The sequence below is a fragment of the Camelus ferus genome, chromosome 13 (genome assembly GCF_009834535.1).
Source record: "Camelus ferus isolate YT-003-E chromosome 13, BCGSAC_Cfer_1.0, whole genome shotgun sequence".
NCBI lineage: Eukaryota > Metazoa > Chordata > Mammalia > Artiodactyla > Camelidae > Camelus > Camelus ferus.
Genome location: NC_045708.1, coordinates 8,949,258 through 9,021,091, shown reverse-complemented (window position 1 = coordinate 9,021,091; position 71,834 = coordinate 8,949,258). Strand labels below are relative to the sequence as shown.

The 71,834-nt window shown below is 44.0% G+C and overlaps 1 protein-coding gene, 1 long non-coding RNA gene and 1 other non-coding gene across 5 annotated transcripts; 2 read left to right on the top strand and 1 right to left on the bottom strand.

Annotated features, from left to right (window-relative positions):
• Window positions 1-25,618: 25,618 nt before the first annotated feature.
• Window positions 25,619-52,931, bottom strand: PDPN (podoplanin). 2 transcript variants are annotated; one of them, XM_014566905.2, is made up of 6 exons: window positions 52,633-52,920; window positions 34,093-34,226; window positions 32,503-32,632; window positions 28,883-28,921; window positions 28,209-28,320; window positions 25,619-27,354 (listed from the first exon to the last, which is right to left on the bottom strand). In XM_014566905.2, exons 1-6 carry the CDS (start codon window positions 52,694-52,696, stop codon window positions 27,348-27,350), a joined length of 486 nt encoding a protein of 161 aa, XP_014422391.1. In that variant the 5' UTR covers window positions 52,697-52,920; the 3' UTR covers window positions 25,619-27,347. The 2 variants fall into 2 exon arrangements, with proteins under 2 accessions (XP_014422391.1, XP_032351119.1); XM_032495228.1 differs by lacking the exon at window positions 28,883-28,921 and having other exon boundaries at window positions 52,633-52,931.
• On the top strand, window positions 52,838-62,077 carry LOC116668256. Of its 2 annotated transcripts, none has more exons than XR_004325347.1 (4): window positions 52,838-52,975; window positions 53,825-55,989; window positions 58,471-60,269; window positions 60,770-62,077. It is a non-coding gene; the product is annotated as an uncharacterized LOC116668256 (long non-coding RNA). The 2 variants fall into 2 exon arrangements; XR_004325346.1 differs by having other exon boundaries at window positions 58,471-58,844; window positions 59,751-62,075.
• An 18-nt stretch (window positions 62,078-62,095) lies between these two features.
• TRNAA-CGC lies at window positions 62,096-62,167 on the top strand. The gene has a single exon. It is a non-coding gene; the product is annotated as a tRNA-Ala (tRNA).
• The last annotated feature ends 9,667 nt before the right edge of the window (window positions 62,168-71,834 follow it).

The following is a 71,834-nucleotide window of genomic DNA, read 5'->3' as shown; positions in this document are numbered from 1 at the left end:
CCTTGTTGGGGTGCACGCTGCGAAGTGACGCCCGACACCCCCATCCCTGTTCCCCGCGGTGGTTAAGGACCAAGGCTGCCTTCCGCCATCGTCCACATTTCCTTCCCTCGCCCAGCCCCTAGTCTTAAGCCAAGAGAACAGTTTCAATTCTCCCATTTCATGGCTCTTTAAAATAATGTGGTGATGTATAGCGGAAAGGCGGTCGTCTTTGAAATTTCACCCAATTTTGTGACTTAAGGCTACTTGATGGCGGTTCCCACTTCGTGAGATCTTCGTAGACAGTGTAAAGAAAGAGGCCCCCTGGGACCTGGTACCCAGAACGGAGGGACAGGTCAGCGTCAAAAGCACTGAGTTTTGTTTTTGCTTTGTTCTTTTAAGAGGCAGAAATGACACTGACTTGGCCGGTTTTTAAAATTTCTACCCCTTAGGCACTCACTGACTGCCAAGCCACTTTAAATTTGATCCCTCCTAAGCTGGAACATTTCTTCCTTTCTTTACAACACCGCCCTGTTTATGTGGGGCGACGCACCCCCTCGTGGCCAGATGAGGTGTTGCAGCTAATTTCCGTTTCTCTCATTCAGGCTCTTTTTTTTTTTTTAGATGCAAAATCACTTCCTGACCTAGATGCTAGCAGATGTGTTAGGAGAGGGTTGAGGTCACAGGAGATGGGATACGGAGGCTGACTTCGAGGAGGTAAAGTCACCAGCCGTCCTGGTTTGTCCAGGACTGAAGGATTTCTTGGGACTTAGACTTTCAGTGCTAAAAATCTGGCAAGTCCTGGACAAACCAGGACATGCTAGCCGCCCTAGGTTTACCCCATTCACGGTTGCTGCACGGAGACCAGGCCTCTGCCGGGGTTAAAATACAGGGCTGGCGGTTTCAATGGGAACAAAATTGAGAAAAGTCTGGAGAATGGTGTAATTTCCTGAAAGGGCAGGCGTAAGCAGGGCACCCAATCAGAGGCCAGTTGGGGGATGTAATTAACACAAGGACACTAGGTCCTTCAAATGTGTCTAAACAGCAAAGTGCTGGACCCTGTGATACGGCTTTTCCTCAGTTCCTCTAGGATTGGTCTTCATCCAGGGAAGCCTTGTGCAGATTTATGAACTATTGGCTAATTTTCCTCTCTTGGCAAGACTTCTTAAAGGAGATTTCTTTCTCCACCATTGCACCCCGCAGAGCCAAAATGGGAAATTCAGGTTGTCCTTTTCATCCTCCAGTGCTCTGCCAACTTAAGCATTATAAACAAATCAGAAATTAATATCCTCTAACTCATCTCTGGCAGCTAAGAGAATAATTAGGGTTTAGTCACGCAGCATAGAACAGAAATAAGGAAAGGCACCCACGCATGGCGGAAATTGGAGAGGAAACTAAGAAGATAATGTCACGTAGGCTGGAAATCGGAGTCAGCTGCCACCACCTAGGTGCAGGTTTCTTAACCAGTGAACCAGAGCGACCTTCCAACCTTTAAATCACTTTTCAGACTACCCAAACGTCACCCTTGTCAGTCTGGAGGTTGCCTTTGCCAAGACCAAGCCCAGTTCAGTCCTTCCCAGTGAATTAAAGCTGATGCTTTATTGCATGGTAAGGGGCCCGGCTGTTTACTCCAAGACGTTTGAGTCTCCTTTCTGTGGTAATGCTGCAAATAGAAACCTCTTAGGTTATTGTTATTAACAGTGGTTTTCAACTGGGTGTGATTTTGCCCTCATGGGTACATGTGACAATGTCTGGAGACACTGTGGTTTTCACAAGTGGGTGAGGGCTCCTGGCACCTAGTGTGTGGTACCAGGGATGCTGCTCAATATTCCATGGTGACAAAACAGCCCCCACAACAGGGAGGTATCCAGCCCTAAGTGTCCATGGGGCCGAAGTTGAGGAACCCTGCAAGGTGGCGTATCACTGCCACGTTCTTCTGGGCTCGTTTTTCTCCAGAGTGAAGAAGAACGGCTGATTTAAATGTTCATGTTGCTGCAATGGAACAGGCGTCCGCACCTTCCCATAAATGTTCAACAAAAGCAGAATATGAAATATAGTGAGTGTGATATGATGAAACTGGTAATTTCATCAATTTATTGGGAGCAATGGAAAGAACTGAGCTAACTCTGTTATTGTTAAATCAGTGCGTCTCTTAGGTCCAAAGTTCAAATCCAGGATCATAGGTTTGTGGTCAAATCCAGAGGACTGTCGACTCCATTTAAAAGGAAGGTGGAAATACAGGTGGAAATATGAAAACTCAACGTGTAGCCGCAACTCTGTGTTAATTTACACATGGTGGTGGCTTACAGTTCATCTGCTCAAATAGTATTAACTTAGTTTTTAAACATGGCCAACAAGGAAATATAGATGAGACTGAAGCATCTTATAATGCCAGAAAGTTAAGACAGTGCTCGAATAAATAAAAAATACAATGACAGGGATATGCCAAGGGGATATGGGAGCCAGCCTCGAGATCTCCCAATGGCCAAAGCCGGAAGGAACAATTTGAGCAACAAAATAAATAAGGAAGTACTGGATTATAAACCAAAGGATAAAATAATGATATGTGAGCCATGCAAATATAAATAAATGGGGAAGAATAAATAAATCTATTTTGGGTTAGAGGAAAAGAAGGCTTTTTAAATTTATAATTTTTTTAAGATGTCTGCTAGAGATGTGTTAACACAGACCTGAGTTGTATGATTTCCTCTTTTATCTCTTTGTCGTCCGGGGCAAATTGCTCATCTCTCTGGAGCCTCATTTTTTTTTTTTTTTTTTTGCATATGTGAAATGAAAATAGTCATGGGATCCACCTCATTGTTGTACAAGAATTAAATGGGATAAGCCCTGCAAATCTCTTAGCCTGGGCCAGCATAATTGGGGAATTAAAGAGCTTTCCTCTTCTCTCTGTATTATTTGCCGATTGATGTGTCTTTCTTACCACGAAACTGTGAAGCCAGTAAGGGCAGGGGCCACGCGTTTTATCCCTGAAACGTCAGCAGCCACCAGTAGCGGTTTTATCTATTTTTTAATTTATTTATAAACATTTGTTTATTTTGAGTATGATTATGAATTCCTGAATTTTAGCACCCACTGTAGTTGTTATTCTTTTTGGTGGGGAGGGGAGGTAATTATGTATTTATTTGTAACAGAGGTCTTGGGGATTGAACCCACAACTTCATTCATGCTGAGCACATGCTCCACTGAGCTATACCCTCTCCACTCCTGGCTATTTTAATTTTTTTACTTTTAAAATATTTGTTTGTTTGTTTATTTATTTATTTTGGCAGGGGAGGTAATTAGGTTTATTTATTTATTTATGTTTTAATGGAGGTACTGGGGATTGAACCCAGGACCCTGTGCATGCTAAGCACACGATCTACCACTGAGCCCTCCCCTCCCCTCACCATGTAGTGGTTTTAAATAAGCATGTGTTGAACAAATAAGTGAATCGATGAGTGAAGGGAGGTGGGAATGTGATCGGAATTGGGGCCCCACTGACTGCACACTCTGGGGTCAATGAGCCGGGAGTCCGGAGCACCCGGGTTGAGGTGGGTGGGGAGGCGGCGACCCGTGTAGGACTCTAATTAGATCAGGAGGACGTGCTGGGTTGGGGTGTGACGGTGTTTAGTAATTCTCCTATTTCTGTGTTGAGGGAGGCGTGCAGGGTGCCGAGACCCCACCTGCCTGACTGTTGGAGAAGCAGAGTCTGGGAGCCGCCTCCTTCCACCTGTGAGGAGCAGAGGAGCCGCGGGAGAGCTTAAGGTCACAAGGGAACTCAAAAAGAAGGGGACCCTTAACATCGGAAGGTCCTACAAGCCACAGTCATTAAAGGACATTGTTTAGAAAGTACCGCAATATACGTTAGCCAGTTACCTTTCAGAAGCCAAACGCACACCAATAGGAACTCCCTTGTGTGTTTGGATTTTATAAACATATTCATAGACACAAATACATAACTTCTCGGTACAAAAAAACTACATAGTGAGTTTCTTTATATATTTTTTTGAAATGTATATTAAATCCTGGGACCACTATAGAACAGAATGTTTTACCAATGAAGTTTTTCTCTTCAATAACAATCTTTTTTTTTTAAAAAAATTGAAATATAGTTGATTTACAATGTTGTGTTAGTCTCTGGTATACAACATAATGATTCACTTACACACGCATATATATATATATATATATTCTTTTTCATTATAGGTGACTACAAGATACTGAATACAGTTCCCTGTGCTCTACAATATTAACTTGTTGTTTCTCTATTTTATTTATGGTAGTTGGTATCTGCAAATCCCCAGCTTCCAATTTACCCCTTCCCACCCCCTTTCCCCTCTGGTGACCGTAAGTTTGTTTTCTATGTGTGTGAGTCTGTTTCTGTTTTCTAAATAAGTTCATTTGTGCCATTTTTTTTAAGAGTCCACATACAAGTGATATCATATGATAGTTGTCTTTCTCTGTCTGACTTACTTCACTTAGTATGATAATCTCTGCATCCGTCACAAATGGCATTTCTTCAACAATGATGCTTTGAGCTGTGTTTTAACTTCAGCAAGGTTAATTCTTACTCTCAGGGTTTTAGACTGAAAGGGACCTTCCTTGAATCACAAAGGTGCATTTCCCAGTTCTTTTCTTTATAGGCACAGAAGGGGGCCATCGCATCTAATTTAACCCTGCCTCACGACCATCATGAATTAAAGCTGCATGCTGTTGTGTGGATGCCGTAGATTTTCTGGGTGTGTAAACGGTCACAAACGTGGGCTTCTGGACAGTGGCAAGGCAGGCTAGCTACCAACGTCAACCTCGCTGCTCAAGTCCTTACTTCTCTGTATAGACCCAGCAAGACGGTGTCAGTGCTGGCTCAGAATGTGACTGGTGAACCTGTTTCAAATTCCAGATTTTCCATCACTGGCTACTGGAGGTGATGAATGAGCTGGGTTCTGATGGTTAATAACTGCTCTCAAGGACAGCCAGAATATCCTTCAGGCTGAATTAGGGCAAAATAATACCAAGAAACTGCTACGTACGAAAAGCTCCGTGCAGCTCTACACATTCAAGAGTAGTTTTTTCCCTCCCCTGCCAAATACAGAGATTTTTTTCATTGTCGTCCTTCTCTACCACCAACCTGGGCTTTCCTCCTGGGATTCTGACAACCGTGCCATGCAAAGTAGCTCTTTTTTTTTTTTTTTGGCTAAACAGCACCCCTCAGCATTTAAAATAAAGATGTCTGTATTATTTAGTTAAGAGGATAAAAATTACGTACTATGGAAGTCACCTAAAAAGTGGTTGAGAAATCGAGCTGGAAAATTCCCTTATGACAAATATTCTATTCATTTCCTGGCAAATAATGTCTTAATTAATTCTTGCCACTAGCTGGTGCTAGGATCCCACTTGGTAAGCAGGCAGGTACTTGCAATCAGCCGCGATCAGGCACCCTGAGTGGGTGGTTCCTCTTTGTTTGACGTCATGCCCTGTCATTTCCACTGGCTGGCGTTATCGGTGTGGCGGAATCGGGTCTTCCAAGCCTGCCGCCTCCACAGCTGCTCTTACAAATCCAAGAGAGCTCCTTTTGGATGAGACCATCTTTAAAGTCTCTTTCAACACTAGAGTTTTCTGACTTCATTATCATTTCCAAGACATAAACTGATTTTTATTATTCTTGAATCTTATAAATAGTGGGGTTTGATTTTTTTTTATTTTGGCTAGAGATTTTAAAGACAAAGGCAATTTAATAAAAGTATCAGTCCCCAAATGTGTGTAGTTAAAGTTCTCCTTGAAGAACAGAGCTAGAGCACCAGAACCCTCTTTTTATGTTACAATTTTACATGGGAACGTTTATGTATGATGCAATGAGCGTTTATATATTTTCGAATGAAGTCACCATTACACCCTCAATCCGACACCACGGGGCTCTTTTTCTCTTCCTCTGTTCCATATTTATTTTTTCCTGATTCCCTGTGTTCTTCTTGTCTTACTGTGTTTTCCTGGACTCACTTTCCATGTTGAGTAGTCGTGATGACAGCAGATACCCTTGTCTTGTCCCTGATAGCAAAGGAAGACCTTTCGCCATGTTGCTAAAAACGCAAGTTTTCAGTTTAAGTTTTATCATAACTATATGTTCAATTTTATTAAATGCTTTTTTGCATCTATTGAACCAACAATATGATGTTTTTCTTTTCCTCTTTGAATGTTGTGAATGCATTAATTAATTTCTTTAAAGGATAAACCAACCTGGAATTCCTGGTACAAACCCAACGTGGTCATCCTATTTTATCCATTTTAAACAATGCTAGAGTTCGTTGCCTAATTTTTTGAAATAGGATTTTTGCCTCCATGGTCATGAATGAGATTGACTGGCTTATTGTCTTTCTTGCTTGGCTATCTTCTCTGGGTGTAGTATTGAAGTTATGCTGGTCTCACAATATAGGGGTGGAGAATCCTCTCTTTTCTGTAAAAGAGTTTGTGTGAGATTAGAATAATGTCTTGTATGAACGTTTGGTGAAAGTTACCAGGAAAGTCACCTGACTCTGGAATTTTTAACGGAAAAAAATTTTTTTACTCCCAATTCAATTTTTCAATGGTTAGAGAAATTGTCAGGTGCTATATTTCTTCTTCTTTTAAAAAAATTATTGAACTGTAGTTGACTTACAATATTATATTAGTTTTAAGTGTGCAAGATAGTGGCTCAATATTTTCATAGATTACATACCATACAAAATCTTTTTAAAATACTGACGATATTTCCTGGGCTGTACCTTACCTCCCCATGACTCATTTTATAATTGGTAGTTTTTCATATAATTTTTTATCATATCTTATTTTCTATTTAATGCCTATGACACTGATAATTTTCCTTTTTTTAATTCCTGGTATTGGTTATTTGTGAATTCGCTGTCTATTTTTAATCACAGGGGTTTGTCAATGTTATAATTTGTTTTAAAGAAGTAACTTGTGGCTTTATTGATTCTCTCTATATACATTTGTTTGCAATGATTTCTGCTCTTTATTATTTTCCTCTTTGTGACTTTCTGTGGGGTTATCTTTCTACCCCACTGCTGATGTCTATTTATAATTGATTGCCATTTTAAAATAGCAATCAGTTTACTGGTGATAAATAACAGTTGCTTAACTTGGATTCCATAACTGATCTGGTTAAGTATATACAGTATGGCATGTATTCGGGCCAAGGTTGAAATTTTGATCATTCCTGAGCCTGATGATCTTCCTTCAAGTCCACGGCTATGGTTCAGCTGCCTTACAGAGGTCACTGAGAGCGTCTCTGAAGTTATGGGGTCTTTTACCATCACTGTAACAGCAAGACAGAAGCTCACATTCTACTACCTACTGATAACTTTCGTTATCCTCAACAGATGAAGAATAGCAGAGTTCATGAACAAAATCACAGAAGAGAAGTTTCCTCTGTTGGTAAAAGTGTGCTGACAATTCCGTTTCTGTTTGCATTTGATGTATATTTCGCCTTTCAGAATACTTGAGAAAATTCCACAGGTTGAGTTACATTTTATCATACTATCATTATAAATTCTGCTTTAAAAATCACTGAATTAAGATCAGAAACATCAGTTACTGCATAATTAATCTGGATTTAATGTAGCTAAAGTGTCAGCTCTGGATATATGCCCAGGAGTGGGATTGCTGGATCATATGGTAAGTCTATTTTTAGTTTTTTTTCCAGGAACCTCCATACAGTCCTCCATAGTGGCTGCACAAATTTACATTCCCACTAACAGTGTAGGAGAGTTCCTTTATCTCTGCACCCTCTCCAGCATTTATCGTTTGTGGTCTTTTGAATGATGGCCACTCTGACTGGTGTGAGGTGATACCTTATTGTAGTTTTGACTTGCCTTTCTCTAAGAATCAGCAATGTTGAGCATCTTTTCATGTGCCTGTTTTGGCCATTTGGATGTCTTCTTTGGAGAGATGTTTTCTTCCCATTTTTTTATTGGCTTGCTTTTTTTTTTTTTTAATATATTAAGCTGTATGAGCTGTTTGCATATTTTGAAAATAAGTCCCTTGTCAGTTGCATCATTAGCAAACATTTTCTCCCATTCTGTAGGTTGTCTTTTCATTTTGTTGGTGGTATCCTTAGCTGTGCAAAAGTTTTTAAGTTTAATTAGGTCCTATTTGTTTATTTTTGCTTTTATTTCCATTACTTCAGGAGCTGGTTCGAAAAAAAAACTGCTGTGATTTATGTCAGAGTGCCCTGCCTATGCTTTCCTCTAGGAGTTTTATAGTATCTGGTCTTACATTTAGGTCTTTAGTCCATTTTGAGCTTATTTTTGTATATGATGCTCTAATTTCAGTCTTTTACAGGTAGCTGTCCAATTTTCCCAGCACCACTTATTGAAGAGACTGTCTTTTCTCCCTTGTATATTCTTGCCTCCTTTGTCACAAATTAATATGACATAACTGCGTAGGTTTATTTCTGGGCTTTCTATATAATTTGAAAAGACACATGCATCCCAATGTTCACAGCAGCACTATTTACAATAGCCAAGACATGGAAACAACCTAAATGTCCCTTGACAGATGACTGGATAAAGAAGTTATGGTATATATTTACAATGGAATACTACTCAGCCATAAAAAAGAATAAAATAATGCCATTTTCAGCAACATGGATGGACCTGGGGATCATCATTTTAAGTGAAATAAGCCAGAAAGAAAAAGAAAAATACCATATGATATCATTTATATGTAAAATCTAAAAAAAAAAGGACATAAATGAACTTATTTACAAAACACAACACACTCACAGACATAGAGAACAAACTCATGTTTACCAGGGAGTAAAGAGGGTGGAAAGGGGTAAATTGGGAGTTCAAAATTTGCACCTCTTGGGGAGTGATGGAAATGTTAGGTATCTTGATTGTGCTGGTGGTTTCATAGGTGTCTACATCTATCAAAATCCATCAAATTGTACATCTAAATATGTGTAGTTTACTGTACAGAAATTAGACCACAATAAAGTTATTTTAAAAGATTAAAAAAATAAAGTGTCAGCTCTGGCATTTCTGAAAGATACTGAGAGCAGTTCCCACTGATGGGGATCAAGGACAAAAATTGTTCTCATGGGCAATGTTTTGTGATACAGGTGAGCCACTGTGTGTGTCAACAGCAATGCTAGATTCTCCTATCCCCCAACTGTATCTGGCATATGAAATTGCACCAGAAACTGAGGGGAAGCAAATGGTCTTCTTGCCAGCTTGGCCGACAAGAATAGTGCGCTCTTCCTGGCTTCCTGGACATTGCCGTGCATTGCCCTGGTGTTGAGGCAGGCATGTGACTGGCATGGTTAGAAAGCTCTAAAACAACAGGGCTGAAAGCAGGTAACAGCTCTTTCCCACAACGTTGACTGGTAACTTTCAGAATATTCTTGAATTTCAGCCTATCAAAGACAAGGAGCTGAAACTCTGAAAAAGATGTCTTTCTTTAACCAGGAATATCCAATGAACCAGAACATCTATCATTTGAAATGAGTCAAAAATGTAATCCATCTTAGACATTTGGAAAAAAATTCTGCTCCTCACATCGTACGTCAAGATCATTTCCAAATGGATCAAAGATCTAAATTTCATAAAAAAGTATGTAAGTGCCAGAAAAGAAGTATGTGAATTCTTTTGTGATGTAAGAGTAGAGAAAAACCTGTTAATTATGACTTGAAATCCAAAAGTGGTAGGAAAAAAAAGACTGTGAATCCAACTACCAGAAACAAAACAAAGACCTTTTAAAAGGTGAAAATACTATAAGCAAATCCAAAAGACAAAAAATAAACAGGGGAAGGTATTTGCAACTTACAGCACAGACAAAGAATTTATAGAGAGCACTTCCAAAAAAAAAGAGTGATTTTTGTTTTCATGGATGAAAGTTTACAAACAGTTCATAGAAAAGGAAAGGCAAGTGGTCTTTAAACATATGGAAAGATGCTCAACCTTACTCATAATAGGAGAAATGAGGAAACTGCACTGAGGTACTATTTCTCACCTATCGAACCAACAAAGATTACAATCTTTGACATCAAACGTCATAGGCAAGGATGTGGGGGAAAATGGAATTCCCATATATTCTTCATAGGAATACAAAATGATATAAACCCTACGGAGGGGAATTTGACAATATCTAGCGAAATTCCATATGCATTTAATCCCTTGATGCCGCAACCTTATCTCTAGGAATTTATCCCAGTGATACATTTGCAAACAAACAAACCAACAAAACGACATATTCGTAAGCTATTTACAGAAACATTATTTATGATGGAAAAGATCGAAAACAACCCAAATATCCATTGATTAGGAAATGGTTGACCTAATTATGAAAAATCCACACACTGGAGCACCATGCAGCATGAAAAGGATGAGGAAAGATCTCTACATACAAACTTATATGGAATGATATCCAGGATATACTGGGAAAAGAAGAGAAGAGACCACCAGCAAAACAGTGCACATAATGTACCACCTTTTGAGCGATGAAGCGGGAAATAGAAACACACACACACACGCACACTTTCTCATATTTTGCAAAAAGAAACCCAAGAAGAATAAGGCAGTGGGAGAAATACTGGGAAGAAGAAGAAATGAGAGGTAGAAGCAGAAATGGAAATGAGACTTCTCTGAATATATTTTGTGATAAAGCTTTGACTCTGGAATCATGAAATATTTTACAAATTCAAAAAATTTTGAAAATTACACCAAAAGGAGATGAGGTGGGGGTGGGGGGTGGGGGAAGCATTTCCTAAAAACTGAAAACAAATCAAAACTGGTACTAAACTATGTATCAACTCAACTATTTCAATTTACATTTGGATGCAGCATTTGGACTGTACATCACTAGTGGAATATATTCTAAGGTCAAAAAGAACTGCAAAGAAAATTTAAACTTCATCCAGTTGTCTGCTTGTTAGTACCAATATTGACTCTGCACATTTGAAATTATTGTATGTGTATCATGGGTTAATAAGTCATTATAGCAATAAAAATTATTCTTAGAGATCCAGATTTTTAACAGACAAGATTAAGTATAATAGATTAATTAAACAGGATTCAGCATAACAGGAAAGACACACAAATATAAAATTAAAGACGCTAAGTGAAAATGCAATGACATTGAATTTGAAGTGGAAAAATCACTATGGGTATTTGAGGATTTCTTTTTGAAAAATGTGTATTTTCTAAATGAATTAACAGAAGCAGTAACAACTCAATAGCAACGAACATGCCATTTCCTGCTGAAACAAACAGGGCTTCTTAGAGAAATGGCCAAACCCAAATCAGAGGCAGGAGATGTATGAGTTGAACCTGAGAGATTGATCCTGGGAGAAATGAGAGCTTATCATATTGAGTGAAGTAAGTCAGACAGAGAAAGACAAATATCATATGATATCACTTACATGTAGGATCTAAAAAAAAAAAAAAAAGATACAAATGAACTTATTTACAAACCAGAAATATACTTACAGATATGGAAAACAAACTTATGGTTCCCAAAGGGGAAAAGAGGGGAAGGGATAAATTAGGAGTTTGGGATTTGCAGATACAAACTACTATATACAAAATAGGTAAACAACAAGGTCCTATTGTATAGCACAAGGAACTAGCTTGTAATCATCTATGATGAAGAAAAATATAAAAAAGAATATATATGTGTATGACTGAATCACTATGCTGTACACCAGAAACTAACACAACATTGTAAATCAATTATACATAAAGAAAAAATTTTTTAATAAAAAATAAACAAAAGATAAGAATAATGACTCAGACAAATCAACACAGAACAAATATATGAGAATCAATGAATTTACAATAATAGTAATCAGAGTACGAAAGAGGAAGAGCAACAGCTCAAAAAAATTCATTGGATGCTGTTGAAGCTACTGCTGGTAGCAAGGGCATCAACTCTGTTATGGGCCAAATGCTTATATCCCCCCAAATTCATCGTGTAGAAGCCCTAACCCCTAATGGGAAGGTATCTGGAGGCGGGGCCTTTGAGAGGAACTCAGGTTTAGATGAGGTCCCGAGGGCGGAGCCCCCATGATGGGTTTAATGTCCTCATCAGAAGAGGAGGCGACATCTCTCGTGCTCCGCCTTGTGAGGACACAGCAAGGAGGTGGCCATCTAAGAGCCGGGAAGAGGGCCCTCACCAGACACTGAATCTGCTGGCAGCTTGATCTTGCACTTCTCAGTCCCCAGAACTGTGAAAAGTAAACGTTCATTATGTAAGCCACCCAGTCTGTGGTATTTTGCTGTAGCAGCCTGAACGAAGACACACGCCTCAGTCCGAGAATCAGGAATTAAAGGGACAGACGTAAGCTTGTGTTTGGCCTGTTCCACATAACCTGTACTTGCAGGTTCCTAGATAGCCCTAGTTGATAAGGAAAAGTTCTCCTTTGCAGGAGAATCCCGGCTAACACATTTAGAATCATAGATTTTAAATGGTAGAAAAATTACCACTTTCAACTCCTAATTGCATAATTGGTCCAGAGATTAAATTGATGCCAAACTTAACGGAGAATGATTGACAGGGACGTTTATACTGGCAGCATCAGACTGTCATCCCCTGAATCCACTGACCAATCTCAGCATCACTGAATGTGGGACAACCAGACTGTGTGCCTTTTGATGAGATGCCATGGAAAGCACACTTATGAATAGAACACAATAGAAAGCACCTCGGGACGTCTGCCTGCTGAAGAATCCGATGGAGACTTTAGATTTAACTCTTAGTGTACAGGAGAGACAAGGGACAAATCAACATGTTAAAGGCTTCAGAAGAAGGAGATGAAGCAAATGCAGAATGTGGGACATCCTGCAGAAAAACTGACCCAGTTTCTGAAATAAGCCCAGGGCGTGAGGAGAACAGAGGAAAGAGGTGAGGGCTGTTCCAGAAGAGACAAGGATTTAGGAGCCATAAAAATCAAAGGCCATGAGTGGAGAAATTAGAATGTAAAAGGACTAATCATCCTTGATAAGGAATTTTTAATTTAAGTTACGTGAGATGATGGTATGGTGGAAAACAGCCTTATATTTTAGAGCTAGCTCCAGAAGTCTTTCAAGATGAAATGACCTGGTGTTAAGGCTATGTTTTAAATTACTGAAGGGGGAAGAAAAGAGAGGAAGGGAGGAAGGACGGGGAGAAGAGAGGGATAAAGAACGGTTAGATAAAGCAAGTGTGATAAAATCAAAATGTTGAAATGGCTAAATCACAGGAGTGGGTCTATGGGGATTGATTATTCTATCCACCGTGCTCTTGTGATGAGAACATGTATAATAAAATGTTAAAAAAATATATAACAGCAATCATGGAGGCACTTTGCCAAAAAGATATCAGAAGATCAATATCTCATCTCTGGATGGACCGTCTGGGCAGTAAATATCCCGCCCGCTGGCGCCGACAGGGAGCTTCCCCGGGGCTAAGGGAGAGGGGTGGGCAAAGACAGAGGAGGGGGAGGCTCCAACAGGCCCTGCGAGCCGCTGCGTCTTCACCACACACTAAGGAAATGCTTTATCTGGAAACCTTCCCTGCCTTTCACCTAACAGACTGATCCAAGTGGTCCCTGTAGCAAAAGTGTCCTATAGCTCCTGGACTGGCTTTGGCCGCTTAAAATACACTGAGTAAAATCCAGCAGTTGGTTTGTTCATTCTCAGAAGGGAATATTGCATCATTGTAGGCACATAAAAGGACAAATGTTTTTATGACCCGGGCTCAAAAATAAGTTACCATCGGGGAGGGTATATTTCAAAGTGTTGGAGTGCACTGTTAGCATACAGGATGTCCTGGGTTCAATTCCCAGTACCTCCTCTAAAAATGAGTAAATAAACCTAATTACCTGCCCCTCCAAAAAAAAAAAACAACAACAACAACAAAAAAAAACTTAACAACAGGAAGTGGGGAAGCGCTGGATTGTGCCGGTAATGAACTGTGAGCTCTTTGGCAAGTTCCTTAACGGTATGTAAGACCTTGTCCAGGTGACTCCCAGTTCCTTTGCTTCCTTGAACACACCGTCTCATGAGCTGGTGAGCAACCTCTTGTGAGAGGTGCTGGAACAGAACACGGACTATAAGACAGGGCCCGGAGCTTGAAGGTAGTTCTAGAGTCCTGCTGACTCTGAGCCTGTGAGCCCCTGACTCAGTTGTCAGTTTACCACATGCGTTGCCCTTCAGAATGTCAAATCCATGTTCTAAACCGAAGGACATCATGGAAGTGTGTTCACAGATGAATAAAAAGAAGCCCTCGGCTCCTGTTCTGTAACCGGATCAGCATCTTACCTTGTTATCCAACGGGGTTCATCTGCCTGATGCATAGCAAGCCAAGTGCTGAGACACAGGTTTGCAGCAGAGAAAGGGTTTGTTCACAGGCAGCCAAGAGAGGAGACAGGAGAACAACTCTCAAATCTGCCTCCCTCAAGGCGAGGGGCTCGGCTCGGAATACTTATGGGATAAGTGAAAAGGTGAGTGGAAATAAGGGAAGGGAGAGGTAACCGTTGTTCTGCACAGGTGCAACGAAGCTACAGGCTTCTTCCTGGGATGCGTGTTCAGAAAACGGGGTAGGTTCTGAGGGTGGAGTTTTTGTTAAGCCCGGTTGGAGGGTTGGTGGTCCTAACCCGTCTTAACTGGCTGGAGCTCAAACTGCACACAGCTGACTCCAAGTTTCTGAAAACATCTTAAGCAAACATCTTGTTTAGGCTACATGATGCTCGGAGGACAGGCAAGTACTTGTTACAACAGTTAAAGTGAGCTTGCTCGGTGAGGGCAGGTTACAGTTCACTATTTATTAAGCAAGTTCTGGGTTAATAGACCTAACTGATGACGACCTTCAGTTTCAGCTTCTATTGTCCTTTCAGTCAGAGCATCCACCATGTGGTCTCCATCCACAGCAGTGACCTCCGGAGTTGGGGGCACACGGCGATCATTTGGGACACAGGAGGAAGATTTGAGAACTCTCCTTTCTATTTAGTCTATATCTTCAAAAAAGAAAGAAGTTGAGCCTTTGTGATATTCACTAGGCAAGCTGGCAGGGGTGCATATGTACAGAATGTATAAACATGTATTGGGTTGCACAATGGTATTGGACTATTTTTTTTTAATCCTACAAAAATGGCAGTTTCATCTGGTTCAACCTACTACTTCAGTGGGAGTGAGTGCTCGCAGAGTTTTTACTGCTAGGAATCAAAAGGTTTTGGTCAGTAGAATCAAATCAGCACTGCCTTCCCCTGTTACTGCTTCCCCAGATCCGATCCTAAGTCCTGGAGGTGGGGACTCAAGCCTTTAATATCTATATTCTTCTTCAAGCACCTAACTTTGACCCCACGTTTGTAGAGCCCAGGACAATGCAGAAGCTTGTCAATTTGTATTTTGATCCTGGCATGCCTTTTGGAGTCTTGCAAAGTATGAGCACTGTAATTTGGGGCACTGGGCTGCCCAGTGTGGGAAATGAGCCCAAGCCTAGGAGGGTGAGCTCTCCTCCTCCCCTGTTCCCCTCTTCCCCCTGATTCCCGCCTCCCCTCCTCCTGGAGGATGAGATCATGTCAAAGGTGCCTAAAGCTCCACCTGCCCTTACATCTGAGCTCTGGGTAGCCCTGTGGGCTGCAGTATGAGTGACGAGCAAGGCCATCGGTCTGTGTGCTCCTGCCACAGCCCCGAGGCTTTATGGCTACTGAATTCATAGTAGCAGTGACGTGACCTTCAGCGGGAGAGGCAGCCACCTGCGTTGGGCTGCAACAAAGAGTAAGACTGCGTTGTGCGCAGACTCCCAGGTCTGTGACATCGATGTGACATAGGCGTGGAGATACCTGCAGGGAGCAGGTGGCACTTCCGTGGCACAATTTCAGGCACTCCAGCAGGGTCTCCATTCAAAAGACCTCTTACCACCTGTCCCAGTGCCTGAATCCCACCGTTGGAGAGATTCCTTTAGTTCTTGGATTTTTAAAGCTATTTCTCTAGACGGGTCGTAATTCATCTGAGTGAGCGTCTGCAGATACGATACCTTATACTTGGGGCATGTAGTGAAAATAGCCATGGACTCGGGACTGCAGCTCCTCCACCCACTGTGGGTAGGCGGCTTTGGGTAATTCAACCATTCCAACCTTTGACTTCTTCACCTAAAAAAGGGCAACTGTAACACCCACATTTCAGAGTTGTTGTCAGGATTTGATGCATGCAGGTGAGGGAATCTGGCGTGTGCTTGGATGTGATGGTTGCCAGATGGACAGCAACTCCTATTACTGTTGCATGTTGCTTCATAATTTATAAAACACGTCCACCAGGTATCGTCTGCCTCCGGTGCGGTCTGATGAGCTGGGCTGAACTGGGCTGTCACTTTTAGTTTTACAGAGTAAACGGCAAGTCAGATTTTTCCACCCTTGACTTCATATTCCTTCTTCTCTGGTTTTTTTCCTTTTCAAGGGATCCAGTGGCCACCTGCTGAGGGCAGGCAACAGAGCCAAGACTAAGAGCTTAGGGGAGAGGAGTGAACAAAGGGGAGGGAAGGGGGAGGGCACTAAGGAAGTTCTTCATTTTGCCACAACCACCTCTGAAATTGCGTTGCTGTGTGTTCACTGATGGTGATCTGTGGACACCATCGCTTTTGTAAATTCATCCCATTGAAGATCTATGAATGATCTAGGGGGGGACCCCACACAAATAGTTACTCCTTTAGCCACAGACTCAAAGGACTGTTTTTATTGGCACATTTTATGGATTATTAGAATAATTTCATCTCACTGTTTTAAATTTTTTTATTTTTATTTTTTGAGGTTTTTTTTCCTTTGTTTTTTGGAGAGAGAAGTAATTAGGTTGATTTATCTATCTGTCTATTTATTTATTTTTAACAATGGCAGTAGTGGGGATGGAACCCAGGACCTCGTGCCTGCTAAGCACGTGCTGTACCACTGAGCTGTACCCTCCCACCGCCCGCCCCGCCCCTCCTCACTGCTAACATCTAGGGCGGTGTCTGACTCACAGGAGGTGCTGAATGAGTATTTGTTGAATGCTCACTCAAGAGACATCAGGATTTTATTTTCCCTGAAGGGCTTTGGACCACTCAAGGAGAGTGTTGAGTGAGAAGGCATGTCGGCTGTTAGTCACCGCGAAGGGTGGAGCGGCTGGCGCAGTGGGGTCCGCCTCTGTCTTCCACCCGTCACGCAAGGGTTGGCTTGGCCTTTTGTTCTGGGTCACATGTCTTTCACCATGGATGCCTCCAACATGAGTGAAAAATTGGAATGACAGGATGGGAAGGTCTAGTAACATCTGTCTGTCCCAAGAGGAAGCACAGTAGTTGCCAAACCATTGTTTGGAAGGATCAGGGGAATGGCTCAAGGTCAGAGTTGAAGAGATGAGTGTGTTGCTTTCCGTCTGGGCTGGGCTGGGTGGGCTGTGAGGAGCTGCCCTCACAGATGGGTTGCTCAGGGGATGTGTTTGTTTCCTAGGATGGCTCTCACAAATTCCCACAAACCAGGTGGCTTCAAACAATAGTTTCTTTTCTCAACCATTCTGGAGGCCACGAGTCTGAAATCAAGGCATATGCAGGTGAATCTCCCTCTGTAGGCTCTGGGGGAGCCTTCCAGCCGCCTCCAGCTTCTGGTGGTCCCAGGTGGCCCTTGGATTGTGGCAGCGTCCCTCCCATCTCTGCCTCCGTCTTCCTGTGGCCTCTCCCCTGTGCGTCTCCTCTTCTGCCTGCGTCTCTTCTTCTAGGAACACTGCTTATTGGGTTTAGGGCCCACCTGGTGAATCCAGGATGATCATCTTGAGATCCTTAACTTCATTACATCCACAAAGACCTTTTTTCCAAATAAGTTCACCTTCATAGGGACTGGGGTCAGGACTTGGGGATAGCTGTCTGGGGGCCCACAGTTCAACCCACTGCAGGTGGGGCTGGCTCCCGCTGCTTTCTGAAAATGATACAGATAAAAATATGGAGAGATTCCCAATCAATGTCAAGAATTCCATTTTTTTTTTGTCTTTTGAAACGTACCGGAAAGCAACTTAATAGATTTGAAATACATAATGTAGTTGGTTAGACATGAGATGTTCAGCGCTATTTCATAGTCTCAGAGATGTTCTCCATAACTGAGGTGATTACCATTTCCAGGACTCCTGCTTGGCTTGCTCTCAATAAACACCATTGGTTTCAAATATTAAAAAAAATGCTAGAATTCTTAAAAATTTGCAAATTGATGTGAATGCAAAACACTACAAGCCCTTGTTACTAATTTTGCCTTTCTTCTGTCCGTTTTCTAAGTTTTGAGGTTTCAGGCCTCCTTTTATTTTCCTTAGGTGTTGAAGAGTCGAATTCCAGTAGTCTTCAAACTATTTTCTTCCAACTGCAAGTGAGGGAAACATGCTCAAGAATTCTTTATTTTTCATTCAAGAGAGGAAAATGTTGAATTTAATTGTGTGTGCCTAGCAATTCTTTTTCATTTTAGAGAAGGTGCCTTTTATGAAATCTTCCCATTTTTGACATTTTCTCCATAAATATTTTGGACTCTGGGTCACCAGAAGGATTTTTCTCAGGAGCCAATTTCAGATTTTTAAGTTCTTTTTCTTCTGCACATTGGAAAATCTCTTCCAACATCTGGTGTAACACTTCATACTTGCAAAAAATGCTGACTTTGAAATTCACTGTTGTATTTTGATTAGAAATAATTAACTAGCTCCAAAAATGTTTTCATGAAACGTAGGTGAGACATTTCTATCATTTTGAAGAGAAATTCTAAATGTATTTTCTTCCAATGTTTTCACATAGGAAAATGTCAGAAGGACATTAGAGGGGAAATAAATGGGTAGAGACAATAGATCAGTTGTGAAGCTATTGGCCATTTAAATCCAGTTAATTTATACCTTCTTTCTGTGAGTATCACATTCATAAGAAAAATGCCAAGTAATTCCTAGTCAAGTCTGAATATTTAAATATCCAAAAAGTTAACTCATTTTTACATTTATTTTTCCTAGGGGACAAAATCCTTCTCTCTAGAAAAATGGAAACTCTTACATTATGACCCCATTTGTCACAACATTGTTTGGAATTCAAAAATTTAGAAGCATCCTAAATATTCATTCACAGGAAAAGCATAAGTAAATGGTGGTGTAGTCATGATCTAATTCTCTCCACCAGCTACATAGATGCATCCATGATTCAGCGAGGATAAATCTCACAAAAATAATGTGGATGGAGACAGCAAGGCGCAGAGAATGAGTCCATGCAAATAAAAGTTGAAAACGTGTGCGACAATGCTATATCTTGATTATGGATCTATACATATAAAATAAGAATAGTAGAAAAAATATGCATCTTTCCAAATGAAATGCACCTGATTCGAGAGAATAACCCCTCTGAGAAGAGGAACAGGGAGGGAACTGATGTCAGGAGGGTACCCAAGGGATGACATGTGCAGGCTTTTATTGCTTAAAAAAAAATTATATAGTAAATGAGAAAATGTTAGGGTTTGTTGGAGCTGAGTGGTGCATATAGGGAGCTTTGTTATTACTCTCTGTATTTTTCTATATCTTTAAAATACTTTATAATGAAAAAAATAAGTTTCCTATTTTCCAGTGGCTAAAGAAACTGTGTTTTCAAAATGCACTACTGTTGAGCTGATAGGGAGACATTGATTTTAAAAGATCATACATGAACTAAACACAGGAGGGCTAAGAACGAATCAAGACACCTGAACCCTGGTTATGCTTCGGGCATGCTGGAACTCTGTAATTTCAGGCAACCGTTTGAACCTCAGTTTCTTCATCTGTAAAATAGGGATAATCTTGCCTACTTCAGAGGGATATTGTGAGAGTAAATGAAGCTATGATAATAAAAATAAGAGGTGGTCTTCGGAATAATGGCTGCTAATGACTGAGCAGTAGCCGTGTTTTCAAACAGGTCCTCAACGTTCATTATTCCTAAGGCTAATAACAACTCTATGAGGTATGTATTATTTTCTATGTAAAACAGTAATCCAAAAAAAAAAAAAAGTAAAGCTCAGAAGCGTATGGCTTTCCCATGCTCTTTCTTCCAGAACCAACCCCTGCCAACGAGGAATGGGCAATGACTCGGGAGTGGGGGTACCTACAGTGGTCGGTGACCCACGTGGCCTGGCACGGGAAGGTCTGACCAACAAAAACGGTGATGAATAGCCAAGCTAAGTAGATCCCCTTGGACACCAGAGGTCTTGGAAATACAGAATCAGTCTATTGGTGGCAGAAGCCAAAGCTGAGAGAACACACAGAGAGAGGACGCTGAATCAGGAGGTGGCTGTGTTTAGGGGGACACTGCTGGCCCATGTGTGAGTTAGTGGAAATTGTAAGTGAGCAGAAACCAGGAAGCAGAGAATAGATGCTTGGAGCAGAGAATTAGTTTGTTGGTTGGTAGTGGCAAGAACCACATAGGGAGGGGGAAAAAGGGGTTGAGTCACCCTAATATTGGACATCAACAAACGCCCCAAGTGGTTGGACCAGTCAAGGTCCCAGCAGGAAACACATGCACTCTCAAAGGAGAGATGGATGACAATTGAATAAAGGAACAATTTACCAGGGGCAACGCAGACTTAAGGAAACCAACAAGTGACAGAGCAGCACCTGGGGCTGGCAACCATGGGAGGCCCTTAACCCCCACAGTCCTAATTAGGCAAGAGGAGAAATTGGCCACTGGAACCTGGCCAGACCTGTGGCTCCATCCAACAGGAGCTGTGGCTTTTGATAGAAAAACAGCCACCAGAACATATTAGCCTGGCACGGGAGAAGCTAGAGAAATAAATACCCCAACCAGTCTCTTCTGTCCTCAAATCACCTCTCAGTGCCTCCTCTTGGCCAAGTCCAACCAGAACCCAGAGAGTAAGAGAACTGGGTCCATTCAGTTCAGCCTCCAAGGTCACAGAACCAGGTAAGGAAAAGTGGAGAAAAGGCTAAGAGGGACAAATGAAAACTGCCCAGTGCAGTGATGGAGATGGCTCATCCAGGAACCAGCACTGTTAGAAAGCTCCCATTTCCTTGTGGCTGCCCTTTTGCCATGGCTTGAGGGTTCCCATGGGATTTATCTCCCTTGTTTTCCCAGATATCCGTAGAACACATAGCACTGCCTGAGGCCACCTGGATAAGCCTCTGCTCCTTGCAATCAAAAGAGCCTAAAGACATAAAAATGTTAAGTCACTTCCTCCACAGTGGAATTGGGAGAGCTTGGAACCAAAGCCACAGCCATCTGGGTCCAGAAGCATGCGTTCTCCACTCCACTGGCTATAGAAACGTGATACAGGTCTCATGATAAAGTGTAGATGCCCTGAATATCAAGTTATTTTCCAGGAAGCCACAGGAACGTTTTTAGAATGTGATGGTACAATGTGCAAAAAGACGTCTCGGGAAGATTCCCCTCTTGGAATGCAGATCAGACTGGAGAAGGGAGACACTGAAAGTGCGTGTTTAACTTTGCAATAATGACAAGGTTTTGCTCGAGGATCTGAACCAGAAGGGTGGTGGTGTGTACGTCAAGGGTGAGAGACATGCTCACTTGCTGTTGCTAGGCACTGCTCCGGGGGACCCAACAGACTCCGGCCCTCCCGGAGCTTCTGCTGGTTGAAGCTGTGAGTGTAGATAAGGTCTCCAAGGGAGAAACAAACAGTGAGTCTTATGTAGGTCTGCAAGGAAGAGGGTGAAACACAGACAAGAAAAGCCAGCGGAGCGGCGAGCCCAGGAGGGGCAACCAAGCATGGCAGGCAAACCGAGAGAAAGAAGAGGGCAGGGCTGACTGCTGCTGCTGATTCCCGAGGGCAAGACTAAGACGAGGCCGCTGGTGTTGACAATGGGGGGGCCATTTGGAAGCTTGATCAGAGCAAGTCAATGGAGTGGGTAGACGCCAGATTGTGGGAGGTCATGTGGGCACCATTCCAGTTGGGATTTAACAGAAGTGCTGTGTAGGGAGGAGAGTTGGATGCCCAGCATGGTCATGGTCACTAGATGTGGTTATCTTTCTCTAAAGATCTGCTCCTCAGATTTATAATTCTGAAATCCTAATTGTCTAAGAATTGAGCCAGTTCTAGGGTGTAACTCATGCCTATCAAACTCATTAAAAAATTGATTTGTAACCCCACATGCCAAGTTGGTACATTTCACCAAGTGAGATTCTCTTCCAGGATTGGGAATATTTCTGTGCATTATTGAGGGCACTCCCATCCCAGCATTAAGCTACATGGAGAGCTGACCTGTTAATCAGAGGTCATTAGGTGGTGCAGAAGAGAACGAAGGGACATGGCCAATCCTGACACGTAGATCACCAAGACCATGGTGCAAGACTCCTCTGGCTGTCCCTCTACATATCCCTGACCTCTTTCTTAATCTTGGAGTCTACCAATGCTCTGATCTTGGATTTGTCTTTTTCTGTTTACACCCATGCTCTTGGTGATCTCATTAGTATCATTGTCATTAAGTACCGACAACTTTCAAATATGTCTCCAGCCAGATCTCTCGCTCAAGCTCCAGACTCACACACCCAGTTGCCTGCTTCACACCTGCTCTTCCCTCCCAAACTTTCAACATCCACACCTTTTCCTGAGGAATTGATGGTGACTCCATTTTCCAATTGCTTGGGTCAAAATCCTTGGGATCACCCTGACTTCTCTGTTATTCTTGTATCCTATGGCCAGTCCATCAAACAATTATGTTGACTTTCTTCAAAGTATGACCAGAACCAGACCACCTCAGGCCACCTCCACTGCTGTTGTCTTGGTCTGAGCCACCATCATCTCTTGCTTGGATTACCATATTGACTTTTTATCTGGCCAGTTCCCAACCAGAAGCGAGAGTGATTATTTTAAAATATCTTACGGATCGTGCCACTCCTCTGCTTGGAATCTTCCAATGGCTCCCATGTGGAAGGGCCCCCCGCCTCTCTGGCCTCGTCTCCTACCATTCTCCCCTGACTTCTCTCTGCTCCTGCCTTCTGAGCTCATACCACACGTTTCCTGCCTTGGGCCTTTGACATTCCCTTTGCCTACAATGTGCCCCCCAACCATCCCCATTTGGCTCCACCCTCTCCTCCTCAAGATCTTTGCTCAAATCTCCGTGAAGCCTTCCTTGACCACCCCCGATGCAACGCTGCAGTCCCTGCCCGTCCTCTCCCTTCCCTCAGCTATTTCTCTCCATTACCTCAGCCACCCTTTAATTTCCCACATACTCTATGCTTTACCTATCTGTTTGGGTACCGTCTGTCTCCCATGCTAGAATGAAAGCGCCACGTGGGCAGGGATTTTTGTGGATTTTGCTCACTATGTATCCCCATTACCTAAACAGGGTCTGACAATGAATGTTTGTTGAATGAATAAATGAACAAGCAGCTAAACCCTGTCCCATGAGAATCAATCTCTCCTGCATCCCCAAACACCTTGTCAATTTGTGAGTATCTTCTGTCTCTGGGCCTTGCTGGACAAACACCCACACCATACAGTCCCTTTCCAGGTGGCCCTGGGCCACCTGCAGGCCCAGCCTCATGCCCAGGCGGAAGGCGGGGATGGGCAGCCAAAGGGTCAACCCTTCCCTTCACAGGACACCCTCCACCTTCCTGAGGTTACACGGGGCACTGCAAGTGGTTTTGATTATTCCAGCACTGATTTCAGGCAACCTTTCCAGCAGCTTCCAGAGGGTAGCCAGATTTCAGAAACATCCCCCTAGGTGACTGGCACGTGATTGTTTCCTCAAAGATGTGCATTGGTGGGAAGTTAGAGGCCGTAGGAGAGAAGGGATGGGAAAGAAAAAAATGGGAGGAACAAGGTCTCAGGATCACGCACAGGACTGTCTGTGTTGTGGCCTGGAGCCCTCGGATGCAGGGAGAGAACACTGGGTGCTCGGCATCAGTGTCTGAGAAACTGACCCCCAGTGAGAGCAGAAAGTGCTGAGGAGTGATGTTCGGTGAACCCAGGCTGGCACTCTGCCTGCGTCCGGCGGATATCTGCACGCTGGGCCCCTGGGCCCGGAAACGCTCATTCTCCGTGCTTGTGAATCATCTTCATTCTCCTCCTCTAAGATTTTCAACATATTCTGCATGACTGCCCATGAACTGTGCTTCCAGACTTTATACTTACTGAATTAAACCCCCTAGGATCTACTGTACATTCTAGCCTGACTTTCGTCTTCAGGAAGAGCAAAGAGAAACGCAGTCTTTCAGGGCACGCCAAGCCCTCTCACGCTCACAGGTGGACGACTGTGTGTTCCAAGTGTAAGCGTTAGTATCCGGCTGTATTTCAGGGAAATTCCTCTCCCCTATTCCACTGGACTTGTAATTAGCAAACAAAGTTTTCATGTCAGAATAGGCATTATTCCCCATCAAAGCCCTTGTTGCGGAAAGCCCCATGCCCTGATTACTAAAACAATATGAACTAAAATAAAGATGGAGGCAGCAAACAATTAGGTTATTTGTTCTTTCCCTGTTCATTAAAGGCAGCCTATGAAGCAGAACTGAGTCCTGGTTTTTGGTTGGTTCTCCCAGGCTGAAAGAAAGAAAACTAGGGGTTAATACAAGGCTGTAATAATGGCACAAACGGTTAACTTCAAGCGTCTCTGATGGAGTTCCTCTCTTTAAACCGCCAGTGCCCTTGGCAGCCCTGTTAAGTTTCTGGTCCTCTCCCATAGGTTGCGTGTAAGGGAATGTGAATTTACACCGGACATTGCTGGGGGCCCCGTGCCCTTTCAGAGTCTGCGGGACCAGGTGGCTGTGGTTAGTTTTCTGCTGGAAACGGGAAGCTCTCGAACCATCTCATGGAAGTTTCTATGGAGAAACTGTAGCCCAAACAAGCTGACGGTCTGAGAGATCACAGCTGTAAAGCAGCTGACCAGGATGCGAATCCTAGTCTTTTCCACGACGCGTCACCACTTTTGAAACAGGCACCCAGCATTCCTGACATCTGGCAAATTCAACCACCCTGATTTAACAAAAACTGAGTATTTATTAAGAGGAAGGCAAGATTCTAATGGCTCTCTTGGTCCTAGCATCCAGACTTTTATGAGTGGAGATAAGGTTGGCAGGGAGGAGACAGGGTGTGGTGCTGGAATCCACAGGGTGTGGGTGGGGATGGGAAATAGATGGACTGACGGGAGGAACAGAGGGACAGAGGCCTGGCCACTGCAGTCCCCAGACCCTGCGGAGCATTTGCAGCTAAGGGCCAAGGAGCAGCGAGATGTCCTAGGAGGAGGAATTCCAAAGCGACATGCCTCCAGGCCGTAGGCACTGGGAACACCCTCACAGGGGTTATTAGGGCTTTTTCTTGTGTGGTCAAGCCCTACCCGCCTGAGGTCAGGTTCCCAGAGAGGGCCGGCCACCTGCTCCCTCACCTGGCTCTGGTCTCCAGAAACCAGGAGCCACGCAAAACCTTGTTAACCCTTTGTGACCAGAGACAGCAAAACTGTCCTAAGGTGCGACTTGTCCTCCCACTCCTCCACTTGACCTTAACCTCTCCACCTCGGCTAAGCCCTAGGTGAAAGGTGGAAGTTACATTTCTTTCCCCTGGGTGTACTTCCTGTTACCATTTATAATTCACTCCCAATCAAGCTAAGAGGCAGATGTTTACAGAATTTGTAATCTCTGGAGATGCTCTTAAGGGTGACCCAGACTTGCTCGAGATTCCCAATCAAAGTCTGACTCATTGTTGTACGCAATCATCTGTTTTATTTCCAAACACGTCTACACTGCATTGAGCATCAACACAGATGTGACGAGGAAACCCACAGTCCTGTCCCAGCAGGCCGTGGGTCCAGTGTATGACTTGGGGTTGACTATTCTTTTTCACAGTGAGAAAAAAGAAGAGGGGATAGGAAAGATGAAGTGAACATTATTCCCAACTCCTGTTCAGGAATCTGAGTGAGGAAATGGAAGGATATTTAAGAGATTCAGAAAGCTCTTCCAAAGACCCTTCTCTCAATCAGCTGACGTTCAAATAATGGAACCTGGGCGGGTGGACCAGCGGGATAGAGCGACCCAGGCACACACTGCTTAAAATAACAGCCACACGTTACTGCAAGAAATGGGAGGAACGGGCTGTGCTTTCCAACTGACAGTTTACTTTTTCCTGGTTTACGCACCCATACACGTTTACAGGATATCAGAACATCACAACCATGACTGTGACGCAGGATCTGGTCAGCATAAAACTTTTTGTTCAGGGGAAAGAACTCAGTTGACCTACAGGGAGAAAAGTTCCGAGTTGGATGGTGCCAATACAGAGCGGTGCCAAGACATTATTTTCAATTGTGACACCACAAAACTATGCAGTATGTCACAAAGACCAGGAATATCTTTCGTTTTCAAATCAAGTCTCTAAATCCAGCCGCTTTTTTAAAAATTAGTATTTCCATATCTGTCCTCTGAGGCAGAAAGGCAATCTTAGAAAACGGGCAGGTTCCAGCTCCCCGAAGCACACACGGAGACTCTCTCTGTTTGGGGGCCACTGTGGTTCTTGGTCTCTGGGCCACCTGAGCCTCTGAGGCACCACTGGGCCTCCAGCAGCCTCCTTGCTATCCGGGACTGAGATCTCCATATTCCAGAGCAAAGTAGCCAATCTGGAGGATTTGTGTCGTGTGGAAGACAGGTCACCCCCTTAGCGCTGGCTCCCCATCATCCAAGGGAAGTGGAAGGGACAGATAGGAGCAAACCTTTGATTCGTCAAGTCATTGCTGGAGAAGGCCGTAGAGCCCGTCTACAGCCTGCCTGGTGGCCCTGTTGTGAGACCCAAAACACCTTCCCCAAAGCACAGCCTTCCTGTTTGTGATTTAAAACTGGTGCCTCTGAAACAATTTACTTGGACCAGTGAAAGGCAGCTGCTCGTTATATATCACACAAGTTTAGATTTTCTTCTTGATGATTCAAACCAAATCAGACTTGAAAAACAGACCAAATTCAACTGGAATGTGTACATCTCAACAGACCAGACACTGCGAAACGCCTATGACACTTACTGCTATAGCGCTACCCCCAAGGACTCCACTGGTATCAATATTTCCAAAGTCCTCTGCGTGTTCACAATAACAGAGAATGGTCAGAACAAAGACATGATTACAGGTTCTAAACATCGATTGCATTACACTGTCCATCTTAGTGACCAGTCAGTTTATGCAGTTTTGCTCCCTGTTCTATGCATTTTTGTCTTTTAAGTCATCTTATACAAAATTTATATTAAAAAAACATTTCAAAAGACAAACGCTTAGAGGAGAGTAAGTCTTATGAAGACTCTTTTCTTCGGGGACTTCTGGCAAGAGGAGGGATCACCATGGATTGTGAGCATTTCCATGGGTCATCTTCTCCACGGGCTCAGGGACGGGGGAAGTTGGGAACTCTCATTTTAAAAAGCGTTGGCAGGAGGGCACAAGTCTTCAGCTCCTTTAGGGCCTGTAAAAACCAAGAGAAAGGTGACCGTCGCTTCTTTTACCGGCACTGTGACAAGTAATCCCATGAGTCATCGTTCCTGTTGCCGTCTGTCTAAATCTTCCAGTTCTAGAACCTGGTGCTCTTCCCTCCCTGCCCCTCCCCTCCTCCAGGCCCGGTCCTCACACCCAGCGTCAGATTCCCAGGCATTTCCAGACACATCTATCTGCAGCTGTATTGCTAATTGTGTCCCTCAACCTCCCCCTCAACCCCGGCTGCAGAGTATGTGTCCTTTCCCCACCCAATCATATACCATCTCCACAGTGGACATAAGAAAACATTTTCCTCTGGCTATGAATTTGAATGTTCCGAATTCTTAAGGAATTTTAGTAAAGAGAAAGAACTCTTCCCCCCTCATCAATAGTCGAGACTGGAAGGGCGCTGCGGTATATGAGTGTGTGGAGGGCAGGAGAGGAGGGAGGGACCCCATCACCAGTAGAATTCCTCGTCGGAATGGGGCCCTGGCTCTGCCACAGGTGCTCTTCTGGGAACCAGCTACCTCTGATGACTGGGAGCAGGGTGATTAGGGACCAAGTTAAAGCTTGGTTTGGGTTTTCTTTCAAGTCCACTTAGTTGGAAAATTGAGACGAGGTCAAATTTGGTCAGAGCTCAACCGAAGTCAACTAAAGTGGCATCTCTGGCTCTTTCTTGGGAATTTATAAGGCCCAAGTAGACACCTGTTCTTCTGGGGAAGCTTCAGATGTAGTGCTGATGGAGGCTGGTGGCTTCTGAACATGACCTTCATTGGAGGTTTCTAGTAGTTTAAAGGTTGGAAATGACCGCCTTCATTTACCCATCACATGTGCCTAGTTACTTACGAGTACCTCCCCGACATTTTTCGCACAGCCACAATGATGATCCCACCAATGACTCCAATGGCTAGTAAGACCCCAACTACGATGCCAACCAGGGTCACTGTCTCCAAGCCATCTGAGTGAGAGGGAGAAAAAGCATGAACCCTGGATAAACAATACACTTGTGATAAACAATGCCACTGCCCACTACAGATAGCAAATAATGTTCTATGTTGCTTCTCCTGTATCCAGTGGGAGTTGACTTAGAAGGGGAGAAATGTTGGGTTACCCTAATCCCATCTTATGAATGAAAACACTTCTGGGTCTCAGGATCTATCAAGCACACCGCTCCTACTGGGTGGCTTCACTGTTAATTACTGGGTAGCGTTTGCTACATACGGCTATTAAATTAGCCCCCATTTTCATTCTTAGGAACAATAAATTGTGAAATGACACCATTCTCCATAGCTGTCATCAAGTGACTAGCCTCATTTGCGGTTTGCTTATTTTCAAATACAGACAATTCCCTTTTCTCTCTCTTAAAAGAGGTTTGAAACCTGTTCTCAGGAGGTTTCGTATTCTACTCCTGCCGACTCCAGCCCAGGAAAGAATGAAAGTCATCAAAGATTAAGTTCAAAGGAAACTTCTTTTTTTCTAACATTTCCATAAGAATATTTTGACACCAAAATCTAACCCACCTTTCTCAACTGTTGTTTGTTCCTTTCCATCTGTTTTCTCTATAAAGAGAGAGATGTGATGATATAGAATTATTAGGATTTAATAACTGTAATTTAACAATTGGCAAAAGATGAATTCACCCTAAGTGGACGGTAGCAAAACACAAGAAATGAGGATAATTCTTAAGTAAATTGGATCAGGGGAGTTTTAAGCAAGCTCTGACATGATCTTGTCTTCAAAACTATTATTATTGAATTAATGAGTGGTTTTTCACACCCACAGTTCTTTTGTGTATATTATTTTTCTGTCACCCACTTTACAGAGCAGTGTGGAGGAAACTGACCCACAGAGATCTTAAAGAAACGGTCAAAAACTTCAGAGGTTAGAGTAACAAAAGAATCCGAAGCTGCTGATTCTTGGTCCAATGTCAAGATCATGGAAAACTCACCCACTGGGATGAAAGGAACTTCACTCTGAGAGCAATACTCTAGTTTTGGAAGATGTAGTCAAGACTATGGTTTATCTCATGGCATCGATTTCCTTTTGCTTTAGAGGCAAAATCCAGATCTTCCAGGGCACATAAGTTTTAGGAGAATACACCTTTTGTATTTGGGGCACTGCTATTGTAGGATTTCTATCTGCGGCTAAACCTAATCCAATAGTTACAATGTGAACATTCTCATTTATCTATCCTGTGACTATAAGTTATTTAACTATGAGTACTGTCCTGTAAGTAAGCAATAAAATTGTGAGTTTCCTTCAGATAATTTTACACCATTTCTATTAAAAAATAAAGGTCTTGTTTTGTTTTGTCTCTCCTATCAACTTCTTTGCATAGAGTCCTTAACTCGCCTGGGTGGTAGTTGTTTATCTAGTTTGCTGATGAAGAGAAAGTTCAGAGGCCTTGATTTAATGACACAAGGGAGAGAAATGACTCAGTCGGGCCCTTCCCTAGAAACTCAGTTCACAATCTGCAAATTTGTGCAAAAATACCACAGATAGCCAATAACTTTCCTAATCAAAGGTGACATCCATCAGCCAACCATCATCTACAAGATGCTTATTTTTTCTAATACTTTGGTTGGAAAGAAGCCACACACTTTGTGCCAAGGCCTTCTTCAAAAATGGAAGACACCATTTCAAGATGGCCCTAAATGTCACACCTGGCTGCCAACTACTGGTAGAGACAGGTCAAACATTTGTTAATCATGCCCCAACATGGTGGCTGCCCATACTGTGCTCAAAACACACCGTTAATGACACCATTTGTCAGGAAATACATTCCCAAAAATAAAGCTTGTGCAAGATTCAGTATTAAATTAAGAGTTTATTGTCTTGTACTCCCTAGCTCCCTCCCAGTTATGCTGACTGTGATCTCGCAAATGTGTCATACACGTGAGCATCATCAAACGTGGGTGTTTCATGGGAAAGACATCTGTTGCCCTAATAAAATTTCTTCTTAAAAAACCAAGTGCTTATAATTACATTTTTGACTCACATGTGAAAATTTCTTGGAACACTGACGTATGAAGTGGGAATGGGCCATAAGTCAGTTTTTGTGAAAGGGTGGAGCAGGGGACAGGCAAGGGAGTAACATGGGTATTTTCCAGGGAACTGAGAGCTTTAATTTTTAAGAAATAGGGAAAGTATCCTGGTATGATACTAAAAAGAAAAAATACTCAACTTGAAATGCTCCATTTTCTGCAGCTAATTAGCTGTCAATTCCTATTATAAATAATCAATAGTTCTCCAAAATTTTGTAGTGCTTTCCAATAACTAATTATATTGATGATTCTTTCCTCGCTTGGCCTTATCGGGTTCTCTCATATGTTTAAATTTTAACCATTTCTTTAGCATCTTGGAGTAACCCTTAGGTTTTATTTTCAAAGCACTTTATAAAACTTTTTACTATTATTATTGTGATAAAACACACATAACATAAAATGTACTGTCTTCAGATATTTGTAAGTGTGCCATTTAGTGGTGTTTAGCATTCACACCGTTGTGCAGCCATCACCACCATCCATCTCCAGAACTCTTTTTCATCTCAAAAACCTGACACTCTGTACCCGTCGAACAATGACTCCCCACTCCCTCCTCCCCTGAGCCCTGGCAACAACCATTCTACTTTCTGTCCCTACGATTTTGACTACCCTATGCACCTCATCTACGTGGAATCATACAGGATTTGTGTTTTAGTGACTGACTTAATCCATTTAGTGCTAGGTTCATCCATGTTGTAGCACATGTGAGAATCTTCTTCCTTTTTAAAGGCTGAATAATATTCCAACTGTAGGTATGTATCACATTTTGTTTATCCAGTCATCTGTCCTTGGACAGTTGGGTTGCTTCCCTGTTTTAGCTATTGTGTATAATGCTGCTCTGAACATGGGTGTACAAATACAAAGCATTTTTAAAGTCTTCAGACATGCTATAGAGTTTTCAAAACCAGACTGACAGTTGGGTCTGGAAATGTATATTAAACATAGAGTAACTGTCTAGGTGTTCAGATGAGCAAATGGTTTCAGGGACCACTGCTTTAGGGGAGGTCCTTAAGTTTACTTTCATTTAAAGATGGGAACACCTATCTGGATAAAATGATTATAGAAAATTGCTCAAGTTAGCAAGCACTCATTTCAGTTACTGGAGGAATAGTTCCTTTTGTCTCCTACCCCAATCTACTATAAAATAAGGCATAGTTTTAAAAAAATCCCTAACAACTGAATTTCTCTTAAGAAGGCTCTATAAATAGGAGGCTATCTATCTCTTTCCCTTGCTAAGATATAACAGCAATGATCTTTCTTCCTGCTCATTGGTGATGGTCTTAAACCTCATGATAATGATGTAGACTCAAAGTTGTCCTCCAAAGTTTCTCTCCAAGGTGTCCCATTCACAGTGTTGCAGGCACCAACCGTGAATCACAAGTTCAACCCCAAATGCTGGTAAGGCTGGTTTACAGTAAATTCTTACTATTTTCTTAAGTTGAAGTATAGTCAGTTTACAGTGTTGTATCAATTTCTGGTGTACAGCATAATAGTTCAGTCATACATATACACACATATATGTTTGTTTTCACATTCTTTTTCATAACAGGTTAAATATCATTCTCTGTAGAAACTTGTTGTTTATCTAGTCTATATATAATAGTTAGAGTCTGCAAATCACGACTTCCCAATTTGTCCCTTCCCACCCTCTTCCCCAACCCCGTAACAATAAGTTTGTTTTCTATACCATAGATCCTTGCTTCATGTGTACAGACATAACTCAATGTAAGATGGTAAATATTCACACAGAGTCTATTAAGATTTACATAGGTTGGCTGAGTTTTACTGTCTTGGGTGTCAACACGAAGTCCTTAGTGTAGCATCGTATCATCTTAAGATCTGCAATATGACACCAGTAGCTCCTTAACTTGCCCTTGTTGGGCATTATCACTAGCTGTCATTCAAGGTAGAAAGCTGTGTTCAGCAACCCAATAAATACAAATTCTGAGCCTACCACATAAAGCTTGGTTCAAAATTAGTGCTTGCATTCCAGTATGTGCCCTATTGATTATTACATTTGTTCATGGAGTTTTCTTGGGAATGCACTGATTATGCAAAAGAAGTTCATCCCCTACTGGGGCAACTGGCTTTCTTACCCGAGGACCGACTAGTGGCCGCATTTGAGGTTGTGGTACCCCGGCTTTCTTCTTGGACGTGGACTGTGCTTTCTGCAGTTGGCAGATCCTCTCCGGGTCTGTCTGTTACACTCTTTGCTCTTGTTGGCACCTATTGGAGATGGAAATGAGGCAAAACAGAAACAAAACCTAATGCTTTAAAAGATATATGCTGGCTTATAATAGCGAAGGATTTAAGACGGTATAAATATATAAAATATATGATGACATAAATTTAAAGTGGAAACAAGAAAACAAACAAAAAGAAACAATAAGAATAGGGGCAGGAATAAAATCATGTCTACTCCAGAAATAAATGCCAAATGTTTAGCATGCTGACTTCCTAAGGTCTTAACTCTTCAGAAAATACTGGATCCCGAGGCGTTAATTCTTCCTCTCCCTTGAACTTGAATGGCACTTTTTCCCTGAACCTGTATATGGCACTGCCCTCTCTCCCTCAATTAGAATAATAGCTAGCCTTCACTGAGGGCTTACTATACGCCAGGCCCTTTAAATACTTTCTCATTTACACCACGAAAAACCCTATGAAGTAAATTCTATTATTAGCCCCATAGGATGAACAAGGCTTAGAAGGATCAGATAATATGCCCAAACTCACACAGCCAACAAACGACAGAACAAGACTTGGAAATGGTTCCGTTGACCCCAAAGTCCATGCCAATGTATATTCAACAAATATGCACTAGTGAGCACAGGCAACCAAACCAAAAATAGATCAACAGGGCTACACCAAACTTAAAAACTTTGTGCATCAAAAGACACAATCAACAGAGTGAAAAGGCAATCTATGGAATGGGAGAAAATATTTGCAAACCATATAACTGATAAAAGTATAAAGAACTCCTACAACTCAACATTAAAAAATCAAATAACATGATTTAAAAAATGCATAAAAGGACTTGAATAGACATATCTCCAAATATGACACATAGTGGCCAACAAACACATGGAAGATGCTCAGTATCAATAATCATCAGAGAATAGCCAATCAAAACCACAACGAGATGATTGCCTCACCCCTGTTAGGATGGCTACTACCAAAAGAACAGAAAACGACATGTTGGCAAGGATGTGGAGAACTTGGAACCACTGTGCACTGTTGGTGGGATTGTGCAGTCGCTACAGAAAATAGGATGGAGGGTCCTCAGAAAAACTAAAACCAGAACTACCACATGATCCAGAAATTCCACCTCTGGATATATACCCAAAAGAGTTAAAAGCAAGGTCTGGAAGAGAAGATTGCACATCCATGTTCATAGCCAAGAGTTGGAAGCAACTGACAGATAAATGGATGAAGAAAGTGTGGTGCGTGCACACACACACATACACACCACACACAATAGAATATTATTCAATCTCAAAAGGAAAAAAATTACACATGCCACAACATGGATGACACTTGGGGACATTATTGCTAAAGTATAATGAATTAAGTGAAATAAGTCAGTCACTAAACACCCTTGCATGTGATCACAAACACATATATAACAAACACCCTCATACACAATCACATGCCTTTGGAGCAAGTTCCTCTCTTCCTGAAACACTTACCAGAGCTGTCAAGCCAGCCGACTTGTGGGGCTCTTCACTGGCACTTGGGGTCGTGGCGTAATCTTCCACACGCGGGATCACCTTGCCATCTGTCACACCTTGGGTTACATCATCTTCTGGCCGGACTGTGCTGGCTGAAAAGGAAAGACTGAGTCAGACCTTAAGGTGGAAATCATGTAAGCAGTCCTATTTGGCCAGCTACAATCAGATTTTCTTTCCCATTTCTTTTGGGTATTTTTTCCTTTTTTCTTGAGGGGTGGTCATCATTCTGGCTTCACACAAACCATACTCTTTGTCTCTATTGCAAATGAAAGGAAGACGAAATACAAAAAGGTGAAGCAGCCAGCCCCTCCCTGGTATCCCACTGAGGCGTGCTGGCCAGCGAGACCTATATCTTGCCTTTTTAATAACGAACCTGATTCTTCCCGGTGCCATTTCATACAGTGAATTAATGCATTAGGGTTAATAGGATACCATTTAGACCTAGAAAAATGCTAAATTAGAAGAATCTGGAAAGATTTCTAAAAATACTGATTTGCAGGCTCTATCCCAAACCTACAGAATCAGAATCCAAAGGCAGGGCTTCCATCTTTTTAACATCAAGCTCGCTCTCCATGTAATTTTGAGACTGCTGTCTGCTTGAATGATTGGGACCGCTGCCTCTGACCACAGACCTCATAGATTACATGGAGTTCAACGTCATCTTTTACAGTGGGGGGGGGTTGTTGCCTACAGGGGAGAGGTCAGTAATACACTTAAGGGTGCTGAGATAACCAACAGAACTCTTAGGGCACCCAGAGCCCCACAAACTCACGGCCGGCTGCTGACCCTGGCTTTTCTGCGTTAACACTGGATGAATGACCCTGTTGTGCCAATAAGAAAGGTTTCCAGAGGAGCAGGGGATGGGTGGAGTGGAATTGCAGGTTGGATTCCAGGACTAAAAGGAGAACAACAAGTGGCCTCTTCTTCACCCTCTACCGCAATGATCCGAACTAATCGCCACCGAGTAGAAGCACCATCTCAACTCAGCAAATAACCCTTTTCACAAGTTAAAAACAACAACAACAAAAAAAACCCCACTGACTCATTGGTCACGGGCTCCCTCCCCAGACTCAGAGGGGCTCTGGAAATTCCATGACTAAACACAGTTGCAAAATAAGCCGGCATACACAGCTCGAGAGCAAGAGGGAGGGGGGTGCTTGGAGACTTCTGTGCATAATTAAAGAGCAGATGTTCGGATCGAGACAGTGCAGAAGGGTGCGATCCGGTCCTTGCCTTAAGATACCTTGTTTCTCCCAATGCTCAGACAGCTCAGCCAAAGGCACAGCTAATAAATATTTGATCGCAGCTTCTCTGCTGATGCATAGAGGAAGGAAACCTCTAGAGTAAATTCACTTGTTCCATGAGCCTTCTCTGCATGGAGAGTCCTAACCCAGTGCTGTGGACGAGCATCCCAAGCGCATGCATTCATTTTTCATCTGGGGCGAGGGAGGAAGGCTCTCACTCCTTAGCAATAACTGAACACCTCAGTGCAGGCAAGCGACTTGCACCTCCCTTCCTGGCAGGTTGCTGGGATGGGGATGGGGTGGTGATCAACTTCCTCTAAGGATTTATGACTCCGTGCTGTAGGCAAATGTTGAAGGTACTTACTGAGCTCAAGGGGCATCTCCCTTTGCCAGGCAAGTAGTCTTCATTAAAAAAACAAAAAAACAGAAAAACTAAGCATCCTATTTTCTTTTCTGTCACTCCTGGTTTGAACTCAGTTTAACAAACCATCCATGGCAAGAATGTTTTCTGGAGCTGTTCAGTAAAATCACTTACTATATGGCATCCTCTGACTTTACAAAGCAAAACAAAACCACCCTGGCTTAAAAAAAAAAAAAATCAAGAACTGAATGAAGTTGATTTGAATTCTTTCATAGAAAGTTCAGTTCATTGAGAGCATAACTTGATAATCAAGTTCCCTCTTAGTCTTTCTTACTTTTGGCCCACAGAACCAAGTACTAAAATCGCTCTGAATAGACAAAGGGCATTTAATGAATGACACTCATGATTAAGATGCACGCCTTTTGTCTCACTGCCCTGGCATTCTTTATGCTCCATGGGAAAGCTGATCTTTAACAAGAGATGCTCAATTGTTTCCCTCATTATTTCGGCCGAAAGCTTTCTTGGGTGAAGAGTTCCAGCTGCTGAGTTTCCAGCCAGCATCTGACATCCTTTCTCTTGAACGGCGAAATTTAAATCATGTACTGATGCCTTCTCTCTCCAATCCTCTTTTTCTTCCTAAGACACAGTGTGTGCGCAGGAACACACACAACTGTTTATGTGCAGTGACAAATCTACCATAACAGGGTCAGTCCTGGAATCGTGAGCCCTCGTGCTCTCGTAAACACCTTTTCCTGCCACACCCAGCCTCCCCCAGCCCGTGGGTCAGAACCAATGGAAGTTTCCAAATACGGCTGCCACCCATCATCCCATTTGCTTTGAATCGGTGTGTGTGTGATATTCTTTAAAAAGTTACTACCTCTAAGAAGATGATGCGATAAATCAATTTGACCTCAAGGTTCCTACGTTTGAGAACAAATAACTAAAGAGATGCTTATTGGGATGAAAGTGCTAATTATGAATCTTTTTTTATCTTTACATTAAAGCCCAATATCTCTAAAGATGTGATTCTAGTACACGTGCACTTATGGGATGGTATTTCTTTTAAAATATTTTAGAGTTTGGAATGAACATTAAATCATGCTGTTAGTGTAACTGTATTGCAGTTGTCCCCAGTTCTTGATTAAAAGCCTTTGAGTCAGTGTTTTCAATCTTTTGGTTTCGTTTACGTTTCTCTGATTTGTGAGGCTGAGTTGTTCCATCTGTTTGCTGGCCAATAGGAGTGTCTTCTCTTGTGATCATTCTTCTCTTAGGGTGTTCATTTTTAAAGATAATTTTCAGTGTGCTGTACACCAGAAATTGACACAGCCTTGTCAACTGATTATACTTCAATAAAATAAGTGAACAAGTCCAAAACAAAAATCTCCTTAAAATTTTTTAAGGAGTCCTTTATGCTTTCAGAATACTTTCTTTGAAACAGATGCTGCAGCTTTTTTTTTAAATAATTGGCATTTGCATCTCCTTTGTAAGCGGCAAGTTCTGTCACTAATCAAACTTACTTAGCTTGTTTTGTCCCTCCGATGCCAGACTTACAAACGAACCCTTCTTAAAGATTACGTAAATATTCACTGATATTTTCCTAAAGGTTTTGTTTTTACACTTAATATTTCTATTTGTTTTTTTTTCTTAAAGTATGATGTAAAATGGGAATATGATTTGATTTTCTTCCAAAGATTAAGCTGTCATATCAATAAATCCTCTTTTCCTCACTGCTTCAAAACTAGCTTTCCTTGAGACAAATGTTTTCTTTTAAATAACTGTGTCACAGCATTGGGAGAAACCTGTAGCACAAGGACCAACCTAAATGACCTGGGCACTGCTGTCTCCCCCCCACCCCCGCACCCCCTACATACTGCCCTCTGTCTGCAGACTTTCCAGAACTGATTCCTAACTCCATACTCCCCTGGCCATCAGGTCCCTCTCCCTCCTCACATCAGCTGACCGCTGCTGAGTTAATTCTGTGCCCAGGATGCAGTTAGAAGAAAACAGAGGGTAGAGAGCAAGGAAGGAGAATGGGCCACTCAAACAGAAGTGCCCTGAGCTCTTTCCGAGTGGTCGGTCCTGCTAACGTGGGAGGAGCTGCATTAGGACGACACCCTCCCTCCCACTTGCTCAGCAATGCAAGGTTTACACGGGGCATTCAGGCTGACTTTGTGCCACCAGGTGGGCTGTGCCGGCATTTCTGTCCTCGATCATCAGATGAGGACAGAGAGGTTGACAAGACTCTCCTTGAGCAAACTTCAGCTAGGCTCCTCCGAGCCCTTCTCTCCACGAGGCCGTGGCCTTGGGCATCCTCGTCCATCGCAGCAGAGTCTGGTTTCAGCAAGAACCCTGCTAAGTCAGTTTAGAGACAGTCCCTCCACCCCTCCACACCTGATCAGGCTCCCCATCATCCACTTTTGATGCTAAGTTCCTGGTCTGCCTTTGGCAAGAACCCTCCCCACCTTCAATGTCTCCTTGTAATTTTCCATCCACAGACCCTCCCTCTGCTCCTTGGCTGTGACTCCTCTCGGAATTGAGCCCTGTCTCTCTCCCCGATGGCCACAGTCTTGAATAAAGTCTTCCAACTGTTGGAACAAGTGCCAGAATTACTTCCTTCAACAAAGTCAGAAGTTAAATGATTTGCCAAGTCGGCCTGGTCGGTGAGCGGATGCAAAGCCAAGTGTTTTGCTGGCGTGTTGGTGTTTTCACCAACAGAGGCCTGAAGGCACCTGCGTGCCTCCAGGGCAGCTGCGCTGCAGTGCCCCCCGCCCCTTACATTCTGACATCCTTCCTCTTTGCCCCCGGCCCCATCCTCCTGTAAATAAGAATCCTGGTTGTCAGAGCAGCCGCTTCCTCAGGCATCCTCTCATCTCCTCTTATGAAATCCCATCTGTTGGAAGCCCCCACTCTAATTATTTAGTGACCACAATCTTGATGTCCTCAAATGAGCCCCCTTCTAGGACTAAGCTTCCAGAAGTGGCAGGTTGGAAGGAAGGTGCGATCAGCCTTACGAAGGCTGCACCTTTCTGAGCAGAGGCCCCCGTGGCTCTACAAATTAAGGCAGCAGCAATGAAGGAGACTGGGCCTTCCCAAGGTTCACCTCTACCTCCCTGAATATTTATTGCACACCTACTATGTGCTGGGCCCTATTCTGGGCACTGGAGACAGAGGGGCAAACCAGGTGAGGTCTCCACTCTTGTGGGTTTGGATACTGTTGGGGTGAAGTGTGGGGCTTGCAACAAGCAAACAAACAAGGAAAATGTCAAGACAGTGCTTCTGCACCCGCTTCAGATAGCTGCTCAAAGGGCACTTTCTCAGGAGGCCTTCCTGACCACCCATTGAAATCCGTGCCCCCCGCCCCAACTCACAAGCTGCAGTGTATTCACTAACTGGCTGCCCACTAGAACATACGGTCAGTAAAGTTTGCTTCATCTCCATGTTCCCATGGTCTGTTATACTGGGATGGAGGAGGCACTCAGTAAGTGTTTGCTGAATGACTGAGTGAACTCCAGGTAGGTGAAGAGTTGGTCTAACTAACCCTGAAGCCCAGAATGAGCTTAGGGCACCACACACTTGAAAAACAGGGTGATCAGTGTAGCTGGATGGTGACACCTGAGACTGGGGAAGTGTGGAGGGCCAGTCTGGTGGAACTCTGTAAGGAAGGGGCTTTGATTTTAACTGGAATGTGAAGGAGGCCAGGAGCCAGTCGAGTGGGGAAGAGACATAGCCCAGGAGCCACTCTGAGTGCCGTGGAATAGGATGTGGGTATCGGGATGGTGCTGGGCTCAGACTGATCACTTGGACTGCTGTCCAGGCAGATGTGGGTGGTGCCTGCAGCAGGACAGTGCAGGAGGCAGGGAACGAACAGGACAGGTGATGGCCGGAAAGCATCCAAAGTCATTATCCCGACCGTCAGAAATAAACATGAAACCTCAGAGGTGAGACCTCTCTCACTGCCTGACACAGCTCTGTGGATAACAACATCCAGGGTAGGAATGGATGTCCTGAGTAAGGTAGGATGCTCCCATGTGGTGCTGAGTCCTTTACTGGATCTCACCTGGTTTCATCAGGACAGCCTGATGTCTCCTACATAAGTTTAGGTGAAGAGCCTCTGCCCCGTTTCCATCTCCACATGAGGGAGAAGTTCCCCGTGGTCCTCTTTCGGCTAACCTAAAGCTTCAGAATCGAACAGCTAGAGATGAAGGTGGGAAAGTTGATTTTAAAAATAAAGAAGTCCCAAGCTGAGTTACCCTCAGGCTTTCCAAGAAAACCAGTGGTGTTAGCCAACAGATTAAGGCATCTTTCATGTCGTCTGGTTTTTCTAGCATCTTGAGCTGCTCCAGCATCTGAATGTACACATAAGCCTTTGAAGATGGGTGACCAGCTGGCCTTGGAATGATTTTTGAGACCATCAAGAAGAAGAATACTCTTATTCTTTCCTTCCAACATCCTCGGAAGTTCTGGGTTTCCCCTGTAGGAGAAACTGCAGGATAACTAACAAACAAATAATCCCAATTACATCTGGGAGGAATTTTTAGAGGGAGGTCAAAACATCTATCTGGAAAACAAAAGCACCAATGCCTGCTTCTGTCCCTTTGCCCAGACACAGCCTTTTATATATTATTTTTCTATCATGTCTCAAGACTGTGCTCAGAAGCCTGAAAATAAACACACCCCGAACTGCAGAGAGGTGCCAACTTCCAACACTTTCCAGCGTTTGCAGACCACCCACTGTGATCATCGAGATACTCAGATCTTTGTACATCCTTCATCTCCATTCAAAGCATCCCAAATTCAGCTGTTTGATGTCGCTCCCTTAGTTATCAGGAAGTGGGTTTCTGCAACCGGAAGAAAGGTGTTAGGACTTTGCTTTTATTTACCACATCTTTTGTGTGGCCCCTCTCATCCCAAAGGCTGGTCCACATCCTGACCTTGTACAGAAGCTCTTCTTTGGAATATTAAAAGACGTTTGCTGACCCAGAGCTGTGTGCCTAACCCACAACTGCTGGCAGACCCTGGGTTGTGGTCAGTACAATCACTGATGTGGCCAATGGGCTTCCCACCCACCTCCATCCCTTCCATAGATCCTGGTAAATTTTTACTGGATTGAAGTTTGGCCATGGAAAAATCTAGGCAACTGCTGGAAGGCTTGGCCCTGCCACTCAGTGTCCCACAGGGACTCACACGATCCTAATTTTCCTCCAGGCAGCATAGTGCTGCCTACAGCCCACACTGTCCCATGTTTCCTGTGCAGGACACCATGGTTCAGAATTTAACAGATGTTTGTTGAGTGACTGACTGAGAGTACACTTACAGCCAAGTAGGAGATTTCCTTTGAGTTATCTTTATATTATACATATATAATATATATCTCCTTTATTGTAATATTCCTGCCACTGTCCACTGTGCTTCACCCAAGAATTGTTAAATGCCTTCCCCTGATGAAAGAAACAGCATGGCTGAGAACAGAACTCTTCATCTGTGAGGATGCCCTTGGCTGCTCTGCCCTTTATTTTTAATGAGCACCAGCCTGTCTGCTCACTGTGTCAGGTCCTGTCGGCCCCTGCCGGCCGAGGCTGAGACTTCATTGCCTGGTTTTGGCACTGGGGACGTGTGCCTCTCCCACAAAATTCAAGGGATATGTGTCAAGGCTGCAGAGAGCACACAAGTGTCACTAATTCCTCAAGAGAAATCAGAAGAGATGCTACACATTAACATTCGAAACAGCAAGCATCCCCCGACTTCAGAGAGGGGGTGGTTATGTTCAATGCCTCCAAGGATGCCTTCCAGGGGAGCAGCTTTCTTAGGGCTCTGGGTGGGGTGGCTCCTCGGGGTCACCTCCCAAAGTTGAGGGCAGTGTTGTGAAAGTCTCTGCAGCTGAACATGACAATAAAGAAAGGAGAGGGGCCAGTGACGGCTGTGGACTCCTGTTTCATTTTAGTAGCAAGGACTCATACCAAGTCACTGGCACTCACACCAAGTCCTGCACTGGAAGGTTCAGGACACGTGGTCCACAACATAACAGGGAAGAACAAATCTGACTCCATACTGGATCTGTTTCTTTTACTTAAGCTTTTGTATTCTGTTACTTTTGCTACAAGTTTATCACTAAAGGGATGTTACTTATAAGCTTGAATTATACGTAATAGCCCCTCTTTGGGAACCCTGCCTCCCATGTAATCAGCATTAAGCTAAAATATCTTTGTTTAGCTCATAGGAAACCTCCAGACCATGCCCCTTGTGAATGGCTGCAGGAAGGAAGAAATTAACACACCCCCTCTGGAGTCTGACTAGAACCAGAACTTGACCCTCTCCCCTTTTAGTATGAAAGAAGCCTGAATTCTAACTCAGAGAAGATGGTTCTTTGGGACACTAGTCCACCATCTCCTCAGTCTACTGGCTTTCTGAATAACGTTGCTGTTCCTTTCGCCAACAACTTGTCTCTCGACTTATTTGCCTGTTGTACGACAAGCAGTACAAGTTTGGACGCAGTAACAATAAGACGGGTCTCCCAACCACACCCATTCTCTCTTCTTTGTTGGGGGAAAAGGAATTGAGACCTACTGCGTACAGTTCATGAATCTTTGCAGTTAATCTCCATGACCATCCATGAGATAGGTATTTTAATAATGGTGACTATCTATTGAATTTATAGGAGAATGTGCAAAACAAGGTGCTAAGCACTGTCTTTTTTTTAATTGACGCATAGTCAGTTTACAGTGTTGTGTTAATTTCTGGTGTACAGCATAGTGATTCAGTTATACGTGTATATTCCCTTTCATATTTTTTTCATTGTAGGTTATTAAAAGATCTCAAATATAATTCCCTGTGCTATACAGTAGGACCTTGTTGTTTATCTGTTTTATATATAGTAATATCTGCAAATCCCAAACTCCCAATTTACCCCTCCATCCTCTCCTTTCCCCACTGGTAACCATAAGTTTCTTTTCTATGTCTGTGAGTCTGCTGCTGTTTTGTAAATAAGTTCATTTGTGTCTTTTTTCTTTCTTTCTTCCTTCTTCTTCTTTTTTTTTTTTTTTTAGATTCCACATATAAGTAATAGCATATGGTATTTTTCTCATTCCGGCTTACTTCACTTAGTATGACGATCTCCAGGTCCATCTATGTTGCTATAAATAGCATGATTTTATTTGTTTTTATGGCTGAGTAGTATTCCATCCACAAGTTCTTTATGCAGTCATTAGGTCGCTTCTATGTCTTGGCTATTGCAAATAGCAATATTTACAATATTCTTTTGATCTTTACAAAAACCTTGTAAACTAACATTTTCCTCCTTTCGTAAGGAGGAAACAGTCTTTCTTTTGTAAATGAGGGTGGTGGGTCTGAAAGTAATCTCTCATGTGGTCAGCAAGAGGTGATGCAGAGATTACACATCAGGATCTGTCAGACTCAAAAGACAAAAACAAAAACAAAAAAACCCCAGCTCTAACCACTGTGACACGCAGACTTCACGAGTGTTGGTCACTTTTCTGCAGCTCATTTTCCTCCCCATTCACCTCCATCACTGCCCATCCAAACCCTACCTACTTTTCATGGCCCAGGTAAACACCTCTTTCTTCAGAGCCCACAGCAAGGTGCCAGGAGAAAATTACCTCCTCTAAACTAGTGCCAATCTGGATAACTCTGCATTCACGACTTTCTCCCTGCCAGTATTTAAACACTCCATTCTGCTGGAAGCCTATGGGCCAGCCACTAGCCTAGCCTCTGATAGCTGAATGAATAAATGAATGAATAAATGAATGAATGGATGAATGGATAGATGGATGGATAGATGAACATTTCCACTTTTCAGGGCTCAGGAGAATGAATCAACTTACCCGCTCACCCCAACCACAAACAGGGCTCAGGCCCCCTCATGTGTTAAAACTAGAGGCTGCTGGTTACAGCCTCAATCAAGATTACTCAACCTGGGGGGAGGTTTTTCTCTTGACCAACAGCGGAACGCCCTCAGTGAAAGAGGAAATGAGCTCAGTTTTGTAGACTGGAATCAGTCTCTGTAATAACTTTTCTGGACCCTAGCTAGGGCCGGAGTCCTGCACGAAAGGCTGCCTCCTAGGGAGGACTGCTCCGTAAGTAAATAACCAAATGAGTAAAGCCGGCTTTAGAAGGGCTGGCCTGGAACACAGCATCTTAACGGGGTGTTGCGGTGTTCGGGAAACACTCACCATCTGCTCGGAAACGGAGCTCCTGATTCACGCAGGCCCTGATTTTGCAAGAGTGAAAAGAGAAGCCCCTTTGCTGACCTCATCATCTACCCATGCAGCTCGCAGGCAGCCCAGCTGTGAGCCCAGGAGGATGAGACCCAGCAGGAATGCCCAGAATGCGGCTGTGTTTCCACACACTGCCCTTGGCCTTGAGAGTAAGCTTGGATTAGGGGTTTGAAGTGTCCTTCAGTAAATTTTCTTTACATAATGTTCTGAGCTGAGGGATCTCCTCTGATCCTCCTTGCCATCTTTTTCCTCTTGTTCCAATGAATGGTGAAATCAGGCAGAACACTGTCTCTGGGGCTTATTTCTTTTATTTATTTATTTTTTTGGTGGGGGTTGGGGAGGCAGGTTGGTAGGTTTGTTGATTTACTTATTTTTCTTAATGGAGGTGCTGGGGATTGAACCCAGGACCTCGTGCATGCTAAGCAGGCGCTCTACCACTGAGCTAGACCTTCCTGGCTTCCAGGGCTTATTTCTGATGCCACTTTAGTTATCTCCCGAGGAACCCAACAGAGACGTCAGATTGAACGTCTTGCTGTTACCTTAAACTCACGGTGTCTGTAACAGAGTGTGTTAATTCCCACTCCTTCTCATCAAATTGGTTCCTCTTTTCTCATCCCTTCAATTTGACTTCTATCACCTGCTTTCTTGTCATTCCTGCCAAAAGGCTTGGGTCACTGAGTCTCTTCCCTCTTCCTCCTGCCAAATGTTGACTATGTACCAACTATTGTTCTTTTCAGTGCTCATTAAGACACAGTCCTAATTTCTTCTCTAAGGAGCAAAGGATACACACAAAGAATTAAAATACGGCAATAAGAATAGCCAAAGTGGAAGTGAGAGGCTATAGCTCAGTGGTAGAGCGCATGCTTAGCATGCACAAGGTCCTGGGTTCAATCCCCAGCACTGCTGTTAAAAATTGATAAATAAATAAACCTAACTACCTTCTTTCCTCCAAAAAAAAAAAAAAAAAAAAAGAATAGCCAAAGCAATCTTGAAAAAGAACACAGAGGAGGATTCACACTTCCCAATTTCAAAACTTACTACAAAGCTACAGTAATCAAGACCGTGTGGTACTGGCATAAGGACAGACGTGTAGATCAGTGGACTAGAATTGAGAGTCCAGAAAGAAGCCTACACATAATAAGCAACTGATTTTGACAAAGATGCCAAGATAATTCAGTGGGAAAAAATCATCTTTTCAACAAAATGGTGCTGAGACAACTGGATATCCGCACACAAAAGGATGGAATTACCTCTATTTCATACCATATATAAAAATTCATTTCAAATGAATCAAAGACCTAGATAGAAGAGCTAAAACCATGTAAGAGTTGGAAGAAAACATCAGAGTAAATCTTTGTGACCTTGGATTAGGCAAAGGCTTCCTAGACATGGCACCAGGGGTACAGGCAACAAAAGAAAAAATAGGAAGAAAAATAAAAAAGAAAAAAGATAAACTGGACCTCATCAAAGTTTACAAAATCTGTGCTTCAGTGGACAGGATCAAGAGATTGAGAAGTCAACCCACAGAATGGGAGGAACATCTGCAATTCATATGTCTCATAAAGGTCTCATACCCAGAATACAAAAAAGACTGCATCAAAAAAGAGACAACCCAATTAAAAAAAGAAAAGACAACCCATTTTAAAATGAGAAAAATATATGAATAGACATTTCTCCAAAGAAGATACATACATGGCCTAAAAGCACACGTAAAGATGTGCAACATCGTTAGGGGAATGCAAACCAAAACTATAATGAGATACACCACTTCGAACCCATTAGGATGATTACTATTTAAAAACAAAAAACCCAACCAAACGGAAAATAACAAGTGTTGGCAAGGACGTAGAGAAATTCTTGGAACCCTTGGTGTAGCCACTTTGGAAAACAGTTCGGTAGTTCCTCAAAAAGTTAAACATAGAGTTACCACACAACCCAACAATTCTACTCCTAGGTACATACTTGGGGGAAATGAAAGCGTATGTCCACATGAAGACTTGTACATGGATATTTATAGAACCATTACTGTAACAGCCCCAGAGCGGAAACAACTCAAATGTCCATCAACAGGTGAACGGATGAACAGAATGTGGTATAGCCTTAACATGGAATATTATTCAGCCATAAAAAGGGATGGAATTCGGACTCATGCTACAGCATGGATGAACCGAAAACATCATGCAGTGAAAGAAGCCAGACACACAAGACCACATACTGTACGATTACATTTATATGAGATACCTAAAAGGTAAACCTGTAAAGACAGAAAGCAGATTAATGGTTGCTAGGAGGGTGGGGGAGGGGGAAATGGGAGCAACTACTAGTGATTTGGGGCTTTAGAGGAGGGGATGACAAAAATGTTCTGAAATTGACAGTGTTGGGGGAGGGGATAGCTCACGTGGTAGAGCGCATGCTTAGCATGCACGAGGTCCTGGGTTCCATCCCCAGTACCTCCTCCAAACATACATACATAAATAAACAAACAAACAAACAAATAAATAAAATTGACAGTGGTGATGGTTGTACAACTCTGAATATACTAAAAACCACTGGATTGTTTTAAAGGGTTAATTTTATGATATGAGAATTACATATCAGTAAAAAATTTAATACAGTGATGAGTGTTGTAAGAGGTGAATAATAGGAAATCAGGAAGTGAGGAAAGAATAATGAGGAATCTGGAAATACTGAGCTGCAAGTCTTACTGGCTCTTCTTCCCAAAAATCTGATCTCACTCAGCCCTTTGTTGTCACCACACTTAGTCCCTTTACCTCCTGACTCTCCCTCTCCCCCGAGACTGGTCCCGTAAACTAGACTCAGTCCCATATGGTGCCCTTGTCATCAAGTTTTCTCCTGACAACCACTGTTCATCCCACCCCGCTTCCATTTGCCTACTGCCTACAGAAGAAGGTCTACCTCTCGCATGGACAAGGACTCATCCTTCCCCCAATTTCCTGCCACTTCCCAACTCAACGCCCCCGGCTCCAGCCAGCCCTCATGGCTTTTCCTAGCCCTGGGTGCCCACCCCTCTTCCCACACAAACTCCAGAGTGCTCGTGTTTCTGTGCCTTTGCTGAAGCAGTCTCTTCCACCTGTATTGCCCTTCCCTGCCACCTTGTCCAACCAACCCTGCCATTTTTCACAGCCAAGATCAAGTCCCATCTTCCCCACCAGACTTCTTCCAGCTCCCGAAGGCCACAAGAACCTCACCTCCAAACCAGCAGCAGACGATGGTGTGTGCAACCCTGATCTGCCATTTCACGCTGCCTTGTTTGTCCTTGTGTGTGTGCACCACGCACACACCTGCCTTCCCTCTGTGTGTGAGCTGCTGCGGTCCCCTGTATGATGCCTTTCTCACTCTTAAAGCTCTTAACGTGTGTGCTCTATAAACACTCAAGGGGGCAGGGATCATGTCCTTTAAGTCGATACCCCGACCCCAGTCCAGCTCTTCAATCTGAATTGTGTGTCTAACAGATAACAAGTGGTGTTGCTGCTGTAAAAGTTACTTGAAGAAGTCAACCAGCTGACTTTGCTGGGTGTCCCTTGGTGGCCTCAACCCTGAGCATAGCTGGCTGTTGTGCTGAATATTTAGGGGGCATAGGCTCTGGGGTTGGGCTGCCTGGATTGAAGTCTCACCGTTGCTATTTACTAGCTGTGTGTGTGTAAGTTACTGAACCTCTCCGAGCCTCTTTGCCCAACTATAAAAGACACATAGCTCCTACCTGTAGGTCTGTCATGTGGATGAAGTAAAACGGGGCTTGGAAAGTGCTTGACACTAGGTGCTCGGGAACGTCACCTGCTATTACATAGTTGCTGCTATTAACACCTCCCAGCCAGAATCTAGCTCCCTTCATTTTGTAGATTCAGAAATGTCACCTTATTATAGGATGACCTCAGATGAAACTTTCACACTAGCCAAACTCCCAAGAGGCCAGGAAATCAAACAGCTTATTTAGAAAGGGAAAGAGCGTTCCAATGCTTTCTACGCATATTTGCTATTCGAGGCATGCCCTTCTCAAGAGTGAAATACCTGAGAAGATGTCTGGTGGGCACAGAATCAAGGCCAGGGGCAGGGCAGTTGGGTGGAACACATTTCCCGACTGTGACAGAATAGGGATCCCTGATTCATCATAGGAACATCTTGCCTGACATCAGAAGCCCTACAGCCACCAGATAAGACATCCGGCATACTAGCCGTTAGCAAGGATAACGTTCACCTTGTCTGACTCACAAAGAAGTTACTTAGTAAATATTTGTTAGGTCAATGCATTCCTTGGGCAAGGCAGCTTCAACATCGTAATCTACTCCTTCCATCTAGATTCTAGGCAAACAGACTCCCCTCTCCTTTGGGCAGGATACCACTCACTGGATTGCAGCCTTGCTTTTTGTTGTGTTTTACCCACCCAGATGGAGACATGGTGATGAATTACCAGAAGTACTCTGCTCTCATTAGCAACATGCTTAAGCATCTTCCAGCCACCCTTCCCTGCTTCCCATCTGTATGTCTATGTAACCGCCATTCCCCTGCCTGCTACAAATGTAACAATGGCAATTTTTTTACCCCACTGTGGCTCAGTGATAATCTCTCTATTGCCTGGAGCCCTGGCAGCACTGACCCTCTGGACAGAGGTCGAGAGCACATCTTCCTCCGGAAAGGTGATTATCCTATTGGTAGGTTTGTTGTTTTTTGGTTTGTGGGTTTTTGTTTTTTTTTTTTTTTAATTCCCTTGGCATAACATTTAGCTTTGCCCTGACAATTTCAGTTTGCAGCTCCTCAGACAACTAGGTGAATGGGGTGGCTGGGTCTGCAAGTTTCCTTCCGAGCTTAGCGTGATTCCCCTCAAAGGATAAACTCATCTCCTCTGAGCAATTCCCAAGGAAAAGGCACTCGGCCAGGTGAAAAGTTGGGAGAGCCCATCCATCCCTACCTGTGGAAGCTCAAGGGGTGCTGGCCGTGGGCTGGCCGGCCGGAAGCAGGCTGCTTGGTGGGCGCTGGGGTGAGACAGGCGGGAAGGAAACAGTCCCCTTGTTTTCCTGCCTTGGATGAAGTTCGCAAAATTCCAGTTGTTCCATAACCTGCCTCTAACTCATAGCCCCCGGATAAAATGCCTCATCACTTTCCTTTCCCAAAATGTTTAAGAAATCAGTAGGGAAAGGATTCAGAACCCCAGGCAAAAGGGGCTATTAATGGTCCGCCCACCCCTGCGGGAATCCTAAGGCTTATCTCAGTAACCCACCCCCTTTGCCCCTAATCATTTGATTCCCTTCCAACAAAGCACTCTCATTGGAGATTTCCTTGGCATATGCAAAGAATGACAAGATTCCTTGGAGAGCCTTGCAGGGTCTGACGTAGCTTCTTCAAGTGAGTTTCACAAGGCACTGCCAGGTATCCGAGCCTCTGCTCTCTCTCCACCCTCCCCCGTAATATTTCTACAAGTGGTAATCTGGCATGTCTGTTCTTGGAAGCCAGAAATATGACAAATATTCAGATAAGCCACTGGAATTTAAAGCACACGTTTGTTGTTTTGCTGGTGAGGACTGCAGGGCGTGCTTTAGGTTAGGTTAGGTGTGCCTCCCTCAAAAGTGCATATAGTTCAAATCTGCATCTTGCACAGTACCCCGCACTTCAGGAAATGCTGAATTACTATCTGGGGACTGAATTAACGAATCCTATTTTAATGGACTGTGACATCTTCATTCTTGAAGGAATATTATGATATGTATTAAATGTAAAGAACTTTTGATACCTTTCAAAAAATTTGTTTTCATGTTTAAGGAGTTTAAAGTGGAGGTTAACCTTTAATTTCAAGTTCAACCTTCTTTCTTCTTTCCTGTGTAGCGCAGCAAAAAAAAAAAAAAGTTTGAGGTTTGGAGTTAGGCCCGTTTTTTGAATGCCGGTTCTAGCATATTCTGAAAATAATAATGTATAATTTAAGGAGCTGTAATGATAAAATGAGGGAACTGTGACATTCCTACCACGTGGTGGGGGATGGGAATGGAGGGAGATGGTGTCCCTTGTACTTGGCCACACCATCCACTGTCACACCAAGGTTTGGGGTCTTTGTAATTCTCAGTATAGTTACTCACCAGCCACTCATTTCAGAGGCCAGAGAAAGAGAAGGGGCCTCCTACCTCTGCTCAGCCTGATTCCTCCCTATTCATCAGGTCCCAGCTTAGCCTTCTCATGCTTGGATACTTCTTTTTAAAAATGTGCTTTTCTACAGGGAACTATATTCAATATCTTATAATAGCCTTTAATGAAAAAGAATATGAAAATGAATATACATATGTATATGCATGACTGGGACATTGTGCTGTACACCAGAAACTAACATATTGTAACTGACTGTACTTCGATAAAAATTTTTTTTAATTTGCTTTTCTATATTAAATGCTACTTTAGATCTCATACGCCAGTGTAATTGATAGCCTCCCTCACGTAGGCTCTAACAGACCTGAGATGCCTTAAAGTGCAACAAAAACTCTTAGCAACTCACAAAGATTTCAGAGCCTCTGAAACTGGCAAGCGTTTTGGGGAAATTACAGGGAAATTTGTTCCCTGTATGATTAATCCTGGGTGGATTGGTCCCGGAAAAGCTCATGTGGGCTTCTAGCACATAGCAGCCTGCAGCGTTTAGCAGAAATAAACCATCTAACGGAGAGGCCCTGAAGTCTGTGTTTTGGATGCAAGTTCAGAGTGACGGTGGGGCCTGACAATGGAGGAAAATGCCAGATGTGCGGACAACAGAGCTCCTTTGAATCCACTGACATCTCCAGAGACAACACGTGGGACCAGATTATACAACTGAACCAGATTACAGCACTAGATGAGGGAAACCCAGAGGGGAGGAGGATCCTTTGAGAAGGATAATAAAATTCATCACCATAATTACCCCCAGCCCTGCTCCCCAACCAGAGCCAACAATGGCTCAGCTCAATGAAGTTATTCATCCATATTCAAGTTGCCTCCCTCATTATCCTCAGACAAAAACCCTCCTGGGCCTCAGCTCCTTGCCAGCAGCCCAGCAACTCTGCATCCACACGCAGTCCCACAGCCCCGGGGAGGGGGTGGGGATCCTTCTGTCTTTAGTAATCTAGTTTCTATTACCAGTGGTGGCTGTTTTCTCAGACAAGGTTTACCACTACTCTTTGGGAGTACCTTTGATATTCAGGACTGGCTGAAAGATAATTACAGTTAACCTGTCCCTGGGGAGAAAACGGAGGATGCTGCCCACTGGCCCTCTTTCCTGAGCAGAGCTGGGATGCTCAGTTTGGGGGCCTCCCACACCTTGCCCTGGTGAGCACAAAATAGTGTCATTTATACACTGTCTCCCCAAAAAGGAAATGTAACTGAAACGCAGAGCCGTGTATATCTCCCTGGAAAGAGAAGTTCCAAAGATAGATCAGCCACGAATAGCCCAAGGCCCTGCAAAGAGCGCTGCTCGGTCTCTCCGAAGCAGACGGCCTGGCACAGAGTAAGACACCCTGTATCACTTCTCTACGGCTGGGTATTTTTGTCTTTGTGTAGAATTATAGACGCCTCGGTCAGGTCCACTTCTCCCTCAAACCCCTCCCTCCAAGCAGGATTCCTCTGGCACCAGGCCTACTTGGATCCTCAATTTGGAAAATGTAAGAGCTTTCCTTCCTCAACCTCCAACTCCAAAGATAACGAGTTAGCTCACAATGCCTTCAGCCAATACTTAGTGAGCAACTACTATGCACTGGATATTGTCGGGGCCCTGGGGATCAAGGCCAAGACATAGCTGTGTCCACGGGAGCTTATAGATACAAATAAAAACCCAAGAAAGATAAAGCATTGACCAGTATGCATGGATGCCACCAACACAGCACACTGGGCAGAAAGAGGCAAGGGCAGGGGGTCTAAGTAAGAAGAGGGAAGGGGAGATGGCCCCACCATCAGATGTAGTGCAGCGAAGGTCTAAGGAGTCAACTTGTTGACCTTGTTGGACACATGGCCCCAAAGGAACTTAAACTTCAAAGTTCACAACGGTCCTCCATTCCCTCATGCACTCAGGACCCTCCATTTCAGTCCCCTCCACACACACTTTACAGAGGACAACGGAGGAGTCCTCTCCCAGGGGTTTGTGCCATTGATGGGGTTCTGACTGTGTCCAGTGTTCAGGGGCACTGGGTGTAAGACCTGGCAGCCCCCAGAGGGAGACCATCGCTGCCCGGGGGGAACCTCACCCCCACCCCAGGGACCCAGAATGCCCCTCCAGATTCCATGGGTCCAGTTTCTTCTGAGGCCACGGGTGTTTCTCCGAGACACAGCCCTGCAGGAAAGCCTGGTCGGTCCCACCAGTGGCAGGCTCCTGGTGGCTATCCTTGCATTCTATCTCTTACGAGCCAGTCAGGGGTGGCAGGAGGTGGGCTGCCTCTGTGGGAGGCTCCCTCTGCTCCCCACCTGCTGCCTGTGGTTCGGGGTCTCCCCCGGCACCCCGCTCAGATCTTCCTCTGGGACCTGGCACCAGCTAAGTCCGCTGTCTCCTTCTTCTGGGTCCTCCAGGCTCCTGCGCACACACACTCCCGGCTCCCCTCTGCTCTCCTGGGCAACCTCACATACCAGGCCCAGGCATTCCCGCAAGTCCCGGCTCGCTCGTCCGCACCAGCAGCTGCAGGGAGCCCCGCCTGCTGGGTCTTACCTCCTGCCAGGACCCAGAGCGATGCGCTTCCCAAAACGCAGAACAGAAGTGGCACTTTCCACATTTTCTTAGTTGACTTGTTCTTTGGGGCCGGGGCGGCAAGCAGTTAGTTTCTGTGCTGGGGGAAAGGTTGTTTAAAATCTCCCCGCAGCCACAGGCCCTCGTCTGGAGGAGCGCGAGAGTGAGGGACTGGAAGGCGGGGAGCAGAAGCCTCAGCGCGGGAGGGGTCCCCAAGCTTCCTTCGCCCGCAGCCGCCGCCGCCGGAGGAGCAAACTTTGCAGTTGGCAACTGTCGGATCGGAGTCAGCATTTATCTCCCCCGACGAGGGCGGAGAGAGCCGACGGTAAGGTGGTCTCAGTCCCGGACTCCCTAGGACCGCCCTCTGCCTCTGTTTGGCCGGCGCCAAAACGATGACCTCAGGCCAGGTTTAAAGTTACAGGGCCGCGGCCGCGGGGGCTGCCGCGACGCGCGGGGGCGCCGAGCCCGGGCAAAGCTGGCCTTTATTCTGTTCCCCGGCCGGAGGAAAAGGGGCACAAGCGATAAGTGATTTTTTGGGGGGAGGGGGTAATTTTTAAGCTTGATTATTCCGTTTTTAAAGAGTAAGACACAAGCTTAGGTTTTTCTTCTTATGAGAAGTGAACTGTTCTTTGTGTGGCGAGTAATTTTAGAACCAAGCACGGGATTGTTCTTGTAAATATTGAATTTGATGGCCGTCCTCATCTGGGTGGGCCAGGGGCGGCTCGCGTTGGTAAATTGCGCCCTTGTCCAAAGGCCGCGAGCGGACGTCCCCCACTCCCACCCCCGGGGGGTTGCCCCCAGAGAATTGGCTAGGAGCTTGGCAGATTCAGTGGCTTCGGCAGTTTCGGGAAATAAGGGTTGAGCGCGAGATCCGCCTCTCCCTACTTTGGATACTGCGCTGTGATCCCGGGGGGCCCAGGACAGACGCGCGCAATCCGCGCGGCGCCACAGCCCGAGGACCTCAAAGGACCCAGCTGTTCACCAACCTGTGTGCACTTGCATCTAGGACTCGTCCCCTTTAATCCTGGACCTTGGCCCCCAAGTCCTCACTTCACCGGTTTAAGCAATCTCGCCCTGATCTCAGGTACAGGATGTTAACAACAGGAGGAGAGTTTATATTTTTTAAATTTTACTTCCTTTTGAACTATTAGAATTATTTTTTTTTTCTTTTAAGGGGAGGAGTTGGAGAGGTGGTCCACTCCCAGATGCCACAAATTCCACTCGTCGAAAAGAACCAGAAGACGAATGCTCCAAAGCTCCATCCTGGGGTGAAAATTGGTTGTTTTCAGATCCTTTTTCTAAACTCCCAATTCCAAATTTACTTTGTCATCAGAATCACATGGGGAGATTGTTCAAAAAGCTCAGATTCCTGAGTTCCACCTCCTGCTTCTGAATCAGAACTTTGGGAATTCATATTTTAGGCCGGTGTCCACGGGGATATTTAGTAAACCCAGCCCCCTGGCAGCCCTTCTCAAACAGCAGTGAACCTTTGAATCCCTGAGAGGGTCGTTAAAATGTAGTGAGTGCAGCTTCATAGGGAGAGTCTGCATTTCTAAAGCTCTCCCAGGTGAAGTCTTGTCCTGGGGCTAAAGGCTAGGAGCTGAGCCCTGAAATAAGAGGAGGAGCAGACCCCGGGGAGTCAAGCGTTGGAAACTTAAGAAGAAGACTCGAGATGGGATACTCTGAACCCGCTTCCCCATCCTGCAAATGCATTTTATTGGTATTACTGCATTACCGGTAATGTTCGTTGAGAGACTGAAGGGCGCATGTGTTGTCTGTCCTGCTGATGGAGAATAGATGCAAATCCACTCCAAAGTCAAAAGGAAAGAAAGAAAGAAAGAGAGAGAGAGAGAGGAAGGAAGGAAGGAAGGAAGGAAGGAAGGAAGGAAGGAAGGAAGGAAGAAAGAAAGAAAGAAAGAAAGAAAGAAAGAAAGAAAGAAAGAAAGAAAGAAAGAAAGAAAGAAAGAAAGAAAGAAAGAAAGAAAGAAAGAAAGAAAGAAAGAAAGAGAAAGAAAGAAAGAAAGAAAAAGAAAAAGCTAGACAGCCTTCACTTGGAAGTGGAGATGAAATGAAGCCTCGGTGGGAGAATGGGTTAACTGCAGCTCATTTAGAGGCTGCCTGGGGCTGCATTATGACTGAAGGGGAATCTCCCCCACCCCTAGCCCCACAGGGATGTGTTTGGAATCTACAAGGTTGGTCTTTTAGAGGATGGAGGAGGGGGAGTTCAGAGGGAGTTGGATCCTGTTGGAGGCCATCCTGGGGATGGGGAGAGGGGCTAGGGTGGGGAGTCTATAGACAGGGCCAAGTGCTGTTGGTCTGAGTAACTGGGAGTGTCTGGGCCTAGTGGGGAACTTCCCTCAACAACTCCAGCAGCAGAGAGAGAGGGGATGCTGGCCCGGGCACGGGGTTGGAGCCACGTGCACCTGGATGACTCACGGTTAGACTAAAGAAGCTGCAATGAGACAAGTCTGAGACCAGCCCAGATAAGGGAAGAAGGAAACAAGTAGTGTATGTGCCAGAAGATTCCTACATTCTTGTGAAACAGCTTGAGTGCTGAATGCAGTGACTGGTTAAGATAACAGTGACCTTTACCCAGGACCTCCAGCACTGTCTCATTTAATCCTCAAGACACCCTCTGGGTTAAGAATATTGATAATACCCATTTTACATCTAAAGAAATCGGTTTTTCGAAGCAGCGTGGTTTCCAAAGCAAGTATGCCTCAGATTCGCCCAGTTAAGATGAAGACGCTGAGAGGTGGGCCCTGCCCCAGAGTTGCTGACTCATAGTTTGGGGAGGGGGGTTGTTGAGAATTTGCATTTATAACAAATTCTCAGGTGCTGCTGCTGCTGCTGCTGGTGGTCCTGGGGCTCCACTTTGAGATCCACTGGTTTAGAGACTCCGGGTCGTCCAGAACGAGAGGTGGAGCCACCATCCCTCTGTTGCAGGATGTGAGCCTGTTGGATAGTGCTGTGTCTTGCTTAAGGATCTGGAAGGAGAGGTATGCAAGTTGCTTTTAAGGAGTAGGAGCCTCTCCCCAACCCGAGCTGGGGGAGCCGGGGAACTGAGCTACCGCAGGAGAAGGGGCAGAGCCAGAGCACTCAGCCTAGGACTCTCCACCCTGAGGGATGCTGCAGCTGGGATCCCGCATGTGCCGTGCATTCTCCGAGGCCTCTGTAGAGTCCGAGAGCGGTGGGCAGAGCTTCCCCAGCTGCCCGGGAAGACTTCTCAGCATCTTCTCTTGCTTCCAAACACACACTGCTCCGGAGCCGAGATACCACTGGATGGAATCTCCGATAGTAAAGGCATCTCGGTGACTCAGGGATAAATCCTGCAGTGAGGTGAGTGAGCTGGGCCCCAAATGTACTTAACAGAAATGGGATGAGGCTGAGGGTAGGGGTGGCAGGTGGGGAGTTGTGCTGGGACGGAAGGAACCCACATCAGCTTGCTTTGTTGGAAAGAGCCTCAGTGTTTAGGAATCACAGTTCAGCTCCATGGTGGCCTCGGCCAACATGAGCCTCAGTTTCTGCTTCTATAAAATGGGTGTGTTATTCCCACTTTGGGGGCTTCTATGCACAGCAAGGATGTGTGTGTAACTGATGTGATGGTCGTTTCTGCCAGGCCCTGCCCGGTTCTCAGCCTCTTCAGTCCTCCAGTGCCCACCTCTGCCCACCTGAACCCTCAGCCAGCCCCAGCCTCCAGGGCAGAGGTTCTTGACGTGAACCCAATAGAACTGGCTCCTTTATGCCTAAGGAAACCCAGCTGAGAAGGGACTTGGCATCAGTTCATCCCCTGCTGGTCCAACCCTCCCCTTGGGCCTGGTTCTGAGAGCCCCCTGGATCCCTGTCTGGCTGCCTGGGCCCAAGGCCCCCCTGGGAAACTGGACTATCTCCAGTTCCACCCAGGAGCTAGTGTTCTGCATCAGGACCCCAGCTGGAGGCTGGCTCCTGCCATTCCACTCATAGGAAGCTGGCTTGGATTTCTGACCCATTGGGCTGCCTCTGTTTGCCAGAGGGCCCCATCTTTCTCCAGGTGTCTCCCCAGTTGTCAGTCCCTCCTATTGTCAGAATCAAACTATCACATGCCCTATTCCAGTGGGATGCACACAGTTTTGCTTGCAGACTCCCTAAAAGAATTTCGAAAAACTGGGTGCCAATTATTTTTCATCATAGAATTAAACAAGTATATTTTTAATGGGAGGTGGAACATATTAAACACTTTGTAAAAAGAAATAAGATGAAGACTGACTGTAATTGGGAAATATTTTATGTCACAATTTGATAACACAGCGAATAAGCATGCTGATCATGAAAAAAATGATATGAACATTTTATCTATGAATTTTTAACCATACAGCTTGACATTTTTTGATAGAAGTCCTCGGAAACTTTCCAGTTACACTTCAAAGAGTCAGCATCACTCACAAATTTTTTTTTAGGTTTTGTTTATTTACTACTGTATTATTTAATTATTTTCATTTTGGCAGGTGGGGGTAATTAGGTTTGTTTATTTTTAGAGGAGGTACTGGGGGTTGAACCCAGGACCCCGTGCATGCTAAGCATGCGGTCTACCACTGAGCTATACCCTCCCCTGTCTACTGAAATAAAATCACACAACCTAAAAGTTGAGAGTTATGTTTTATTTGGTGGACATTTCTGAGGACTCAATCCCTTCGAGCCCCTCCCAGATCGCTCTGAGGGGCAGCACCGAAGAGGTAGGGGAGGAGCCAGGATATACAGGAGCTTTACAACAAAGACCAGGTAGTCGGAACATGAAAAGATTAACTGTTAACTGAAGAAAACCAGGCATCTCAAGTTAAAGAATTTAGTGCTTTTCTCTGTATGGGAGGGAGCAAACATTTGGGCTCCTTGAAATCATTCCTTTGACAAGCACCTGGCTATCTAGGGCCAGTGTCCTGTCCTTTCACATTCTGAGTCCCCTCAGGCTGCAGAGGCAGCCTTGTCTCCACTGGGGGGTGGCAGCAGTGGCTGATAACTTGGTGGCTTCAGCATTCTTTGTTTACTGATATGGTTTGCAGTATTTTTCGTTCATACCCCCATCACTTACGAATTTTTTAAATGATGTGCATTTGTTGATTTTTTTTCATGATAAAACTATGCGTTCATTAAAGAAAACAGGAAGATAGAAAAATTACCATACGCCCAGCTATCCTTGTATGTTATCCTTGTATGTTTGTTTGCAACTTTTCCTTTTGACATAATTTCAAATTTACAGAAAAGCTGGAATAGTTCAAGGACTCCCATATACCCTTTACCCAGATTAACAAATTTTGTTTATATTTTGCCCCATTTGCTTCATCGTTATCTGTACATTTATGTACATTTGCGTGTTGGTTTTGTTCTGAATTATTTGAGAGCAGTGGAGACACTGTGCTCTCTAGGCCTACGTGCTTGGAGGTAGATTTCTTTTTTTTCTTTTTTAATCTTTTATTTATTTGTATTGAAGTATAGTTCTTTTTTAAAACTTTTTTTATGGAGTTATAGTCATTTTACAATGTTGTGTCAAATTCCAGTGTAGAGCACAATCTTTCAGTTATACATGAACATACATATATTCATTGTCACTTTTTTTTTTTTTTTTTTTTTGCTGTGAGCTACCACAAGATCTTGTATATATTTCCCTGTGCTATACAGTAGAATCTTGTTTATCTAGGGGGTAGATTTCTTAAAGACAAAGACGTTCTCTTTTGTAGCCACAGTACGATTAGCAAAATCAAGACATTTAATATTAAAACAGTATTATTGTCTAATCTACAGTCCATGGTCAAATTCTGACAATTGTATCTTTAATGTCCTTTATAGATTTCTTTTCCCCCCAGGATCTAATCCAAGACCTCACGTCGCACTTGGTTGTTTGTCCCCCAAAGATCTTGGAATTCTGCTTCCCCTCCTCTTCACCCTTTTTGAGCTTGATGCCTTTTGAAGACAATAGACAAGTTACTTTGTAGAATGTACTTCAGTTGGGGTTTGTCTGCCCTTTCCTCACGATTAGATCCAGATGTGCATTTTTGGCTGGATGACCACAGAAGGACGTGTTTTCTCAGTGCGTCACCTGAGGAGGCTCCGGATGTCAGTTCCCAAGGTCAGCACGTGAGTGCTAACCGATCCCTTGGTCAAGCCCTTAGGATCCTGAATTCAGAACGTCGTTGTGGGCCAAGCCCCGCACTTAACAGCAGGTATGCAAAACAGGGAATGACTGTGTGCCACATCACAACCCTGGGGCTAAAGAGATTTTTTTCACCCCAGAAAAATACTCCATAATAAAATTCAGGATGGATGAGAAGCTGCCTTTTTTCTGTAAGTGGCAGAAGGGTTATGATGAAGAGGCATTGCATTTTCCCAGCAGTTTTATAGGAAAACTTAGAATCATAGAGGATTTGAGAAACTGATCCACTGCTGACGTGCCCTGGGGGAAATCTGTGTACATCACAGTTTGAAGACCCCCTGCCCTGTCCCCCTGCCTGGCTCGGTCTCCTGCCGGCATTAGGGCCACCTTTCGCCATCCCACTGCAGTTAAAGGGTTGAGCCAATGTCTTTTAAGCTACGGCATCTCTCTGCCCCTTTGAGGATATCGTGAGCTCCCTGCAGCTGGGAGCAGGTTGAGCACACGATATACCTTCAGCCAGCTTGACTATGCAAAGACTGAATGAATGGGGCAGCTTTTAAGATTTCTGAGATGCTGGAAAAGCCCTACAGACATATCTCCAAATCTTGATACACACCCCTGTCACCCTGCAAACTGGCTGATGGCTGAAGTTCCATAAACAAGATTCAGTCCTTAGCTTAAATCCCTTTTAGAAACTTGATCCCTTTTAGAATGCAAGCATCCGTGGGAAGGATGGCATGTAGCACCATGAGTCTGGCAGAGTTGGCTGTGAATGGCTTTCCCAAGAGCAGGTTTTGCTGCAGTGTCAAGGGGACTAGTTTCTTGGAGATCGCCAAGAAGAAGGTGCACAAAGCAGAAAGCTCTGGGATGCTAAAGACGTGTTTTAGCTGCTTCATCGTTTCGTTTGGTCGAGAAGCAGCCCAGGATTCATGCTGTTGTTCATCCACTGTCATAACTCACTGGTTCACTCATTCAGGAACTGTTTCCGGATGCTAACTGTGCGTCCAGCAAGGACGGCTGTGACGTCTCCTGGGTTTGCCTGGAGCCGGTCCTCCTCTAACAGACACACCACACCATCAACCCCCCGGTCAACGCTCCACTCTTACCCCTCATCTTGGTAGAGGAAGGCTGAATGTTTGTCACCGAGGCGGGGCCCTGTGGCTGTCTTGGGCTGTGGAACGAGGTTCGATGTTCAGTCCTTCCCTGGTCTATTAAAAGCACGGAGCATTGGCTTGAAGCAGTAAGGAAAATATTCAACTCCGTGAATCAACAGGCTTCTGTGCACTGTGTCGTCCTGGGGGAGCCTTGGGCCCCTTTGCTGGACACAGAGTGGGATCCACAGACTCCAGGAGGGTGGAGAGCTCTGACCTGGCCCAGGGTGTGAGCGTCCCCGTCTCCGGAGGAGCTGAAACGCCCCATTTTATATGCTTAGAATCTGATGTTGGCTCCACACTGCACCAAAGAAATGCAAAAAGAGAGCTCACTCAGGCCATTGGTAATTTTTTTTTTCACAACAACAAATTGCTTATTTAATATACTTCCTCCTTCTCCCTGCCCAAAAGGAAAAACTGGCTGAATCCACCAGTGGGTTTGGATTCACGTATGTTCGATGTTTGGGAGAAAAGGCTCACTGATTCCTTTAATGGGTTGGGAACATAGAGTCAGTTTTTTATTTGTTTTGTTTTTTATTTTGTTTTGTTTGTTTGGAGTTGTTGTTTTTCACTCAACACTGAGTTTTTAATGGACGGACAAGCATGGGGGAGAGATGGATTTTTTTTTTTTAACAACCCAGACGGATACACACAGAAAGCTCCTTTCATTGGCATGTTCAGGGGGCCCCTCAGAGGCTCAGCGCTGCTTGGCAAACAGTCTGAATGAATGCGTCTCAGTGTGGGAGGCTGGGAAGTCGAGTCGGGATGGGGCTGAGGCTGGTGTTTATCTTACTTGAAGGATGGTGGCCTTGAAGACATCAATCCCACTCTTTCTCTCCCTCAGTTTCCCTGGGCGGAAACTGGGCTGGTGAAAATGCTGGTGGCAAGACCTCTGTGAGCCAGTGAGAACACAGACCCCTCGGGCGTGACTGTGGGCGGAAGGCCCGAGCAACTTCATCCTTGATTCCGCCGGCTCCTGCCCACACGCCGGGTGATGCCAGTGCCCCCGCCGCAGACGCCGTGCCATCCCAGCCTGGAAGTCCCTGCCCAGAGCAGACGGAGTCCTTCCCTAGAGATGAGGCCAAGAGGCCCAGAGGACGAGACCCCACCCCGCCGCCCTCCTCTGGGCACAGGTCCCTTTGGAATAGTCTAGCTTGTGTTGATAGTTTGGGATCTCTTCTGTTGAGGTCCCAAATCTGTTTTGATCACTGTTCAGGAATCTAATTCAAAAATTCCAACTTTAGTGTCTGCCAAGAGGTGGGTTTGGCCGTGATGGGAAAACAGGAAAAGGCTTAAAAGTTAATAAAGCTGGAAGCAAACAGCTTTTATGTCAGCACTCCAGTGTCCGCTGTCCCCCCACCCCTGTCCCCAGCTGCCTTCAGGCAGGGCTAGGACTCTCCTTACACTGGAGCCGGATGTTTAAAGGGTTCTGGAGAGAAGTGAGGCACAGGGGAGTATCTGGGAGATGCTACTGGGGGCATTGAACTGGTTTCCTTGGCAAAGCCAGGGAACCCATCACCTTTTTATTACTGGCGCTACCAGCAGGGAGCTACAAAATGCGTTGTTTATTATTTCCTTCAATAACTACATGTGGACCATCCCACTGTGTGCCAGGCAGTGTCCGAAGCTCCAGGGACATGCAGGGAGCAAGGCATCCAGGTGGCTGTCTCTGAGCCTCTTATATGCCGTGGAGGAGACAGAGGACGCAGAAATAAATGAGGTATGCAGAGACTGGGATGCGGGAAAATGGGGTGCAAGAGGATGGTCGTGTCCCAGGTCCAAGGCGAGTCCCTGGGATGTGACCCACCAAGTGAGGGTCCTTGGCTTCACGCAGGAAAGAATTCAAGAGCCAGCCTTGGTAGAGTGAAAGTAGATTTGTTCAGAGCGGTGCACACTCCGTAGGCAGAGTGCAGGCTGTCTCAGGAGGCCAGAGAGGCCATGGGGCACTGGGCGGAGGGCGGTTAGGTTAAAGTAAAAGTAGATCCACAGTCCACGACCATGAGGTGGCTTGTTAGTTTTAATGGGCTCGGTAACTTCCCACACTAACAAGTGGGAGGATTATTCCAACTACTTTGGGGAAGGGGCGGGGACTCCCAGGAATTGGGCCACCGCCCACTTTTTAACCTTTTATGGTCAGCCTTGAAACTGTCATGGCACGGGGTGGCGGGGAGAGGGTATAGCTCAGTGGTAGAGTGCATGCTTCGCACGCATGAGGTCCTGGGTTCAATCCCTAGTACCTCCTCTAAAGAAAACCTAATTACCTCCCCCCTGCAAAACAAACAAAAAACTGTCATGGGAGTGCCACACAGTGTGCTAATATATTACAGTGAAGCTCAAGGTCTACTGGGAGTTGAGTCTTCACTTGCTGTGTCATTCTTTTAACGGTTGTGCCCTGCTCCCTCCCCTCCTGTCTCAGCTGTGCTGAGGGTTATGAAAAAAATAAGTCAGTGGAGCAGAGTAGCATCTTCCAATCAGGGATGCACACCGCTGGAGGCTGCGGTGACCGAGGGGACACACAGGCAGGAAAGGTTACAGAGCATCAATTTTCTGATTCTCAGCGAACTAACATGTGTTCTCCTTGCTGACATGGATCTCCCTCCTCTTTCACAACTGTTTGTCTTTGCTGTAGGAAGACAAACCCTTTAATCGTCCTTAATCCTACAACGGTGCATTGCCTAAGGTATGGAAAAGCCCTCTAGGGACAAATAAGGAGCAATTTGAAGTGCTGATGTCTGTGTTACCTCCTGTGAGCAAAACACCATAAGCCTGCAGAAGAACTTTATTTTTTTTTTCTTGTCATAGGGATATTTCTGTGAAGGGTTCAATGTAGCTTTAGTATTGGGGTATTTTGACCCAACTTGGGTTATTCTGAATTCATATGGCCAGAGTGGTGACAGCTTATGGCTTAAGATGCCAGCTTATGGCTTAATAGCAAGAAGGACCAATGATATCACCAGCCTATTCAGCAAGGACAGAGGCCAATGCCCAAAGGCAAGCAGGATGCCGAAGGACAAAGCCAGAGCCCTCACATCATATTTTATAACCACAGCCACTGTCCCCATGAAACACGAAAACCCCCCCTGTGCCCAGATATCATTTAGAGAGAGAAATCCTGGGAAATTGAGCATTTCCCACAAATTTTGTATTTATTCTTCCTTTGATTTTCTTGAAAAGACTTGCCACATATGTGTGTATCTATAGCTAAACAATGAATAGTTAATTTGCTTGTTTTTGAACTAAAACAGTTTCCTGAAATATGTAGTTTTCTCTAACTTGCTTCCCTTTTTTCATTCAAAATTACATTGTTAAAATTCATCCTATTGTTGCATGGAGCATAGTTCACCCATTTTCACTGCTGCATAGTATTCCATTATGCGGACCTATCAGTTTATTTTCATCTCCTAATGATGGACATTTGGGTTGGGTTTTTAGTGTTTTGCCCTTATGAACAGTGCTGCTATGAACACTTACACACAGGTCTTGTGGTGCCCACTTGTGATAATTTCTCTAAACCAGTTCATCTCAAAGTGTGGTCCCTGCTGACATCACTATCACCTGGGAACTTGCTAGGAATGTGAATTCTTGGGCCCCATTCCAGACCTACTGAATTAAAAACTCTGAGAGTGGGACCCAATACCCTGTGTTTTAAGAAGCTCTCCAGGGAGTTCTGGTATCTACTAAAGTTTGAAAATCACTGGTATAAATGTAAGAGTGAAGTCACTAGATTATAAGGAATGTTCATATGTATGTGCATGTTTAACTGCTGGTAGATTAAATGTCTGTGTCTCCCCAAAATTCATATGTTGAAACCTATCTCCCCAATGTGATGGCATTTGGAGGTGGGCCTTTGGGAGGTGATTAGTTTAGTGTCCTTATACAAGAAAGGACACCAGGCAAGAGTCGTCTCACCAGACACTGAATCTGCCAGCAACTTGATCTTGGACGTCCCAGCCTCCAGAACTATGAGAAATAAACTTCTGTTGTTTAAAAGCCTCCCAATCCATGCTATTTTGTTATAGCAGCCAGCAGGGACTAAGACACTGACTTTGTGAGATAATGCTAAGTTGTTTCCCAATGTGATTCTTCCTTCTAGTTCATACCCTTCCCCCCGACACTGAGCAACAGTTGAATTCCTAATACTATAATTCTGTCATCACTTGTTAATGTCAGTCTTTTCAATAACACTATAGCTAATTTCTATATAATATTTACTACGTGTTAGACACTGTTCTGTATTTTGTGTATACTAATTTTCATGCAATGCTTACAACAACCTTATGGATCAGGTACCACAGTAAAACCCTGCCTAATCCTATAGACTGAGGTCGAAAAAAATCCAATTGTTTAATATATTAGGTGTCATTGTTATCAGGGTTGATGGAATGAAAACGGGCTGGGTGGGTGGTGGGAGCCAATTTTCAATAAGATTTTACTGGGTTATTGTCCTGTTTTACACAGAAGAAACTGAGGCAGGAGAAGCTGTTCCCTTCCCATGTCTTGGAGGAGCCAGGACAGCACCCAGCCAGTCTGGTTCTGGAGTCTGGGCTCTTAACTCTTGCTACAATGTAGATCTAGAGGGTATAGAATAATGCAGTTCATTAGGGAGCTGTATGCAAATTAGTACCTGATTACTAATGAGGCTGATTATCATTCCATATTTCTAGCCATCAAATACATTTCCTCTTCAGGGAAAGACCTGCTTGTATCCTTTTGCATGTTTTATTATTAGGCTATTTGTCTTTTTCTTATTGATTTGCAGGAATTTAATATGTATATATTCTTTATGTGCTACCAGTCCTTTGTGATTATATGTGTGCAGTTAACTCCGCTCCCTCCAATTCATGGCTTGTTTTTTCTTTATGACATCTTTTGATGAACAGAAATTATTAATTTTGATGTAGCTCAATGTGTAAGTTTTTCTTTGTCTTATGTAAAAAAAAAAAAACAAAAAACCAAAAACGTTCCTAATTCCAAGGCCATAAAAATATTCTAAATTTTTCTGAAGTTTAAAAATTTTACTTTTCACATTTAAGTTGTTAACCCACTTGGAGCTGAATTTGTATAAGGTGTGAGGTAAGGGTTCAACCCCTCCCCAACCCCCACCCCAGATGGGTAACCAGTTGTCTCAGCGTCTGTTGCTTGATCCATCCTTTACTCACATGTATCAAGTTTGCAAATAATTGGGAGTCTGTCCTGTTGCATTGATTATTATGCCTGTAATTGCTCCAATATCACACTCTCTTAATTACTCTTAACTTTGCAGTAAGTCTTGATACGGGATTAGGCAAATTCCTCCACCCTCACCTTCCAGCCAGCCTTTCTTCACCTTAATGCCTTAAAGCACTTAATGTTTGTAAATAATTATTTCTCTCCTAGGCATCTAGGTTGGTACTTACTACTTCCATCCTTGGGGGAAATGAGAAAATAACCACTAAGCTCATTTTCTGTGTTCTAGGGTTCAGTTGAGAAAGGCTCCAGACAATTTTAGGACCCTTCTCTCATATACATTCTGAAATCAGTTTCTCAGATTTATCAAAAAGCTAACAAACGAACCTATTGGGATTCTGATTACCTTGACTCTATCGGTCAATGTGGAGATATTATCTTTTTAATATAACATTCTTTTATGGTTTAAAAAATGTCTTTCAAAAAAGTTTAAAATGTTTTCCTGTCAACTTCTTGCTCACCTTTGTTATACCTTTTCCTAGGTACCTTCTGTTTTGTTGTGTTATAAATAACATCTTTTTAAAAATTAATATTTTCATTTGTTGCTTGTGGATAAAAATACAATAGATTCTTGTATACAGATCTCGTTTTCAATCACTTTGCTAAAATATTTTATTAATTCTAGTAATTAGGTCTGAAAATATTTTTTATTTTCCATTTTTTAATTACATATTTTTTTCTGTTAACATTTCATGCTTTATATTTTGTATCTTACAATTCCAATACCAAAATTTCATATGATTTTAAATCTGTGTCTTGTTAATTCCGCTGATCTCACTCTTTATAGATAATCATGTTATCCAGAAATACAGACACTTTTGTTTTCTAATCCTTAAACTCTTGTGCCTTTTTCCTGTCTTATTGCCCTGGCTAGCACCTTCAGTACTATGTTAAATAGAAACAGGAATGGTGAGCCTCCTTGATTTCTGGGTCTTGATTTCAAAGGAAATGTTTCTAATGTTTCTCCATTTAGAACAATGCTTGCTGTTCATAATTCCCTTTTATTCCTAATCTGCTGTGAGTTTTGATTAATAAATAGGTGTTAACTTTTGTAAAAGATTTTTAGGCATCTATTACTCATGTGATTCTATCCTCTGATTTGTTAAGGTGACGAATTGTGCTTACAAATTTTTCTCATGTTAAACTACCCTTGTATTTTTAGAGTACACTCAACTTGATCTTTCTTATCTTGCTTATAGACTGTTGATTGAATTTGGTAACATTTAGTTTACAGTTTTGCATTGATGTTCCTAAGTGAAATTGGAATAATTTTCCTTTCTAGCATTATTCTTGTCTGGCTTTAATAGCAAAGCTTTTGTTTGTCTCATAGAAGAAATTGGGAAATGTTTCCTTTAATAATCTCTTCTTTGAAAGTGTAGTAGGATTCACTTGTAAACGTCTCTGGGACTGCTGTATCCTCTTTGGGTCAATTTTAACTATTATTTAAAACTTCTATAGCCTTCATAATTATATGATTGTTCAAATTTTCTACTTATCTTTTGGTCAGTTCTGGAAAGTTACATATTCTGTGAATTTGTTTTTATCTACATTTCCCAGTTAATTGGTATAATGTTTATAGCATACTTTCTTAAAATTGAAAAGTAGCTTTTATTGAAGTACGGTCAGTTTGTAATGTGTAAGTTTCTGGTGTACAGCATAATGTTTCAGTCACACATGTACATAGTACATTCCTTTTCATATTCTTTTTCATTATAGATTACTACAAGATACCGAATAAATTTCCCATAGTGTAGTCTTACTATCTTCTTAATTTCAGCTACGTCTGCAGTTTCCTTTCCTGTGCCAGATCTTGGGCAGTCTCTTTTTTCCCTTGATTCATCTTTCTGGAAATCTTCATTTTTAGAGGTATTTTTTAAGAACCAACATTTGGCTTTGTCGGTACTAATGGCCAGGCACAGCTCAAAGTGCTTTATGTATATTAACTAACTTAATTGAATGTATATAACGCTTTCTCATGATAACTTCCTTATCTTTGATACTTTCCACCTCTGGCTCTGTTTTGCATTCTGGACGCTTTCTTCAGATTTATTCCTTAGTTCACCCATTCTCTCTTTAATCTGCTGCTTAACATACCCATTACATTTCAATGATTGTATTTTTCATTTCTAAACATTCTCCTTGGTTCTTTTCCCTGGTCCCTTTTTATAGTTTCTTGTCCTTTGTTCCTTTTTTTAATCACATATTTTTTTTTTCTGTTAACATTTCATACTTTATGTTTTGTATCTTACAAAGCCAATACCAAAATTTCATCTGATTTTAAATCTGTGTCTTGTTAATTCCGCTGATCTCACTCCACGAAGCCTGTTTCCTTGAGCATTTGGTGATTTTTTATTGCGAGCTTATATTGGGTGGAACATAATCTGTAGGGATCTTGAGAGTCTGTATTGATGATGCGTTCTTCCAAGGATGATTGATGTTTGCTTTTTTCAAGAGCTGCTCTTTGCTGAAGCTTGCTGCTTTTTTCAAAAAAATCAAGGCTTATGATAGGAGTCTCAGATTCAGTTCTCCCCTTGCTGCAGAGAGCTCCGGGCCCAGTGTCCTGATTCCAGGGCTGGTACTGGTACCAGCTCCTGCTGTCACATTTGCTGGTTATTCCCATCCTTGTGTCATTTTAGCATTCTCTCCCGTCCCTCCACCACCCTTGGAGATGGTCCCTACTTTCATACAAACCTAGCAATCATACAAGTGTGTTTATTGCAGTCCTCCTAGGGTCTAGTTATAGTGTAGCGGGAGGGGCCTTCAGAGGAACTGACTTGCCAGATTCGTGCAGAAGAATTCAGTTCATTTTTAATCGTTGAGTTATACCAAGGAGAAAGCCTGAATACAGCATTCTTGTGTCTAACACTTCTGTAACATCTGTTAAGAGTCAGAGACTTCAACAAGAGTATTTGGCTAGAAATGAAGACTATTGTTTAGGTTTTATTGTCTTATGGCTACATTCTATGATGGAAGGTGATACTGGATTTCCACTTACTATGGTGATATAGAGTTTCCTTTAAAGAGGAATTAATTTCTATATGAAAAAATGATTCAATTTAAAGAAAATGTTAAATAAACAATAGTACAAACTGTAGCCAAATATTGCAAAAATCACACCAGAATGAGAGGTGGGAAACACTGGACTATTTTCCCAATTCCTCACATCCCATGTCTCCCTCAAAAGCATCCTTCCTCAGCCCAGCCCCAGGCACCACCTCCTTCTGCCAGGCTGTTAAGCTTTGCGGCCAGTGCCCCTCGGCCTCTCTCCTGCTAATCACCCTTTTATTCTCTGTCATGCCCCTAAAATCACCCCAAGACTGAAGCAAGCACCTTGAGACAGTCATAGGAAAACCCAGCACCAACTTCCCACAGGTACACATTTCCTTACACCTCTGTCTCCCCGGGAAGTTTATCTCCCCATGAGTTCTTGTCTTCCCTTTTCCTCCGTGTCTCCCCATAAGCCCTGCCCTGTGTTTTACAAATAATCGATGATCTTGTGGAAGCTGGTGAACTCTAGTCTCTGGTTGGGTTTGGACATTAAGATGAGTTGGTGTAGCCAGAGGGACACAGCTGGTGGGGGGCAGGGATGGCAGGCAAGTCCCCAGGAGGTAACAGCAAATGGGCCGTGGCTCCCAGGCAGGCCAAGGATTTGAGTGGAAGCACTAAGATCCTAAGCCTCTTGTCTCTTGGCCTTTCATTTGTTTGTCTCATAAGCAAACAAACTCTGGGCTTGTGTTTTACGGGCAGTGCAGGAAGAACCCATCCGCATGCCCCGGTGGTCCTAGCCAGCAAGCCGTCTGCGCTGACCACCGCGATAGCCTCCGGCGGACATTTAGGGGAGCAAAGCTCTCACCTCCTCCCGCTTTGCTGAGATCTCACGGGCAGCCCTCGTCTTAGCCATGGAGGCAGCATCTCCAGGAGTGAATGGAAGACAGAAAGAGCCCTAGACTGAAAAGGAGGCTGTTTCCTGGCCCATGCGTCTGCCTTCTGGAAGCTCGTTATTTATTTGGCAAGATGTGGTTCCTTTTTTCAACCTTAAATTTATTCCTCAGACGTGGAAAGAGCATTGTGGGCATTAAGTTTTCTCTAGAACTTGCTATGGTCCAACAGCTTGACTTATTTAGGCTTTCTTTACTTTTTTTTTAAAGTCAAAAGTTATATCTGAATTAATCTATTTCAACAAATATTTACTGAACGGCCTCTCTGGCATGATGTTCAAGAACAGGGCGGGGGGTGGGGGGAGGCTGTTTAGCTCAGTGGTAGAGTGCATGCTTAGCATGCACAAGGTCCTGGGTTCAATTCCTAGTACCTCCATTAAAAAAAAGAAAGAAAGAAAGAAAAAGAGCAAGGCTGTGGAGTTAGGCTAGATGGCTTCAATTCCCACCTCTGCCACCTGCTAACTGTGTGACTGTGGGCTTCCCTAAGGCTGACTTGTCCTTTCCATTAAATGGAGATATGGTACCTGCTGCAGAGGGTTAAGGAGATGGAAGAGGATTCCTGGGAGGGAATCAGTACACTGCTTGGCACATGCTAGATACTTAATCACGGATGATGATGATGGGATGATGAGGGGGTCTGTAAAACATCCATCAGGTGTAGCAGGCGGTGGTGGAACAGAGCTGACTGGACCGGGGATGACATTAGGGAGAGCTGCATCCCCTGGCCACATGTGCATATGAGGGCAAGTCTACTAGAAGAGCTCTCCTAGCCTCCTGGGGGAGGAGAGGTGTCCTGAATTGGGCAGTTGGGAGGTGTCGCTCATCCTGCCCATCTCAGCCCACTCTCTTCGCAGCATATCTTGTTCTCAGCGTGAGTTCTCTGCTCCTTCATGTGTTAAGTCTCCCTGTTGTGCTCCTGCAGGGGGAGCTGTGGTTCTCCAGTCCCACCTGTGACCCGGTGGTGAAGTGTGTCTGTTTCAGGGATGAAATACTTAGGAGTCCTTTGGATGCAGCTTTTTGAGTTTTAAAGCCATCATTCTGTTCTCCATCTTTCCAACTTCTCTGTCTACGTGGTAGGCAGCATCTAATGTGGGTCCCAGTAAGCCCTACTTGCTCGTATTTGTGCCCTGATACAGCACCATGTTGCATCAAGGGCAGTCTCTGTGACCATTCGCAGGTGGCAAAAATAATAGCACGTCACTTCGAGCACACCCCTCCCCACAGCTTATCATTTGCTCTGGGGAAAACCAGCCTTCACATCATGAGTGCCCCTAGGGAGAAGCCCACATGGCAAGGAATGAGACCTGCTGCCAACACCAAGGGAGTGAGGTTAGAAGAACATCTTCCAGCCTCAGTTGAGCTTTGAGCTGACTGCAGCCCTGGCTGACCTCTTGACTGCAACCTCACGAGAAACCCTGCATTGTAATCACTCAGCTAGTCCACTCCCAGATTTCTGACCCTCAGAAATGGTGAGGCAATGAACGTTCATTGTTGTTTGAAGCGGCTACATTCTTGGGATAACATGTTACGCAGCAACAGATAACGAATACAGCCTACTTCTCATGTGTTTGCACACTCCAAAGGGCAATAAAGGGTGTCACTGATTGGTACCCTGCAGCTCCAGCAGATGGCAGGATCTGAGGTGTAATACCTGGTAGACTTCACTCTACCCTGGGAGAAAATAGCGCAGGGTGCTTGAGCATCCTGCAGACTGGAGTTTAAATCCTGGCTCTGCAATTCCTTTCTCCTGCATGATCACGGGCATATCATTTAATCAGACTAAGCCTCAGCCTCTTCAGTTAATAAGTGGAGATAGTATCTACCTTGTGAAGTTGCTGCAAGGATTACATGTAAAGACCATAAGCATGAGAATGACTTCATATGCTTGCTTTTAATGTGAATTGATGCCATCTCTATTCTTATTGTGAACTTCTAGGAGGTGCCAAGGGACAAGCCTCTTCATTGCCCCACCCCACCTACCATCCCCACAACCATTGAGCCCAGGAGAGAGGAGAGCCTCAGTTTTGAAAGCCGAGTGGGATGCGTTTATAAAATAGCAAATACGTAAATTACCCCAAACCTCACTTTAATTTGTGCCAACCTCAATATAATCCCACACGTGGGACTTGAATGCACATAGACAACCAGCTCTACTCAACACTTTGGTTGGAGGACATTTGGCACAACTGGTCCCCTTCAGAGCAGATCCTTTTTTCTATTTCTAGGGAGGATAGAGTCTGATTATTTTATCCAGAGTCCTTCCCAAGTGATGCCTCCCTAACAGACATCCAGGCGCTTGAAAGCAAGCATAATGCCCCGGTATTAAGTTTACTTGGCTAATTTTAAATCTCTGGCATCCATCATGTACTTAGCTCCAAATTATACGGTGGATCTGGGTTTTTCTTAGACCTCATCCGTGCAGCAGGTAAATAAAACAGCTCTGTGAAGGAACCATAAAAAGCCATGTAAAGGCTCAGTGTGTCAGTCCCCCTCCAGCAAGGGCGGCAATCCCCTGTCCCGGAGAGCCGTCCTCCAACTCCTGTGCAGTTTGGCACCCCTGGGGCTGGTGGACGGCCCTGGGTAAATAACAGCCCAGGCTCACGGAGGCCACTAGCCCAAGAGGCCCTCAGCTCCGGAGCCTCTCTGGCAGCTCACCCCTCCTCCTGACTAAGTCTCCGTGATCCAAATCCTCCCGGTCTCCCTTTAGTCTTCGAAAAAAATCACTTCGGGGTATAGGCAATGTCC

Coding starts and splice junctions, on each gene's coding strand:
- PDPN (XM_014566905.2), bottom strand. CDS start 52,696: ATGTGGAAAGTGCCACTTCTGTTCTGCGTTTTGGGAAGCGCATCGCTC. Junction 32,633..34,092: donor CGGCTGGCTTGACAGCTCTG/GTAAGTGTTTCA, acceptor CATCTCCAATAG/GTGCCAACAAGAGCAAAGAG. Junction 28,922..32,502: donor GGCCACTAGTCGGTCCTCGG/GTAAGAAAGCCA, acceptor CTCTCTTTATAG/AGAAAACAGATGGAAAGGAA.